At 38.8% G+C, this 72,089-nt stretch overlaps 1 protein-coding gene across 1 annotated transcript; it reads left to right on the top strand.

Annotated features, from left to right (window-relative positions):
• The first annotated feature begins 17,336 nt into the window (after positions 1 to 17,336).
• Gm20843 (predicted gene, 20843) lies at positions 17,337 to 41,974 on the top strand. The gene is made up of 7 exons (XM_017318718.1): positions 17,337 to 17,454; positions 22,790 to 22,856; positions 23,523 to 23,557; positions 38,446 to 38,563; positions 39,340 to 39,439; positions 41,487 to 41,585; positions 41,945 to 41,974. Exons 1-7 carry the CDS (start codon positions 17,337 to 17,339, stop codon positions 41,972 to 41,974), a joined length of 567 nt encoding a protein of 188 aa, XP_017174207.1.
• Positions 41,975 to 72,089: the final 30,115 nt, after the last annotated feature.

The raw sequence follows: 72,089 nt of genomic DNA, 5'->3' as shown, positions 1-72,089 counted from the left end.
ACATTCTTCTGGATACAATTGTGAGCTAATCTTAATCAGAAAGGGGATTCTTGTCCTGCTTTTAGTCACAGGGGCATAGATGAGGCTTCAATGTGCATCTGAGGCAGCTAGGAGTGGAAATTGTAAGTTCGATATACAGTTGATGAAAAGAAAAAGTTCTAAATTCATGTTGTTCATAAGGGGCATAGAAAGGGAAAATATGAGGGCAGCTTCTGTATCAAAAAAGAACTGAAAATGCCAGAGTAAGAGAGAGTAGGGCCCAGGCCACCCTCTTGAAATGGACTGCCTTACAGGTTCCGTTTGGCAGGCTGGGGAGCTCTGGTATGTCCCTGGGCAGAAGGAGGAAGTCAGAAGCAAGGAGTAAGTCGTAAGCCTCCTAGAGCATTTTCGATATCTCTTTTGTCATAAAAAGCACCGGTGAGGCCCAGTTTCTTAGATGGAGCATTTGAGGGGCCACCTATTTCAGCCTGAAGCATTCTGTGCCTTTCTGAAACAGGGATCACAAAGCCAGTGTCCCTTTGGTGAGAACTGGAAAGTCTGAGTCCACATTGGTCTGATTGAGAAGGTCCGACACCTCCTTTAGGGAAGAGGAAAGAACTACAACTCCCCTTTTGCAGTGCGATCCTGTTGAGATTGATTTTCAAATGATGTGTATATTTGTGGCCTTCTAGGTCACAAAGGGGGAACCCAAATTCATATTGTAATGATGGGTCTCTCCAAGGACAGGAGAGAGCAGGTACCACATCCTCTGCTTGAGATATTGTATGTTTGTCATATCTTCGCATAACAGGGAATGTTCCAAAAGGGAATTTGGTACTCGCTTTTGGAGGTATGAATGCCCATAGGATAGGCACAAAAGCTATGGGCTCCCGTTTGGCAATTCTGGAAGTTTTCTCTCCCTCTTGGACATTAGGAATATGTTTTGAGTCCTCCTTAGTAGAAAAAGAAAGGCTGATATCCTCTTGGGGTGATGATGAGTGTTGCACACCTCTATGGGGACTGTCTCCATCTGGAGATGACTCAATGCATTCTTGATCTGTAGGGGAAGCTTGCAGGGCTCCTTGGGTAACAGAGGCTTTCCTCTGTTTTCTCTTGGTAGAAGTAGCATGTCTGGGAATCTCATGAGGAAGGTGGGATGCCTGAGGCTGTCTTCATGAGAAAGAGTGGTTCGCATGCACACTTCTGTAAGGATGGAGGATGGCTTATCAACCTCATGCTCTGAATTGGAAGCTTTGGTGTCCCATTGGTCAGAAGGGGCTTTTTCTGATGGGGTTTCTGTAGACTTAGATGGTCTGTGAATGCCTTGGCTTGGTAGGGGACTTCTGAGGCCCACCTCATGAGATGGTGAGCATCTGCAGGCTCCTTTAGCAGAATCAGAAGTGGTGAAGTTTATGTTAGTCATAGTTTTAAGCTTTACACCTCTTTCTTAAATTTGCAAACTCTTACCCAAATTTTGGAAGAATGGCAGTGTTTCCAGCCCGCATGTTTTGAGCGCTCATATTTCAGGCCCTCTTGATCTACAGAGGAAGGGCTTGGTCTTGTTTTCCTCAATTTAGAAGGTGTGGGGCAATCTCCTGGAGGAGGAGAATGACTGAGACCTTTTTTACAAAGAATACTAGATCTGAAACTCAATTGAGATGATTTTAAGGGGGAGATGCTCCTTTGAGGAGTAGAGGTAGGACTGGATTCCTTTTCTGCATACTTGGAAGATGTGAGGCTACTTACGGCAGAAGAGATACATTTTAAGGCAACAAGTTCTGAAAGGCAGTATCTGATATCCCTTTCAGGAATTGGGACATGTTTCAATATCCTTTGGTTAAATTTCAAACGTCTAGGGTTCTTTTTGAGATAAGAGAAATTTCTCCATCCATCTTCACGAGGAGGGGTAGGAATAATATCCCCTTCTGCACAAAGGGACAGTCCCTGAAACTCTGTTGAAAAGGAAGTATCGACGGTTTCTTGGTGAGATGTCACAGGTTTTAGAGGCCCCTGGGTAGGTTGAGAAAGTTCTAGACTTTCCTGGGGAAATGCTGGTGTTCTCAGGATCCCTTGTTCAGATACTAAAGGGCCCAGAGCACCTTCATTGGGTTTCAAAAGACACAGAGACCCTAACACAGATGCCAAAGCTTCTGGAGTCCCTGGCACAGATTCTGAACTCTTAGAAATGGATTGTGTATATGTCAGAGGTTCTTCTGTCTCTGGACTAAGTGGTGAAGGAGCTGGTAATTTGGGAGAATCTTGTGTGGCTGACAAAGATTCTATGACCTCTTGGGTGACATGGTATTTCTGTACTATTTTGCATACATGCCCATATTTCTAGTGTGTCCTGGGAAGAATCAGAAAGTCCAAGATCTTCTGGATTGGATGGTAAATATCCTAAAGCCTCCTTTTCCAACCAGTGTCCTGGAGGCTCTTGAGGTAACAAGGAAGTTTCTGTAAGCCCTTGGGAAGATATTGATGTTTCTAGTACACCTTGGGCAGACATGGAAGGTCTCCAAGACATTAAGACAGAATGTTACTCTTTCAAATCCAATTGGACAGATGGAGAAGGTCCTAGACTCACTATGGTAGATGCTGAAATTTCCAAAGCTCGTGATGAAGCATTGGATATTCCTGGATTGCCATGTGTACAGGTACAAACTTCCAGGTTCCGCTATAAAGACAGCCAAGAGCCTCCAGCTTCTTGAACAGATAACAAATGTCCTGGATTCCCTTGAGCAGATAGGGACAATGTCAAAGGCTCTAGGGCAGATGATATAGATCCTAGTGTTCCTCGATCAGATAAAGAAATTACCATGGGTCCTTTGGAAGAATGCATAGATCCTGAAGGATCTGAAGCAGATGGATCTGTTTGTTGAACCCCTTGTAGAGAATTCAAAGACTCATTTGGTCCCTGGAATGAAGTTAAAGGTCCCTCTGTAGCTTTAGAGAGGTCAAAAGGCTCTTCTGTGGAAAGGGAAGATCCAAAAGGCTTAGGGAAGAAAGTGAGGATCTAAGTTGGGCAGAAATTGCAAGTTCCAGAGGTGAGTCATTGGATATCACATGTACTGGGGTAGCTGTTGAAAATTTTTGTGCTCCTCATGCAAATGATGAATATCCTAGAGCCCCCTGGGGAGGCAGCAATGTTTCTACAGAGCCTGTGTATTTGCTGAAATCCTCAGAGATCCCTGGTCAGATCTCAAAATCCTTGCTGTATTTTGAGCAGGGTGGTTATATCCCTGACACACTGGTAAAGATGGTGAGTCTGCTACTGTGTAGTGTGTAGATGTGGAGTGAGTTCCTATACCTTGTGTATGTAAAGAAGGACTTGAAAACCTTTTGGAAGATGTAGAATGTTGGGTAGACCTTTGTGGACATGTGGACAGATGTATGGTCCCCTTGTGCAGAGACTGGGACTCACACCTCCTTGAGCAGAATCAGAAGATCCTGGAGTCCTTTGTTCTGAGGATGAAAGACCCAGAGGATTATGAGAACATTCATAGCATTGTGATGTATTCATCATTGCCTGGGCTGAGATAGAAAGTTTCAGAGGCCCCTGGGCAGATTGCAAAGGTGCTAGATACCCTTGACCAAATGGGAAAGTCTTTGAACCTCCTTGGTCAGAACAGGAATGTCTACCAGGTGTTGGCGATGATGATGGCAATGTTCCTAGATTTGCTGAAGTAGACTGAGAAGATGCTACAGCCTGCCTCACTTGTGAAAAAAGGCCTAAAGCACTGTGTGACTCTTCATATTGTGCAAATATCCCTGTGGCATCTGTTGAATTTTCTCGATTTCTTTGTTTGGGGAAAAATGAACTTTGCATGAGCAAAGTTCCCTCTTGTGCCCTGGAAAATTTCTTGTGTTTTTGAAAAGATGACAAAGCTTCTAGAACCTCTGGAGTAGATACAAGATGTTCCTGAACACCCAGTACTGATGGTGTAGGATAAAAGGTTTCTTGAGATTTCTGGCTAGGTAGGAAAGATCGAGTGTCCCTTGGGAAACCTGGGGATCTTTGTGCAAAATGATGGGTAGTTGGAGAAAATTCTACTTCTGTCTGACAAGAAGTTGGAGGATGCAAAGTATCTTGAGCAAATGAAACACTTTGTGTATTCCCCTGTTTAAAATTGGGCTTTTAGATACCCTTGGGAAAAACAGAAATGTCCGAAAGCATCTTGGAAAGATGAAGAACCTAGGGTTCCTTGTGAAGATAAACAAATTCCCAGAGACATCTGCTCAGATGACACAGATTCTGGTCGCACCTGAGTATTTTGGGTAGACCCAGATGTACTGGAGTGGGAAGCAAAGCTCCCACAGTCTCCTTTGCAGACAGGGACTTTCCTACTGTGGCTTCTGCAGATAAAAAAATCCCCTCAGTGCCCTGAGCAGATGTGGAAGACCCTAGAGTTGTTTCTTTAGATTTAGTCACTTCTAGATGGCATTCTTCAGTTGAACAAGGTCCTAGAGTTCCTTGCTCAGATCTCAAAGATGATGGTGACAACTGTAGTGATGTAGTAAGATCCAGGGGCAGTTCAGCATATCTGAAAGTGTCTGAAGTCCCTTGGGAAGATGGAGAACATTCATTTGTTTCTGAAACTGTTGGGGAAGGAGTTGATTGCAGTAGAGCCCCTTCAGCATATCCAGAATATGGGTCATTGCCTGGGCTGAGCTTGAAAGTGTCAGAGGCCCCTGGGCTGATTGCAAATGTGCTAGGTTCCCAGGACCAGATGGGAATGTTTCTGCACCTCCTTGAGTAAAAGATGAATGTGTACCAGGTTCTCAAGGTGATGGTAGCAAAGGTCCTAGAGTAGACAAAGCATATGTAGAAGATTCAGAATTCTCCCTCACTAGAGGCAAAGGGCCCGAGGTAGTCTCTGTGTGATTACATTGCCCCAAGCCCAATATTCCTGAGGAATCTGCCGAAGGTTCTAGATTCCTTCGGGTGGATGACAAAGAACTTAGCACAGGCGAAGTCCCCTCTGCAGCTGTGGAAAAGTCCTTACACTTTTGAGAGGTTAGCACATATCCTTGAGAGTCTTTACTAGATAGAGGATGCTCCTGAGAACCTAGTACAGATGATGAATGTGTTACATATGCTGGTGAATATGGAATGGATTTTTGAGATTTCTGGCTAGGTAGTAATGTCCCAAATTCCCTTGAGGAAAGTTGGGATCTTTGTCTAGAAGGTTCAGAAAGGGGAGAAAATCTCATACCTTTCTGGCAATAAGTTGGATGTTGCACAGTCTTTGGAGAAAATGGCACAGTTTTTACACTCCCTTGCTTAGTTGTGGACAGTTTTAGAGACCCTTGGTCAGAAAGGGAATTTCCAGAAGCCTCTATGGAAGATGAAGAGCTTAGAGTTCCTGGTAAAGAGGAAGAAATTCCCAGAGGCTTCTGATCAGATGGAAAAGACTCTGAGACCACCCGAGTGATTTGGGTGGACCCTAAATGTCCTGGAGTGGGAGGCAAAGTTCCCACTGTCTACCTTGCAGACATGGACTTCCCTGTTTTGGCTTGTGCCAATAAGGAATGACCCTTAGTGCCCTGAGAAGATGCATAAAACCCTACAGTTGTTTCCTTAGATTTAGTCCCTTCAGGTATGCAAGGTCCCAGAGATCCTTGCTCAGATCTCAAAGATGATGGTGACACCTGTAATAATGTAGTATGATCCAGGTGCAGTTCAGCACATCTGGAAGTGTCTGAAGTCCCTCAGGTAGAAGGAGAATATTCATTTGTTTCTGAAACTGCTGGGGAAGGAGCTGAATGCAGTAGAGCCCCTTCAGCAGATCCAGAGATATGAGTCATTGCCTGGGCTGAGATGGAATGTGTCAGAGGCCCCTGGGATGATTGCAAATGTGCTAGGTTCCCGGGACTAGATGGGAATGTTTCTGCACCTCCTTGAGTAAAAGATGAATGTGTACCAGGTTCTCGAGGTGATGGTGGCAAAGGTCCTAGGGTAGGCAAAGCATATGTAGAAGATTCAGTATTCTCCCTCACTAGAGGCAAAGGACCCGAGGTAGTCTCTGTGTGTTTACATTGTCCCATGAGCAATATCCCTGTGGAATCTACGGAAGGTTCTAGATTCCTTTGTGTGGATGACAAAGAACTTTGCAAAGGCAAAATCCCCTCTGCAGCTGTGGAAAAGTCCTTACACTTTTGAGAGGATAGCACATATCCTTGAGAGTCTTTACTAGATAGAGGATGCTCCTGAGATCCTAGTACAAATGGTGAGTGATTCCCATCTGCTGGTGAATATGAAATGGATGTTTGAGATTTCTGGCTAGGTAGTAACGGCCCAATATCCCTTGAGGAAGCTGGGGATCTTTGTCCAGAAGGTTCAGAAAGGGGAGAAAACCTCATACATTTCTGGCAATAAGTTGGATGTTGCACAGTCTTTGGAGAAGACGGCACAGTTTGTACACTCCCTTGCCTAGTTGTGGACAGATTTAAAGACGCTTGGTCAGAAAGGCAATGTCCAGAAGGCTCTATGGAAGAAGAAGAGCCTAGAGTTCCTGGTGAAGAGGAAGAAATTCCCAGAGGCTTCTGATCAGATCCGAGTGATTTGGGTGGACCCTAAAGGTCCTGGAGTGGGAGGCAAAGTTCCCACAGACTGCTTTGCAGACATTGGCTTTCCTACATTGTCTTGTGCAGATAAGGAATGCCCCCTAGTACCCTGAGCAGATGCAGAAAACCCTACAGTTGTTTCCTTAGGATTTAGTTGCTTTAGATGAGAAAGGTCCCACAGTTCCTTGCTCAGATCTCAAAGATGATGGGGACACCTCTAGTGATGTAGTAAGATTCAGGTGCAGTCCAGCATATCTGGGAGTGTCTGAAGTCCCTTGGGTAGATGGAGAAAAAAAATACAGCAACTCATTCATCATCTTTACTTTGTGCTTGCAGGCTGGTTGCAATTATCTTGTAAGCATTAAAAATCAGTCTAACATACTGCCTATGTTCCATAGGGTTTCATTGATGTGAGGAGACATCATGACTCAGGCAACTCTTATAAGGAAAATTTAAATGAGGTTGTCTTACAGTTTCAGAGGGTCAGTACATTATTATCTTGGTAGGAAGCATGGCAGCACCCCGGTAGAGGAGGTGCTGGGGAAGGAACTAAGTGGTCTATATCTTAGTCTGAAGGCTACCAGAAGGAAGCTTGTGGCCACAGGTAGCAAGGAAGAGGATCGATTTTTGTCTCTGAGCAGAGATTGAGCACTACACAAAAGCAAGCCTACACAATGATACACTTCCTCTAACAAGCCAACACCTTGTAATAATGCCACATACCATGGGCAAAAGATATTCTAATCAACACACTGCGTCATAGGACATAAAGAAAGATACTGCATGATTGCATTCCTCTAGTCACAGGTGCGACATACCTACAAGCTTATATGAACACACACACACACACACACACACACACACACACACACACACCAATCGGATATGCACGTGCATACATATATATTTGTCTATTTATTTACTTACTTACCTACTTACTTACTTACTTACTTACTTACTTACTTACTTACTTACTTACTTACTTTGTTTTAAATTTGTTGGGTAAGAACTTTCTACATACACATAAATGAGTTTTAGCAAATTCATCCCTATCTTCTCCTCCTTGAATTGTTACCCATTTCTCCTGTATCACTTTTATCCTTAATTACATTTTCATTTTTATATAGACGGCTGTGTAGTGCCATGCCCTGAGAAATCGCGTGCATGCCGCAAGCAATCACTGAGAAGAGCCGTGCGTGCCACAAGCAATCGCCATTATAAGATGGTGATGGCCTCCCCTGTGCCTAACTAGTAAACAAGCCTTGTACGCAGGTGCAAGAGTGAACTCACTCCTAGTCACTGTCCATTCTCGGGGCATAATAGTGGGGTGATGGGCAAGCAACGAATCAGGAGCTGTCACGTCACATCAGGTGCTGAAACGTCATGCTGTTGGCTATATAAGCAGCGCCATTTTCCCGGATCATGGTCTTCCTGATAAGTAAGCAATAAATCTTTTGCCACAGAAGATTCCGGTTTGTTGCTTCTTTCTTGCCGGTCGAGTGGGATGCAATAAGTGGCACCGAGGAACCCGGGAACTTTATACCATCACACCAGTGCAAGGAAGATCCCTTGTTCGCGGGGCGGAATCAGAACTGCGGGATGAAAGGCTCTGTAAGGTACATACAGTTTTGAAATTTCTCCAGAGTTAGACACCCTTTTGATTGTTTGCACAGCGATTGCACTTTTCCTTTCAGTTTCGTTTTTCTTCCACTGCTTCCACTGCTGACTGGTTCTTAGTCACGGTCAGGCCTGGATAGCGCCTGGACAGCGACCAGTTTCAGTCACGGTCAGGACTGGACAGTGCCTGGACAGCATCCATTTTCAGTCACAGTCAGGACTGTATAGCGGCAGTATGAGAATCTCGCATTCTATAATAGTGGCCTTACACTCGGTCCGGAAGCAGTGTGGCCTAAAATGTGCCACTAATACCTTAGAGGGATTTGTCAGGGAGATAGACAATGTGGCACCATGGTATGCTTGCTTAGGGTCATTTAGGCCTTTTCATGAGCCTTGATCCCGAGGAAAAGATATAAAAAGAAAAGAATGCCTTGGGAGAGATTAGAAAAGGGATGGAAAGGGAGAGAAGAAGGGAGATCCAGGTGGAGAGGCACATAAGGAAAGGAGCCTCTACCTGCCACTAGATGAGTTTAAGCAGCTAGCTCTTAGTAGCTCAGAATCTGATGAAGGGCTTAGCTCCTCTGAAGAAACGGACTTGGAGGAGGAAGCAGTTCATTATAAGGGAGAAAGGTACCTGCAAGATAAAATACAAGCTACTCAGTGCAGAAAAAGTCCAACAACGACTGGTGAAAGCCAGCTTGCTGCTCGGTCTCGGGATTGTTGGCTTCAGTGTCCTAGTGAACCTCTGCCTTATGTGCATAGGTAGTTGTCAATTTTTGCCTACACCTCATGTAGGGGTAAACACTCGAGGCATCAGGCCATTACAAGTCTGGCAAATGGATGACACTCATATTTCCTCCTTTGGGAGAAATCAGTACTTACATGTTTCCTTTGACACCTGCAATGCTGTAATGTTTGCCACACCTTTAACAGGGGAAAAAGCCTCTCATGTTATACAGCACTGCCTAGAAGTGTGGAGTGCTGGGGCAAGGCCACAATTCTTAAAACGGTTAATGGAGTAGCATATACTTCTACTAAATTTCAACAATTTTGTCATTAAATGGATGTCACTCACTTGACTGGCCTTCCTTATAATCCTCAAGGACAAGGCATTGTGGAATGTGCCCACCACACACTCAAGTCTTGTCTTATAAAACAAAAAGGGGGAGTTGATGAGACTCTGCCCTCAGTGCCAAGAGTAGCAGTATCTATGTCACTCTTTACACTTAATTTTTTGAATCTTGATGAGCAGGGACGTTCTGCAGCTGAGAGACATAGCTCAGACCCTGATAGACCAAAAGAAATGGTCAAACGGAAGGATGTTTTAACTAGTCTCTGGAAAGGCCCGGATCCTATCTTAATCAGATCCCGGGGAGCTGTTTGTGTTTTTCCACAGAGTGAAGACAACCCATTTTTGCTGCCGGATTGACTCACCAGCAGGATATTCATCAAGGATGGTGCAAAAATGCTGACCTCCTGAGGACTGTTCCTGATCCTGACAATGCTGAACTTGTCTCAGGTTCCTAGTATAATGGGTGAACAGATATGTGCTATTCTCTCGACTTTCCCTAAACCAATGTCAGTTCGCCATGATACTATAGTTTTTCCAAAATTCTTTACTACTAATCAAACAGTAGATTTGCCATATTTACCCTATGATCCAACTCGTTATTATCATTAGGAGAAAATCACTCCTTACTAGAACAGGGTTTTTTATGTTTTCAAATTAATGGACAAGGACATTGTATCAACCTCCCAGCCTGAGCTTTAGGGAGGTTTAATGAGCACCGAGGAGGTTGGGTGAGCACAACCTAAGATACTTCTAATGTAGATATAACCTTTACAAATCGGACCTTTTGGCAGGATGCAATTTGGGTTAATGGTACATTTGTACCACCTAACTTTTCAGACAAAGAACGTCCCCACCACCCAAAAATAGCCCCTCATTGTGTCTTGGAAGATGAAGGTCTGATCCTGCCTTGGTCTGATTGTCGATCCTCCATCACTTGTTGGGCAGATCAGAGTAAAACATTTTCCTTTTCTTCCAACATGACAGATGACCCAAAGAATGAATTTTTTATGAAAAAGAGATTTTTCATTCAGGACTTTAGAATGCATTCCTTTCACAAGTGGGTGCTTTGAGGAGTCAATGGCAATTGTACAGATTTCAATCCTTTGATTTTTATCCAGGGAGGAGCAGTTGTAAAGGCTTCTTTTACTGGCATCTCAAGATTTGCTCAGCACTGGGGAATACATGATGCCTCCCAGGATTCTTATGGACATACTAATATCAGAGTAGAGATCACTGGGTTCAATAAAACTTTGGTAAACCAGATTAATTATACATCTCCCCCAGTCTGTGTTTACCCCCTTTCTTGTTTATATTCTTTCACGTGATTCATTTGAAGTCTGTTCCAATGATTCTTGATGGATTTCTCAATGTTGGCATGTAACAATAAACACCCATGCCATGGTGCCACGGATCCCACTTTGGGTCCCTGTTCTGGTGGAAACACCCTCCACCTTGAAATTAAATGGGAGAAATGCCCTAAAGATACATGAAGTACACACTAGATTAGTTGAAAAGTGGAAAATTAGCTGATAAGAGCAACTGTTGTTTGGGCAGTGGTGCTTTATGTCTTTATTCTCATCACTTGGTTGGCAGAGGCCAAGAATGTCTGAGTCTGAGACCAGCTTGGTATACAGAGTGTGTTCCAAGACAGCCAGGTCTACACAGAGAAACCCTCTCTCAAAAAACAAACAGCTGAGCTGGATGGTGGTGGTGTGTGTTTTAAACCCAGAACTTGGGACACAAAGGCAGGTGAGTTTGTGGTAAACCTGCTGTACAGATTGATCTTGAGGACAGCCAGGGTTATGCAGAGAACTTGTATGTTAAAAAAACAAAGAAAACAAACAACCCCAAAACAAAAAATAACATAGAAAATATTTTATTTTTCTGTAGCAGTTCCTGATTCAACAGTGAGGAAGCAATCTAAATCAATTATAATCCAAAAGGCAATATCTCCCAGAGTATATTTTTCACTGTTACAGTCCAGGTTACACAATGTATACACAAAGGAAAGGAGTTATAGTTAACCAGTTAAACTAGTCAGGTGGTTAGCTTGTAGATGGCCAGCATTACAACACTGTAGAGTGTCTTCTTCCATGGGTTAGCATAGCCCATTCTACCTCAGATAAATAAATTTGTATATCGTCAAATATTAACATTCCTGAAGAAGAGAAAGGACTTGAATTTAATACTGAGTCAGAAGCAGTTGTTGTACCTGTCTGTGAATCATGGCAGGCTGCATACTGAGGAAATTATCAGTAACGAATTTAGGTGGAGAAACTGGGATAACCAGAGGTAGGCAAGTGGACCAGATAATTGGTTGTAAAATATCCAGTTTCCACTCTGATCCTGACAAGTCTAGTCGCCTGGAGATAAGTAAGGTTGAATGTACCAGAGAACACTAGTGGTCTTAGCAGCAGGAAAAATCTAAAATGAGACTGCCTGAATTCAAAAGGGAAATGTTAAAATAAAATAAAACAATAACAAAAAGCAATCTGACTTTCTCCAGCCCCTCTATGGTCCAGTAGCCTCCATGGCTTTTTAACACCAACAAACCACTCGTAAACACTACTGTTGGGCAGATTTGTGTGTTGCTATAAAGCTGCCTTGATCATTTGCTTTCTTGGGTGTTATCCTTCATGAAGTTATTTCTCTCTTTTCCTTCTCTGTAAAATATATAAGACTAAACTTAAAAGCATTTTCTGAAGTGATACATGAGTCCCAACCTCTCTATATAAGATCTGTTTACCATGAGTCAGCCAAAATAAACTCTGCCTGACATTCTTAGGTTGGATTCTGAAAGAGGTGGTTTCTGTTGTCACTGGGGTGTCACTTATTTCCCCATTCACTAGCAGCACCTAGAACATGGCACTAGGGTACAAAGGCCAGTGGAAGTCCTCCTCTCTCAACTCATGGATGTATTTTCATAAAAAAGATATTAATCCCAGCATCTATTCCACCTCTAGAGAACATGAATGCCAGCCTAGGCTCCTATACCTAACAAAACTCTCAATCACCATAGACGGAGAAAACAATATATACAACGACAAAGCCAATTTTACACATAATCTTTCCTTAAATCCAGCCCTACAAAGAATAATAGGTGGAATACAACAACACAGGGAGTGAAACTACACCATAGAAGAAACAAGAAAGTAATCTTACAACAAATCCACAAAAACATGCTTCCACCTCTAAGAATAAAACTAATAGAAAGTAACAATCACTTTACCTTAATATCTATTAATATGAAAATTAATATTACCATCATAACCTAATTGAATGAAATTCAAAATATGAGGAATTAGAAATTGTCCGTTTTTCATTATGTTGTTCCTAATTTGGTAAATAGGATTAATAAGTCCAATATTGTATAATCCATATAGTCTTTCTTCTTGTTTATACATAACACTGTATTGCTGTGTGCCACATAATGGTCTTGAAAACATGGTTCCCCTATCTCAGCCTCTGTATTAGTAGGATTGTTTATTTGATATTTTTACACTATACTATGGTTTTCAGAACAGCTTAAATTTTTCAAAACTCTTTATAAACCAAAATAAATGTAGACAATTAATTTGGGAGGTGGCTTATAAGAGAACAGCAAAGAGTGAGACTAAAGGCTTTGCTTGATATTTATTATTATTGTATAAATTCTGAAGAGGACTTTATAAGTTACTATTATTCTAAGGTGAATGCTTTTGAAAAAACATCACATCCAATAAAACTGAATTCTATCATCAACTAACTTCTGTGACACTCTCCAAGCAGAACAATTCTTCATTGAAACAGTTGATCAATGACTTCATGGATAGACCATCTTAATAAACACCCATTCCATAAGTGAATGTACCCTGTTACATGTGGCCTGAGAATGACAACAATCACTCAAATCAAATAGCTTTGAACATAGCAGGAAATTAGTATCCAAAAATCATGCCTACAGTTCATTCCTTGCCACAGCAGATATGTCAACTCTACCCTTAGTACTATGGAGGTAAAATACTTTGGTGATGTGAGGGACATTCAAGTACAGCCTTATTACAATGAAATCCAGTGTCCATAAATTGTTCTTCTTTTTTTCTTTTCTTTTTTTTTTTTTGTATCACAGTAAGCCAAGATTTTTTTTTAATTTTACAATTATTATATACTTTCTTTGTTTACATTCCAAAAGTCCCCTCCCGCCTCCCCCCTTACCTCTCCTTGATCCCCAACATACCTACTCCCACCTACATTCCCTAGCAGTACCCTGAGCTGAGGCATATAACCTTCACAAAACCATAGGCCTCTCCCCCCACAAATGGCCTACCAGGCCATCTCCTGCTACACATTCAACTAGAGACATGAGCTCTGGAGGTACTGGTTAGTTAATATTGTTGTTCTTATTTAGGGTTTCAAACCATCTCAGTTCCTTGGGTACTTTCTCTAGCTCCTCCATTGGGAGTCCTGTGTTCCATCCAATAGATGATTGTGAGCATCCACTTCTGTATTTGCCAGTCACTGGACTATCCTCACACAAGACAACTTCAGGGTCCTGTTAGCATAATCTGTAAGTCAAGAATTTTAAGATCTCCTAAAAACACAACAAACAAACAAACAAATAAACAACAAACAAACCAAAAGACTATTTATGTTCACCAAAAAAACTAATAGTGATATATTATTTTAATATATCATACAGTTAATATATTTGGAGTTATTTATAATTTATGAGAAAATAGTATTTTCAGTATTGCTGCAGACAAATATATAAATTGATTGTTGTTTCTATCAAACAACATTTTTAATATTCATTTTTATTGTTACAATATTTTATAAATATTAAGGAACATGATAAAAAATGGAAGGTTTGATAGGTTTTGAGTGGGCATCAGCTGGAGGAGTTGGGGTACAAAATAAAAAGAAGAATGTGATGTAAGTCTGTTTACTCAAAATATGTTTTTAGATGTTAACAAATTCAGATAAATTGAAATTATGTATATTTTCTTATCATAATGCAATAAAAATTAAATCAAAATATATTTCTAGAACTGGTGGGATTGCTCAGCAGTTATGAGAACGGGCTATTTTTTACAGTTCCTGAGTTCAATTCCCAGCAACAACATGGTGGCTTACTACCATATATAAAGTGATCTGATGACCCCTTCTTTCATGAAGGTGAACCCATAAAAAGAGGACTCATACATTTTAAAAATGATAGACTTAAACACATTAAAATGTTTCTATTATTATTATTATTATTATTATTATTATTATTATTATTATTATTATTATTATTAAAGTGTCTAACTACTTCCTTTCATTTCTTTCCACCAAACCAGCCTTGGAAATCTAATGCACAAGTAGGAAAACACTGCAAGTTAATGGGCGGAATGCTCTTGGGTACATGAAATACACACTAGACTAGTTGAAAAAATGGAAAAACTAGCTGTTAAGGGCAACTTTTGGTTAGGCAGTGGTGGTTCATGCCTTCAATCACAGCACTTGGGAGGCAGAGGACAAGGATTTTTGAGTTCAAAATCAGCCTGGTGTAAGTTCCAGGACAGACAGTGCTACACTGAAAAACCCTGTCTTGAAATTTAATAATAATAATAATAATAATAATAATAATAATAATAATAATAATAATAATAATAATAAAAGCACCTATTCTATGCAGAGGACCAGGCACAAAGCACCCACATTGTGGCTCATAACATATGCACAATCACAGTTTCAGAGAAACAGTGCTCTCTTGCAGCGTCTGTAGGCAACAGAGGCATGAGAGAGAGGGGCTGCTCAGCCTAGCACATAAGTGAGAGAGGGGACCTGTGCAGCCAAGCATATAAGTGAGAGAGAGGCCCTGCCCAGCCTAGCACATAAGTGAAAAAGAGGGCCTGCAAGGACTAACATCTAAGTGAGAGAGAGGTCCTGGGAAGCCTAGCACATAAGAGAGAGAAGGGCCCTGGGCAGTCTAGCACATAAGAGAGAGAGAGGACATGTGAAGCCTAGCACCTAAGAGAGAGAGAGAGAGAGAGAGAGAGAGAGAGAGAGAGAGAGAGAGAGAGAGAGAGAGAGAGAGGACCTGCCCAGCCTAACTCCTAAGTGAGAGAGTGGGCCTGAGTGGCCAAGCACATAAGTGAGAGAGAGAGGGCCTGCACTGCCTAGCACACTCTTCTATCAAGCTGAGGACTAGGAAAGTAGAGAAAGGAGAGTACCAGGGGTTGTAGGAAATCTGCATGTTCCCTTCTGAACTCTTAGGGCAGCATAGACTCTTCTGGTGTGCGTGTGTACATGCAGAAGTCCACATTATTAAATGTTTATGCACATAAATAAATAAAAAACCAAAAATGCTTACAAGAGCCTCTACAGCTGAAATTAAGTAGAGCCATTTGCTGTATTTCATATGTTACATATTTGTTCTGGATTTTCAAGTTTGTAAGCACTTGTCAACCAACAAACTGGAAATCATTTGTCTTAAAGCCAGTAGATTACTCCCACCTTCTAAAAACTCCCTTCAAAGTACTTGGTATTCCGTGAACGCATGCGCAGGGTGTATTCAGCCAATCAGCACAGTCCTTTGGTGAGACCTATTTGCTCCAGCTGGCATCACAAAGGATCCTCTGAGGCTTCTGTCTGGGTGTGGCCCCTGACAACGGTTTTTTTTTTTTTTTTTTTTTTTTTTTTTTTGCCATTGAGGAGCTAAGCACAGAAGGGTGCGGTTTGGAAGGTGTTCTCCTCTTAGATGAGCTGTAAGTGATAGTCTGCCCTGATCAGGGTTGTTGGACAGTTAATCGAGGTGTGACAGGGTGGGGAATCTCAGGCCCAGGAGGCCACTATGTGAGGAAAAGCCTCCTGATCGCCATTTTCTGTGGAATCTGAGGGTGAATGGAAGGTGGAGGACCGTATTCATGGAAGAGGATCGAACAGGTCAGGGCCATAGAGAATTGGGAACCCTTGGAAGAGAAAAGCTTGGGGCCTGGGGATAGGATCAGAGAACCAGCTGCAGGACTGTGGGTCAGGGAACAGGGAGCCATTGGTGAGATGCCTTGGCGATTGTCCTGTGTGATATTCAGGATCCCTTAGAAACACACTGAGGATTCGTCCCTCCTCATTGTCTTCTCTATGGTGTGTTCCTTTGGTATAGACTGTATGAACATTGCAGACAGTAGAATGGCATAGGAAGATGAATGAAAAGAAGAAGAGGAGATAATTGTAAGAGATTCATAAGTCATTGGGGATGGATTCTGACCACAGATCTTTCTGTCTCAGTCTCCCATGTATTGGGATTAAAGACTTGCACCACCAAGTTCAGCTTTTTCTCTCAGTTTAGTTTCTGTAGGATGGGATCTATCTTTGTAGTTTCAGCTGGCCCGGCTTGGCCTGGCCTTGAACTTACAATCTTCAGATGTTTGAAATCCTCGGCTTCCCCAAATCCCTAATTTCTCCAATATAAGGTCTTTCTGTGTGGGTGGTGGTGGTAGTTCATGTTTTTTTGTAGACTTAGTGGTGGATCTTTTTGATATGAATATACAGTTACCATGTTCTTTATCTTTCTGGATAGAACTGTGAGTTTACGTTAGACTTAGATAAACTGGTAAACAGAATTGCTGATGTTTTGTTTAAAAATATTCTGTGGGAGATAGGACCAAAATTCAGATACCTCAAAGGTTAAAGGATGTTGCTCATCGTTTTTTGGGAGGAGGGGAGGACTCATAGGTTGAAGGTTGGCCAGTTTTTGTCTCTTTTTAAACTGAGAAATTGCAGACTAATAATTTAGGTTCTAAAGGAGGTTTTTAAAGAAGTGAGTTAAAGAAGTTTTTAAAACAAGTTGTGAGGGAGAGGGACATGATAAATGGGATACACGGAGGAAATGGTACGGGTAAGTGTATATATATATGCATCACCATATTGAATATGTACACAGAACTCTCTGATAAAGGCAATTGATTAAAAATATACATGTTAAGTAAAAAAAGAAATGATCTTTCATTGAGCTAAAATTATTATTTGATTTTTTGTTATTTTTAATTTTTTAAATGATAATTTTTAATCAGGTAACTAAGTTCTTTTTTTTCCTTTTTATTTTTATTGTTTTTTTTTAAACTAAGAAGACTACTGTGTTCTTATGAGAAGAATGGCTCTTAAGAAATTGAAGGTGATACCAAAGGAAGGTTACTTATTACTTTTGGACTTTGATGATGAGGACGATGACATAAAAGTTTCAGAGGAGGCTCTTTCGGAAGGTATCGCATTTCCAGTATTAATTGTGTCCTGCAGTTCATTAGACTTTACCTAGTCACCTGAAATGGAAGAAGTCTTTGTTAAGAGTTTACATATACTTCATTTCTAATTTTACCTATATCTCTCTATTCCTATATACAAGGTTTTGCAGCACATAAACCTACTCTTGGAACTATATCAGCATATGTTGAGAGAGAAGAACTTTCTTGATTTCGCCTCAAGAAAAGACATGAACATTGTTCGTATAATATGTTTGCCAAACATGAATTTATTTCATAAAACTTGCAAATAAATTATTTCCTTTCTTTTTCTATTATAACTTTTCCTTATTTACATTTCAAATATTATCCCCGTTTCTAGTTTCCACTCCAAAAAATCTCCTGTCCTCTCCCCTCTCCCCCATCTCCCCAACACATCATCTACCAATTCCTAACCCAGGTATTCCCCCATACTGGGGCATAGGATCTTTACAGGAACAAGTGTCTCTCCTCCCATTGATGCCTGACTAGTCCATCCTCTGCTACATAAGAAGCTGGAATCATATATCCCATTATTTGTTTTCATTGATTGGTGGTTTAATCCCATGGAATTGTGGGGTACTTGTTAGTTCATGTTGTTTTTTCTTTTATGGGCCTGCAAACTCCTTAAGCTCCTTAGGTATTTTCTCCAGCTCCATAATTGGGGACCCTGTGCTAAGTCCAAAGGATGTCTGTGAACATCCACTTTTTTATTTGTCAGGCATTAGCAGATCCTCTCAGGAGACAACTATATCATTCTCCTGCACCCAATCCCTTGTTGGCATCTTCAGTAGATTTGGTGGTTGTATATGGGATGGATCCCCAAGTGAGGCAGTCTCTGTATTCTTTTATTCTCAGCTCCAATCTTTGTCTCTGTAACTCCCTCCATGATAATTTGGTTCCCCATTCTAAGAAGGAACGGCATATCCACACTTTGGTCTTCCTTCTTCAGTTTCATGGGTTTTGCACATTTTACCTTGGTTATTCTGAGCTTCAGGGATAATATCCACTCATCAATGTGTGAATATCATGTGTGTTTTTTGTGATTGGGTTAACTCTCTTAGGAAGATATCATCCAGATCCATCCATTTGTATAAAAATTTCATGAATTCATTGTTTTTAATAGCTGTGTAGTAATTCATTAAGTAAATGTGCCATATTTTCTATATACATTCCTCTAAAGAGAGTCATCTGGGTTCATTTCAGCTTCTTGTTATTATACAAAAGGCTGCTATGGACAAAGTGAAGCATGTTTCCTTATTACAAGTTTGAACTTCTGGGTATAACCTTATCAGTTTATGAGGTCCCATTTGTCCATTTTTAATCTTATAGCACAAGACATTGGTAGTATTTTTTTTCAAGAATATCCCCCCTTTGCCCATGTATTCCAGGCTATTCCCCACTTTCTCCTCTATAAGTTTCAGTGTCTCTGGTTTTATGTGCAGTCCCTTGATCGACTTAGACTTGAGCATTGCACAGGGGATGAGAATAGATCAATTTACATTCTCCTACATGCGAACTGCCAATTGAACCAACACCATTTGTTGAAAATGCTGTCTCCTTTCCACTAGATGGTTTTAGCTCCTTTGTCAAAGATCAAGTGACTAAAGGTTTATTTCTCTGACTTCAGTTCTATTTCATTTATCTACCTGTCTACCACTATACCTGTACCATGTAGTGTTTATCACAATTGCTTTGTAGTGCACTTTGAGGTCAGGCATGGTGATTCCACAAGAGGTTCTTTTATTGTTGGGAATAGTTTTTCCTATACCAGGTTTTTGTTTTTTGTTGTTGTTGTTGTTGTTGGTTTTTTGTTGTTGTTGTTGTTGTTGCTTGTTTGTTTTTTTCAAATTCCAGGAGAATTTGTAAATTGCCCTTTCTAACTCAGTAAAGAATTGAGTTGGAATTTTGATGGGGATTATATTGAATCTATAAACTACTTTTGGCAGAACAGCCATTTTTACTATATTAATCCTTCCAATCCATGAGCATGGGAGTTCTTTCCATGTTCTGAGATCTTGTTTCATTTCTTTCTTCAGAGACATGAAGTTTTTATCATATATATCTTTCACTTTCTAAGTTAGAGTCACACCAAGCTATTTTATATTATTTGTGAGTATTGTGAAGGGTGAGTTTTCCCAAATTTCTTTCTCATCCACTTTTTCCTTTGAGTAGAGAAAGGCCACTGATATGTTTGAGTTAATTTTATATTCACCTACTGCACTGAAGTCATATATATGGTTACGATTTCTCTGGTGCATTTTTGGGTCACTGATACATGCTATCATATATTCTGGAAATAGTGATATTTTGACTTCTTCCTTTCCAATTTGTATTCATTTGTTTTCCTTTTGTTGTCTAATTGCTCTGGTTAGGACTTCAACTACTATATTCAATAGGTATGAAGAAAGTGGGCAGCCTTGTCTAGTCCCTGATTTTAATGAGATTGTTTCATTTAGTTTAATGTTTCCTACTCGTTTGCTGTCTATTGTATTTTTTTTTTATGTTTAGATATGGGCCTTGAATTCCTGACCTTTCCTGGACTTTTATTATGAATGGGTGTTGTGTTTTGTCAAATGCTTTCTCAGCATCTAATGAGGTGATCATGTTGGTTTCGTCTTTGAGTTTGTTTCTATAGTGGATTAAGTTGACAAATTTCCATATATTAAACCATCCCTGCATTACAGGGATGAAGTCTACTTGACCATGATGGATGATCGTTTTGATGTATTCTTTTATTTGGTTTGCAGTGATTTTATTGAGTATTTTTGCTTCGAAATTCATAAGGGAAAATGGTCTGAAGTTTCCTTTCTTCATTGTGTTTTTGTATGGTTTGAATATAATTGTAATCTGGCTTCATAGAACAAATTCAATAGTGTTCCTTCTCTTTTGATTTTGCATAATAGTTTGAAGAGTTTTGGTATTAGGTCTCCATGTGTAAGACCCCGAAGATGGACCTCCTCTCAAGTCCAGTAAAGTCCCGGGATGAGCTGGCCAGCACCCCAATGACTTGAGAGAAATCCACACCTGATGCAAACTGCAAGAGGTTTTATTATCAGCTAGCTAAGGACAAACTCCTTCCACTGTGCAGGGCAGGGGCGTATGACTCTGAGATGTGACAGAAGAAGGTTTTTATTAGCTAGCTGAGGAATTGGGATGAGTTGGGAGGAGAGTTTGGAGGAGTTGGGAAGAGATGGGAGGAGTGTTCTTCTCTGCCCAGATGTCCTTGTCAAAACTCCAATTTTGAATCTCTAGCTGTAAGGCTCAGAAACCAAAAGGATTTTTGGTGGCTGTAGAGAACATAGAGTCTCTTTCTGGCTGTATTTTTATAAATCAGGGAAAACAATCTTGGAGAATGTCCAGGTGCTTTACCTTCCAGGGAGAAACGCTCTAAGTTGTGGTCTCACATTTCCCACTCCTTCTAGTACATAGTTCTGATCTTATAAGTTAGAAAATTAAACCTCTGGCCCAGCTGCCAAACAAAGCCAACATGAGGTCACAGCTTTAGGATATGTAAGATTGAGAACCTCAGAAGCCCATTGAATGAGACAAAAGAGCCTCTTGCCATTGGGAGGAGGGAGGGAGGGAGGTTCCTGTGCAGTGCCCACTGTGTGTGAGCAGTGCCAGGCCAGTGGGCCATGGCAGGCTGGATGCCAGAACTGGGCACATGCTGGAGGTGTGGCAGCAGGGCTTGTGAGAATCATCAGGGAAAGTCCTTTTGATCTGAGTTCAAGTTTGCCAGAATGGTGGCACCAGACCAGGACAGGTACTCCTGTTTGAAATTTATGTGGCACCAAGATGGTTTCTGGTTCGTATGTTTTTTGTTTTTTTTTGTTTTTGTTTAAGTTTTTTATTGTGTTTCAACATTTCCAAGGCATCTTTTCTGACCAGTTGTAGGTCCTTCAAGTGAGCTAGTGGGAGTTCTGAAAAAGAAACATGAGGGTCAAACATTCCACCTGCTTCTGTTAAAGGGGGGGGGGTCCCCAGTTGAGGAGTTCGAATGGTGTAAGTTTAAATTTCCCTGTGGTGTTCCATACTCAGAACAAGGTGAAGGGAAAAAGAGCTGCATAATCTTTTCTGCAGGTCTCTAAAACCAATTTAGTCAAGGTTTCTTTTAATGCTCTATTCATGTGTGTTTTTGAGCTTTACTAAAGTTTCTTTTATGAGTGTGGATGACATTGCATTTGGCGTATAAATGTTCAGAATTGGGAATTCATTTTGGCAAATTTTAACATTGATGAATATGAAGTGTCCCTCCTCTTTTTTTTTTTTTTTTGATAACTTTGGGTTGAAAGTCGAATTTATTTGATATTAGAATGGCTACTCCAACTTGTTTCTTTGTAACATTTCCTTGGATAATTGTTTTCCAGCCTTTTACTCTAAGGTAATATCTGTATTTGTCCCTGAGATTTGTTTCTAGTATGCTTGGTCTTGCTTACACATCCTGTCTGTTATTCTATGTCTTTTTATTGGTGAATTGTGTCCGCTGATATTATGAGATATTAAGGAAAAGTAGTTGTTGCTTCCTGTTATTTTTGTTGTTAGAGTTGGAATGTGATTCATGTAGCTTTCTTCTTTTAGGTTTGCTTCAAGATCAATTTCTTGGTTTTTCTAGAGTGTAATTTCCCTCCTTATATTGGAGTTTTCCCATTATTATCCACTTGATGGGCTGGATTTGTTCGAGCATATTGTGTAGATATCGTTTTTTTTCACAGAATACCTTGTTTTCTCAATCTATTGTAAAATTTTTTGATGCGTCTAGTAGCCTTGTCTGGCATTTCTTTTCCCTTAGGGTCTGTATGACATCTGCCCTGGATATTATGGCTTTCATAATCTCTGGGGATAAGTTAGGTATAGTTTTGATAGGATTTCCTTTATAAGTCACTTGACCATTTTCCCTTAGTGCTTTTAATATTCTTCTTTTTCTTTTCTTTTTTTTTTATTATGCATTTGGAGTTTTGATTTCTATATGATGGAAGAAATTTCTCTTGTGGTCCAAACTATTTGGAGTTTTGTAGGCTACTTGTATATTCATAGGCAACTCTTTCTTTAGGTTAGGGAAGTTTCCTTCTATAATTTTGTTGAATATATTCACTGTCCCTAAATTTGAAAAACTTACTTGTCATTGATACCTATTATCCTTAAGTTTTGTCATCTCCTTGTGTCCTGGATTTTCTCGGTGTAAATATTTCCTTTCTAAAATCTCTTCCAAAAATTTACATGGAGAGTTTTTCCAGATAAATTCAAATCGATAGTACTTTATTAACTATTACTTATATAGAATCCTTTCAAATGTTTCTGTTTTCTATTGTTAATACAGTAAAGAGCCCAGCATTTGATAAAAATGAGAATATATCGCCTCAAGCAGAAGCAGATGAAGATATGGGGTAACATTTTCAATATTTTTTGCCAGCTCAATAGATTACTTCATAAGTAGTGTTTGTATTACCTTCACTGGAGAAGTAGATTCAGGAAGATAGCAATACAAATCAGACACTGCTATATGTTGAGTTCAAGCCCAGCTTGAGGTCCTTCAGACCTTGTGATAACAAACACATAGCAACTAGTATAATATGACCACCTGCCTGAGATCTTCCAAGATATACACACAAAGAAAAGGAGAAAAATCATGAAAATAAGAGGGGGACCATCTGGCAAGAAGAAGGGTCTCAGCAAGAGTGGGAGAGTAATGAATAAACTACTGTGGGTGTAAATGTATGAATTGGTAAAAGTAAAGGATACAAGATCACTTTGATACTCCACCATGTAATATATACATATATATATACATACACATATATATATACATACATATACATATGTATATATATACATACATATATATATATATATATATATATATATATATATGTATATATATATATATGTATATATATATATATATATATATGACATTTGTTCTTAACCAAACATTATATATTTATTATAAATAATTAAAAGAAAGTTCTTTTTAAAGTTTTGTGTGGGTAAGAAAAATGCCTACCAGTCCACTATATTTCTTGCATTAATTTTTTATTTTCCTTTCTTCACAGAGATGAAGTAGACAGTATGTTGGATAAATCTGAAGGTATGTGTTTTTGGAGGTATTTGCCTGTTTTTTAAAGAGGTCAGAAGAGGGCATCAGATTTCTAGACTGTATAGCAAAAGGGGATAATTTTGGGTTCACAGTAATTGTAGTTTCCTTTAAAACACATATGAGATAACTTCTCAGCAAACATTCAGAATGCAAGATTAGCTGAAGATGTAGCTCAGTGGTAAATCACCATTTAAAAGTGATGAGTTTCATCTTCAGTGGCAAAAATAAACAAACAAAAACAAACAAAGAAACAAAACAAAACAATAACAATAAAAACCCCAAACAAACCAACAAATGCACCAAATTAACAAAAATCCTACCAAACAAGCAAAACACAGTTATAAGTCTTGCAAATGAAATTTTAGGTTGTCCAGTTTGCCAAATTAACTGCAAATTGTAAAATGAGCAAGAAACCCAGTTTGCTCTTGTAAGGAAACAAGCAAAACCAGCAATAAGCATTTTAGGAGCCTAAACTTAGGCATGATTAGAGAAGAAAAAAAAAAATATACAGTGGCTACCACAAGAGAACAAACCTCTCAGAGGGGCTAGAGAGATGGCTGTTTTGGTAACGTGCTTTATTTGAAAGTATATAAATTAAGGAGGGGGTCTTAAATCGGCTTTAAAAATGCAGGCTGCAACCCAGTGAAAAGTAGTTGGAGACAGCTTGCTGGCTAGCCAGGCTAGTGGCATTGGTGAGCTGCAGATTCAGAGAGAATCTGTCTCATGTTTTAAATTTGGGTAGTCAGAGGTGGTTCATGCCATAATCCCAGCAGTTGGTAACCAGGGTGAGGTCCAGGACTACAACCCTGCCTTGAAAAAAAAAAAAAAAAAAAAAAAAAAAGGAAGTTGGAATGTGATTGAGAATGCAGCAAATGTCTATTTGTCGCCCTCTTATGCATACTTATACTGGAATGTATATGCATCAGTTTTTTACAATACTCTTTATCTGATTTACACAATCCATTAAAATGATGGTTTTTGTCTTTTTGTTTTTTCTCTATGAGCAAATTGTCAATATTAAGAAAGTGTTATAATTTTGTAATCTCCACTGTATAGTACAAATAAACATCTTTCAAGAAAAATGATCAGCACACCTTAAAAGACACAAAGTCAGGGATGGAAAGATGGCTTAGAAATTAAGAGCACTTGTTGTTCTTGGACAGAACCAAGTTTTAGTTCCTAGGACCCACACAATGGCTCAAAACCATTTTTAATTCTATATCCATGGGTTTTGGAATTCTCTTCTAGTTTCTATGTGCACCACACATGCATGTTTATAAACACAAACATGCAAAAACAAATTACTTAAATAAATAAAACAATTGAAAATTACAAACAACAGCACCTTCATCTGAAACAAAGTAGGAGAGTCTTGTTTGGGATCCGTTTTATTTTAGCTTTCAAGTTAGTATTGTAAACTTGGAAAATGGAAAGCCTCTGGGTAGTAGTGGCAGCTAAAATACTACCTCCTTTTTGCTCTTCAATGACAGATGACTGATTGAGCCTTTCTCACCCTTAGTACACATGTGCAAACACTGCCAATCAGCAAGGGCCTTGGCTGAGATTGTTTTCCCGCTATCCAAACCCTGTTACCCAGTATGCTTTGTGGTAGTCATCAAGCCGAGTTCTTGTGGAAGCAAGGTTCTTGAGGAAGCATGGTAGGGAGAAGTCTCAGTAGAGGTAGTCAATTGTCTGTTGAAAGATGATTAATACTGTTTGAGCTGGGGGCCTGTGTGGGGAAGAAGGTGGAGGGGTGGAGGTGTTACTTTAGGAGTAAGGAGAGGAGGTGACCCTCACTGGACTCAGGAAGGTACTGCTTCCAGGCTCACAATCAACTTTTCCCACTTAGTTCTCTGCTGAGAAAAACAGAGAACTTCGCTAAGGGCAGGGGTTTGAACAGAATTATCTTCTAACAGAAAGCAGGAAGGCCAGGGAATTGGAGACCCTGGAAGTCTTCTTGGGGCTTGGGGAGGTGAGGAGTGAGTAAATTGGAAGTCAGTTAGTGGAGCCAACAGACTAAAACCTTCTTTTAGCTGCTGCTGCCTGCCAGGAATTCATTAAAAACGAACTGAAAACCAGTCTTCATTTACCTCTACCTGTTGTTAAAAGGGCAGATTCCCGAAATTTCTATGTATAGGCTCCAATTGCCTCAAAATACAGAGGCTCCTCTCAGCCTCAGAAGTGCTGGGACTTCAGACATAATTCAGGCCAGGTTGTTGTTATTTATTTGTTGTTTTGGTTTAGGACAGTAAGTTCTAACTCTATATCTCAGGATTGTCTGAAACCTCACCTGCAGCTTTGACTGGCCTTGAAACTGAAGTCCCCAGCCTTACAAATGTACCTGGGCCTGAGGAAATATGTGTTCTTTATTTTTTATATTTAAATTTTTGTTTGTTTGTTTGTTTGTTTGTTTGTTTTTATTCCTTTTTTCCTTGTTGAAGATTGAAACCAGAGCTTCTTGCTGTAGCAGTAAAATATTTTTCCAGCCAGAAAAACTTTATATTTTAGATCTGCTTTAGATTTGTATTATGATGAAAAAAATTGAGGAGCTTGGTTATGATAAAAGCAACCATGATTTCATTTGGAGATTGAGATGCAAACACATTTACTCTAATTTATCAAAACCCTAGCAACAATGGGACCAAAATTTAGATCATCCTGTGATTGCATGTAAACCCACTTGAAGTCACAGTTAAAGCCATCATATTATGTGTGTGTGTGTGTGTGTGTGTGTGTGTGTGTGTGTGTGTGTTTATTTACATTTCAAATATTAGTCATTTCCTGGTTTCACCCCAGAAATTCCCTTTACCATTCCACCCTCCCTCTGCTTCTATGAGCATGTTCCCCCACCCACCAACACCCATGTCCCTGCTCTGGTATTTGCCTACACTGGGACACCAAACTTCACATGACCAAGGACCTCTCCTCTCACTGATGTTTGACAAGGACATCCTCTGCTATGTATTTAGCTGGAGCCATGGTCCCCCTCTTTGTTTGCTGGCTTCGTCCCTGAGTGCTCTGGGGGGAGGGGGGTGGTCTGCTTGGTTCATATTATTGTTCTTCCTGTAAGATTACAAACCCCTTCAGCTCCTTCAGTCCTTCCTCTAACTCCTCCACTGTGGACCCCATAATCAGTCTGATTGTTGGCTGTGAGCATGAGCCTCTGTTTTTGCCAACCTCTGGCAGAGCCCCTAAGGACACAGCCTTATTAGGCTCCTTTCAGCAATCATTTGTTGGTATCCACAATAGTGACAGGGTCTGGTGTTTATATACGGGATGGATCCACAGGTGGGGCAGATTCTGAATGGTAGTTCCTTCAGTCTCTGCCCTGCACTTTGTCTCCATATTTCCTCCCAGTAGTATTTTGTTCCCCATTCTGAGAAGGACGGAAACATGCACACTTTTTTCTTCCTTCTTAAGGTTTATGTGGTCTGTGAATTACATTTTGGGTATTCTGAACTTTTAGGATAATATCCACTTATCAGTGAGTGCATACCATATTTTTTCCTTTGGGATTGTGTTACCTCATACAGGATGATATACTTTAGACATATCCGTTTGCGTGTGAACTTCCTGAAGTCATTTTTTCTTTATGGTCACTATACATTTTTATCACTATTTCTCTATAATACAGCTTGAGGTCAGGGATGATTCCCCCTGAAGTTCTTTTATTGTTGTGAATAGTTTTACAATATCCTGGATTTTCGTTATTCCAAATGATTTTGCATATTGCTCTTTCTATCTTTATAAAGAATTAAGTTTGAATATTGATGGAGAGGGCATGGAATCAGAGCTTACTTATGGCAAGATAGACATTTTTACTAAATTATTTGGGACACCAATCTATGGCCATGGGAGATCTTTCCATCTTCTGAGAATTTCAATTCTATCTTCAGAGACATGAAGTTCTTGTCCTACAGAACTTTGACTTGCTTTTTTCGTGTCACACCAAGGTATTAAAATATGAGACTATTGTGAAGAGTGTTGCTTCCATAACTTCCTTTTCAGCCTGTTTATCCTTTGAGTAGAGGAAGGCTACTGATCTATTTGAGTTAATTGTATATCCAATCACTTTGCTAAAGTTGTTTCTCAGGCTTAAGGGTTCTTTAGAGGATTTTTTTGGGGTCACTAAATATACTATCTTATTACCTATTAATAGTGATATTTTCATTTGTTCTTTTCCAATTTTTAACTTTTTGACCTCTTTTTGTTGTCTATTTAATCTGGCTAGAACTTCTAGTACTATAGTGAATAGGTAGGGAGAGAGTGGGAAGCCTTGTCATATATTAGTGGGATTGCATCGAGTTTCTCTCCATTTATTTTGATGTTGGATCCTGGTTTGCTACTATGTTTAGTTATGGGCCTTGCTTTCTGAATCTATCCAAGACTTCATCATGAAGGTGTGTTGATTTTTTTTTAAATGATTCCTCAGCGTCTAATGAGATAATACTGTGTTTTTTTCCTTGAGATTCTTTACATATTGGATTACATTGATGGATTCCCATATATTGAACCATTCCTGTATCCCTGGGATGAAGCCGCTTGATCATGAAGGATGATCATTTTGATGTGTTCTTGGATTGTGTTTAACAGGATGTTATTGAGTATTTTTGCATCAATATTTATTTAGTTAAATTGGTCTAAAGTATCCTGTCTTCATTGGGTTTTTGTATGGTTTGGGTATAAGAGTAAATGTGGCTTCATAGAACAAATTAAGTAGTGTTCATTTTCTTTTGTTTTTGCATAATAGATTGAAGATTGTTGGTATTGGTGTTTCATTGAAAGCCTGATAGAAATCTGTACTAAACCCATCAGATACGGGGCTTTTTTTTTTTTTTGAGGGGGGAGCTCTTAATGACTGCTTCTATTTCTTTGGGGATTATGGGAGAGTTTACAGGGTTTATCTCAACCTGATTGAAATTTAGTACCTGACATCTGTCTAGATAATTGTCCAATTCATCCAGATTTTCCACTTTTGCTAAGTTACAGGCTTATATAGTAGGATCTGATGATTTTTTTGGATTTACTAAGTATCTGTTGTTATGTCTCCCTTTTCATTACTGGTTTTGTTAATGTTGATATTTTCCCTGTGCCCTGTAATTAGTCTGGCTTATGTTTTATCTATCTTGTTGACTTTCTCAAAGGTCCAGCTCCTAGTTTGTTTGATTTTATGTTATAGTTCCTTTGTTTCCACTTGTTTGATTTCAGCCCTGAGTGTGATTAGTTCCTGCCTTCAACTCCTCTTGGGTGAATTTCCTTCCTGTTATTCAAGGGGTTTTAGGTGTGCTGTCAACCTACTACTGTATCTTCTCTCCAGTTTCTATTTAGAGGCATTCAGAGCTATGAGATTCCCTTTAACACTGCTTTAGTTGTGTTCCACAACTTTCAGTATGTAGTAACTTCATTTTTTTTTAAACTCTAAAAAGTCTTACATTTATTTTTTTTTTATTTCTTCCCTACCTGATTTATCACTGACTGGATTTTTGTTCACCTTCTACGTGTACATGGGTTTTCAATTATTTATATTATTATTTCAGATCAGCCTTAGTCCTTGGTGATTAGATAGGATGTATGAGATTATTTGGATATTTTTATATCTGTTGAGGCATGTTTTGTGACTGATTATATTGTTAATTTTGGAGAAGGCGTCATGAGGTGCTGAGCAGAATGGACAATTTTTGTTCTAGAATAAAATGTTCTATAGATATCAACTAATGTATTTGTTTCATAACTTCTGTTAGTTTAACTGTGTCTTTTTTTAAATTTTTCTTTCCAGGATCTTTCCATTGATGAGGAGGGTTGTTGAAGTCTTCTGCTATTATTGTGTGTGGTGCAATGTGCATTTTGAGCTGTACTAAAGTTTCTTATATGAATATGGATGCCATTGCATTTGGACTATAAATGTTTAGAATTGAAAATTCATCTTGGTAAATTTTAACTTTGATGAATATGAAGTGTCACTCCTTGTCTTTTTTGATAACATTGGGTTGAAAGTCAAATTTATTTGATATTAGAATGGCTACTCCAAATTTGTTTCTTTGGAACATTTGCTTAGAAAATTGTTTTCCAGCCTTTTACTGTAAGGAAATGTCTGTCTTTGTCCCTGAGGTTTGTTTCTGGTATGCTGGGTCTTGCTTACACATCCAGTCTGTTTGTCTATTTCTTTCTAATTGGTGAATAGAATATGGTGATATTAAGAGATACTAAGACAAAGTCTTTGTTTCTTCCTGTTATTTTTGTTGGAATTTTGTTCATGTAGCTATCTTCTTTTAGGTTTACTTCAAGATTAATATCTTGCTTTTGCTAGCATGTGATTTCCCTCCTTATATTGGAGTTTTCCCTTTATTATCCCTTGAAGGGTTTGGTTTGTTCAAAGGTATTGTGTAAATATTGTTTTTTCACGGATACCTTGTTTTCTCAATCTATGGTAAAATAGTTTTACTGCATATTATAGCTTTGGCTCTTATTTCTGCTCTCTTAGTGTCTGTATGATATCTACCGTGGATCTTATGGCTTTCATAGTCTCTGGGGAGAAGTTAGGTGTAATTCTGATAGGAATTCCTGTATATGTTACTTGACCATTTTACCTTACTGCTTTTAATATTCTTTCTTTGTTTTGTTCATTTGGTGCTTTGATTAATATATGATGGCAGGGATTTTTGTTTTTGTTGTTGTTTTTCTGGTCCAAACTATTTGGAGTTCTGCATGCTTCTTGTATGTTCATGGACATCTCTTTCATTAGGTTAGGAAAGGTTTCTTTTATAGTTTTGTTGAAGATATTCACTGGCCCTATAATTTGGAAATCTTACTTCTCATCTACACCTGTTATCCTTATGTTTTTTCTTCTCCTTGTGTCCTAGATTTCCTGGATGTACTTAATTTTACTTAATTTTTAAAATCTGTTTCAAAAACTCAAAATGGGCAGTTTTTCCAAAGAAATTCAAATTGATAGTACTTTATTAACTATTACTAATATTGCATACTTTCAAATGTTTACATTTTCTATTGTCAATACAGTAAATAATCCAGCAATTGGTAAAGATGAAAATATATCGCCTCAAGTAAAAGGAGATGAAGACATGGGGTAATATTTTCAATTCTTTTTCTTTTTTTCTCTTTTTTTTTTTCTTTCTTTTTTTTTTTTTTTTTGCCAGTTCAATAGAGTACTTCAAAAGTAGTGTTTGTGTTACCTTCACTGGAAAACTAGATTCAGGAAGATCAGCATTTCAATGTCAGATGCTGATATATGTTAAGTTCAAGCCCAGCTTGGGATCCTTTAGACTTTGTGATCACAAACACATAGGAACTCATACAATAGGACCACCTGCATGTGATCTTTGACACACTCAAAGAAAAGGAGAAACATCATAAAAATAAGTAGGGGACTATCTGGGGGAAAAAAGGGTCTTGGCAATTGTGGGAGAGTTATGAATAAACTCCTTGTGGGGTGTAAACCTATGAATTGTTAAAAGTAAATAATCCAAGTTTAAGTTGGTAGTCCACCATATATTTTATATGCATATGACATTTGTTCCAAACCAAACATTATATATTTATTATAAAAAATTAAAGAAGGTTCTGTGTAAAGTTTTGTGTGTGGTAAAAAAAATGGCCTACCAGTCTACTATATTTCTTGCTTTAATTTTTTATTGTTCTGTCTTCACAGACATGAAGTAGGCAGTATGTTGGATAAATCTGGAGGTATGTGTTTTAGAAATATTTCCCTGTTTCTTGAAGAGGCCAAACGAGGGAAACAGATCTCTATAGAACCTATAGCATAGGGGGATAATTGTAGGCTTCACAGAAATTATAGTTTTCGTTAAAAAATACACACAGATAACTTCTCATCCAACATTCAAAACTAAAGATTAACTAAAGATGTAGCTCAGTGGTAAAGCACCATTAAAAGTTATAAATTTCATCTTCAGTGGTGAAAACAAAAACAAAAACAAAAAACCAGCAAAAAAAAACAAACCCAGCAAATTAAAAAAAAAAAAAAAAAAAAAAAAAAGCACCAGAGAAACAAAACACAGCAATAAGACTAGTAAATGAAATGTCAGTTCGTCCAGTGTGCCAAATTAGCTGCAAATTGTAAAGTGAGCAAGAAAACCAATTTGCTGTTGTAAGGAAACAAGCAAAACCACCACTAAGCATTTTTGGAGCCTAAACTTAGGCATGATTAGAGAAATAGAAAAAGAAACCAAACAAACAAAAAACAAACAAACAAAAAATTGCAGTGTCTATAGCAACAGAACAAACCTTGAAGAGTGGCTAGAGAGATGGCTGTTTTAGTAAAATGTTTTTCTTGAAAATAAAAGTGGGGGCCTAGAATCCACTTCTAAAATGCAGGCTGCCAACCAGTGCTGAGTAGGTGGAGACAGCTTGCTGGCTAGCCGAGGTAGTGGCATTGGTTAGCTGCATATTCAGAGAGAACCTATCTCAAGTTTTAAGTTGGGTCAGTCAGTGGTGGCACATGCCTTAATCCCAGACGTTGGGAGGCAGAGGCAGGGAGATTTTTGATTTTGATGCCACCAAGGTATACAGGGTGAGTTCCTGGTTAACCAGAGCTATACAGATAAACCCTGACTTGAAAAAAAAAACTGAAAATGAAAAAGAAATTTGGAATATAATTGAGAATAAAACAGATGTCTATATCTGGCCTCCTTATGCACCCATATACTGAAATGTATACACTCCATTTTTATCCTGAAACTATTTATGATTTACACAATCCATTAAAATTATGTTTTTTTTGTTGCTGTTTTGTTTGTTTGTTTGTTTGTTTTTCTGTTTCTGGAAATAGACAACATTAACAAAGTCATTTTTTATACTCTCCATTATATAGTAAAATTAAACATCTATCGTGAGAAATGGTCCAGCACACCTTAAAACACACACAGGATAGGAATGGAAAGATGGCTTAGAAATTAAGAACACTTGTTGCTTTTGTACAGAACCAAGGTTTAGTTCCTAGAACCCACATAATTCTCAAAATCATTTTTAATTCTAGATCCAGGGATTTTGGCATCCTATTCTAGTTTCTAGGGGAACTAGTCATACATGTTATATAAATACAAACATGCAAAAACACTTTAGTTTAAAAAAAAAACCAAAAAAAAAAAAAAAGAAACAAAAAAACAAAACAAACAAACAAACCAAAAAACAATGTAGAGTTACATAGAACAGTCCCTTCATCTGAAACAAAGTAGGAGAGTCGTCTTTGGAGTTCATTTTATTTTAACTTTCAAGTTAGTATTGCAAACTTAGAAAATGGAAAGCCTCTGGGTAGTAGTGGAAGTTAAAATACTACCCGCTTTTTGAAGCTTTAATCACAGATGACTGAAAGAGCCTCTCTTACCCTTAGTACTCATGTGCAAACACAGCCAATCAGCAATGGGCTTGGCTGAGATTATTTTCCTGCTGTTCAAACCCTGTTACCCAGTATGGTGGCTACAAAGAGTTCTTGAGGAAGCAAAATTCTTGAGGAATCATGGTAGGATGAAGTCTCAGTGGAGGTAGTCAATTGTCTGTTGGTTAATCCTGGTTCAGCTAGGGGTCTGGGTGGGGATGAAGGTGGAGTTTTGGAGGTGTTTCTTCAGGAGTAATGAGATTAGGTGACCCTCACTGGACTCAGGAAGTTGCTACTTCCAGGTTCACAATCGACCTTTCCCACTTAGGCCTCTGCTGAGAAAAACTGAGAACTTCACTGTAAGTGCAAGAGTTTGAACAGACTAGCTCCTAGCAGAAATCAGGAAGGCCAAGGAAATGGAGACCCTGAAAGTATTCTTGGGGACTGGGGATGTGAGGTGTGAGTAAACTGGACTTCACTTAGTGGATGAAACAGACAAAACCCTCTTCTGTGCAACTGCTTCCCACCAGGAATTTATTAAAAAGAAACTGAAGACCAGTCTACATTTTAACGTGTTGTGAAAATGCCACATTGCCGAAATTTCTATATATAGGTTCCAAACTGCCTCAAATACTAGAGGCTTCTCTCAGCCTCAGAAGTGCTGGGAATTCAGACATAATTCAGACCAGGCTGTCTTTATTTATTTGTTGTTTTGGTTTAGGAAAGTAACCTCTAGCTCTATATCTCAGGATTGTCTGAAACCTCAATTGCAGCCTGGACTGGCCTTGTACCTGAAGTCCTCAGCCTCAGAAATGTAATGGGGCCCGAGGAATCATGCCTTCTTTATTTTTTATATCTAAATTTTGGGGGTTTTTATTTTTCATTCCTGAAGATTGAAACCAGAGCTTCTTGCTGTAGCAGTAAAATATTTGTCCAGCCAGGAAGAATTTTATATTTAAGATTTGTCTTAGATTTGTATTGTGATGAAAATGGTTGAGGAGCTTGGTTGTGATAAGAGCAACTATGGTTTTATTTGGAGATTGAGATGCAGACACATTTACTCTAATTTATCAAAAAACTAGCAGGAATGGGAAAAATTTAGATCATCCTGTGATTAGATGTAAACCCACCTGAAGACACAGTTAAAGCCATCTGTGTGTGTGTGTGTGTGTGTGTGTGTGTGTGTGTGTGTGTGTGTGTGTGAGTGTGTATGTATTTATTTACATTTCAAATATCAGCCATTTCCTGGTTTAATCCCAGGAAATCCCTATTCCATTTGACACTTGCTTTGTTTCTATGAGCCTGTTCCCTCACCCACATACTCCACCTCCCTACCCTGGCATTTGCCTACACTGGGGCATGGAGCTTTCACAGGACCAAGGACCTCTCCTCCCACTGATGTCTGACAATACCATCCTCTGCTCTATATGCCGCTAGAGTCATGGGTGCCCCTCTTTGTTTGGTGGCTTAGTCCCTGAGTGCTCTGGTCTGTCTGCTCGGTTCATATTGTTGTTCTTCCTGTAAGGTTGCAAACCCCTTCAGCTCCTTCAGTTCTTCCTCTAACTGCTCCCCTGGGGACCCCATGATCAGTCTGATTGTTGGCTGTGAGCATCAGCCTCTGTTCTTGCCAAGCCCTGGCAGAGCCTCTCAGGAGACAGTCATATTATGCTCCTATCAGCAAGCACTTGTTGGTATCCACAATAGTGACTGTGCCTGGTTTCTGTATATGGGATGGATCCAAAGGTTGGACAGAATCTGGATGGTCATTCCTTAAGTCTCTGCCCTGATCTCCACATTTCCTATCAGGAATATTATGTTCCCCATTCTAAGAAGGACTGAAACACCTACACTTTTGTCTTCCTTCTTCTTCAGCTTCATGTGGTCTGTGAATTACATTTTGGGTATTCTGAGCTTTTAGGGTAATATCCACTTATCAGTGAGTGCATACCATGTTTTTTTTTCCTTTGAGATCACACAGGATGATATATTTTAGATCTCTCCATTTCATGAAGGCATTGTCTCTGTACCATTACCATACATTTTTGTATCACTATTTCTGCATAATACAGCTTAAGGTCAGGGATGATTCCCCCTGAAGTTCTTTTATTGTTGAGAATAGTTTTGGGATATTCTGGAGTTTTGATATTCCGAATGGTTTTGCATATTGCTCTTTCTGTCTCTACGAAGAATTGAGTTTCAATTTTGATGGAGAGTGCATGGAATCTGTAGATTGCTTTTGGGAAGACAGCCATTTTTACTAACTTAATCTATGACCATGGGAGACCTTTCCATCTTCTGAGATTTTTCAGTTTCTTTCTTCAGAGACTTGAAGTTCTTGTCATAGAAATCTTTCACCTGCTTGGTTTGAGTCACATCAAGGAACTATAATTTGTGACTTTTGAAAGGTGTTGTTTCCATAATTGCCTTTCATCCTGTTTATCTTTTGAGTAGAAGAAAGGTACTGTTTTGTTTGAGTTAATTGTATATCTAGCCACTTTGCTGAAGTTGTTTTTCAGGTTTATGGGTTCTCTGATGGAATTTTTGTGGTCACTTAAGTATACTATTTTATTATCTGCTAATAGTGATATTTTGATTTATTCCTTTCCAATTTTTATTCCTTTGACCAATTTTTGTTTTCTAGTTGCTCTGTCTAGAACTTGTAGTACTATAGTGAATTGGTAGGGAAAAAGTAAGAAGCCTTGTCTAGTCCTGTCTTGTCTTATTTTAGTGGAATTGCATCAAGTTTCTTTCCATTTAATTTGATGTTGGCTTCTGGTTTGCTTCTATATTTAGGTATGTGCTTAAAATTCTTAATCTATCCAAGACTATTATCATGAAGGTTTGTTGAATTTTTTTCAAATAATTTCTCTTCATCTAGTGAGAACTGTGTGTGAATTTGCTTCAATATATGTGTGCATGTTTGGATGTGTGTGTCTGTGTGTGTGTGACAGATACATATATATGTATCTGATGAATCCGATTGTTTCATAACTTCTCATTAGTTTCACAGTGTCTCTTTTTCATTTCTTTTTTTTCCAGGACCTCTGCGTTGCTCAGAGTGGGGTGTTGAAGTTTCTCACTATTATTATATGGGGTACAATATGTACTTTGAGTTCTAGTAAAATTTCTTTATGAATTTGGTTGCCCTTGTATTTGGAGCATAGATATTCAGAATTGTGAGTTCATCTTTGATGAATTATCCTTTGATAAGCATGAAGTAACATTACTTACCTTAAAAAACAAAAAAAAGTACTTTGTGAACCTCCTCTTTTCACAGTAGGCCCTCTTGACTACTGAGGCTTTTTTTGTAACAGCTTTGAAGGAATTTTAAAAGGAAAAAAAAATAGATGTAAACAATTTCACAGTTCCATGTACTCATAGCTAAGTGATATGTATACAAAATTCTGTACATGAAACATATTTTCATTGATCCAGTGCTAATTTTATATTAAGTCAGTTTCTTTTCTAGGAGTCTTCTGTGCTTCCTTCTTTATATGGCACAGTGCAAAACTGAATTCTTTAATGTAACCCTTATAACTTATTTTTAAATTTTATGTTATGGTTATTGTTTTTTTTTTTTTCTTTCACGTGTGTATGTGCACAACTAGTGTGTCTTGTACCTGAGGAAGCCAGATGAAGGCCTTGAATCCCCTGAAACTGAAGTTATAGGTAGTGAGCCACCTTGTGGGTTTTGGTACTCCAATCTCAGAAAGCTGGAAGGGAACCAGTGCTCTTAACTGCTGAATCATCTCTCCAATCCCTTCATTGTTTTTTTTTCTTTTTATGAAATGAATTATGTAACTGTAAGTGGAAGACAACTTACTAAACAATGAGAGAATGATACTCAGATTCTAAAGTATCTGTTTTAAATTATATGTAACTGAATGCTAAGTGAGCTTTCTCAGAAGACAGTAACTTGTCTTTGAGATATGGTGTCATTATGTAGTTCAGGCTGGCCTGCATTTTCCTATTTAACCTATGCAGTCTTTACACTGGAAATCTCCTGCTTAAGCTTCCAATACTAGGATCATACACACACAAAAAAAACATCTTTACATGGCTTACTAAACAATGCTCCTAATACCTATTTTTGGACTTATTTATGTGTATTAGTGTTTTGCTTACAGTTATATATGTGCACCACATGTGTACCTGTTGTTCAGATATCAGTTGATTATTTCAGATACCTGGAACTGGAGTCAGATAGTTGTGAGCCACCATATGAGTGCTAGACACCAAACCTATGTCCTTTGCAAAGAACAGGAAGTACTCTTAACTGCTGAGCCATATCTCTACCCCCATGAAACAATATTATATTTTTAAAAAATAATATTTTGCTTCTTTCAAGTTACCCATTTTACCAAATTATTTTTTTTCAACTGAAGGATTTGCTCTATTTAGAGGAGGCAGAATAATCATTTAATAATCTGATTTTGTCTAGTACTATGTATGGTGAGAATATTAAACATGTACACCGAAATATAGCTTCATCCTAGTTACTGAAAGCTAACTGTGCATGCTAGAAAGGTACTAAACATTTTCTGAAGCATTACAATTTTCATGAACTGCAGCAGTTACTGATCAAAAGTTCCTACCATAATTTTCTTCAAGTGTTTTTTTAAAGGATATGTTCTGAAATATAATTACCAATTCACTTTAGAAATAATTTTATTTTGATTAAAAAAAACTTGGAGATCATTGTTTTAAACATAGATTTTAACATTTTTATCTATTTTTATTTATATAGGTATTTTGCCTATAAGTATGTCTGTGAGTCATATACATATGTACCTGGTGCATGCAGAATTTAGAACAGGGCATCACATCCCCTGGAACTGGAGTTGGAGATATTTGTGCACATTATGTAGGTGCTAGGAATCAAACGCAGGTTTGATTCTGACAGGGTCTCATTTGTAGCTCTGACTGTCCTGGAACTCAGTATGTTGACCAGGTTAACCTGGAACACACAAATATCTCTCTGCCTTTTCCTCCAGAATACTAGGATTAACATGGGAACCAATATGACCGGTTGCCCTCTTATTTTAATTGAATATTTTAAACAATGGGTCTAACAGTTCTACAGTCAAGTTTGTTCTTTCAGTTGCATCATCTTTTTTAGATTTGGAAAAGAATTAGCCTTTATTAAAAGTGTTTCCCTATGAAGAATTAAGTATACTTTTGATCCTTTTTTTTTGTGCATTTGTTCTTTTGAAAACTGTTCTTGAAGCTCAAAATTATTTTCCTTACAGAAATTAAAATTCAGATAAGATTAGATATTTCTTATCCAAAATACATGGACTGTTTTTTTTCTATGTTGTGGAACATTTCTGTAGACTTTACAGGTTGAACATCCTTCATCTGAACATACCAAACCCTAAGTATTCTAAAGTATGAAGCATGTTTGTGATATCTATCATTTAATTTTAAGTTTCCATAGCATTATTGAATGAAATTTATCTATATCTATTTTTACTTGAATACATGGAATCATCTAATTTTTCTTCAAAATGACTCTTTATTTTTAATATAGATGACATTTATAAGACGCTTCACATAAAGAGAAAATGGATGGAAACTTATGTCAAAGAATCTTTCAAATGCAGCAACCAGAAATTAGAAAGATTTTGCAAAACGAACGAACGAGAGAGGTAGAGTTGTTATATTTGTAGGGTCAAATGTGTATCATTTTAAAAATTATATGTGGCTGAAGTTTAAAAAAAATTATATCATGTCTGATTCTTTAGTAAAAATGTGTGGCTTTGATTTTGTCTAAACAGTTAACCCTATAACATCATGCCTTCAAGCAAACTAAATCTAATTCATAGAAATCTATGAAAATTTTATTTTCTGCTTTAAGTCAATGTTAATGAGATTTAAATTTTAATTTACATTCATTGTGGAAATACAGAAGTCTTGCACATAGTCTTAGGAATGTAATTTATGGATTATTATGTTTAACAATATTCAAAAGGAACAACTACAATTACATATGCAGACAATTTGTATATTTTATTTGACATGTTTTGCACTGTCTTTACTAAGGCAATGTATGAAAAATAAATTAGAACTTATATTTGGTAGAAAATAATGAAAAAAAAACACATTGAAATATAATTAAATTTTGTACATGTATATATATATATATATATATATATATGTGTGTGTGTGTGTGTGTGTGTGTGTGTGTGTGTGTGTGTTACGTGTGTGTTGTGTGTGTTTATATTTCTTTAATTTTGAAAAGCTAAAACGTAAATGAAAACCTCTCTGATAATATGTTAGGGGAAAAATCTATAATGATTTCCCATTAGATATTTTATACTGCTATTTTTCTTTTTATAGTATGAAATGTTCAATTGAATTTGTTCTGAGTGTTCTTTTTCATATTGGTATGAAATGTGCCTGCTTTTGTTACTGTGCTTTACAGGAAGAACATCAACAACAAATTTTGTGAGCAGTATATAACTACATTTCAGAAGTCTGATATGGATGTACAGAAATTCAATGAAGAAAAAGAAAAATCAGTGGTTGGTACCATAAAAAAAACTTAATATTTAACCTAGTATTACTAAGTAGGAATGGAACAACTAGCCTTGAGTTGAGCATATGAAACTAAATTAAGTTCCATTATCTATCTATCCTTGCTTCTGTTCTAGTCTTACTGAGATATAAACTATTGATTGCATACTATATCAATGAAAACGACTAGGCATTTTATGGTATACCAGATCATAAGTTTTCAAGAGGCAGACATTTGCAGAAAGATCAAGAGATGATTACCAGTGACTACAAAAAAAAAAAAAATAAAACAAAAAAAAAACAAAAAACAAAAAAAACCACAATATATCAGAGTTCAAAGAAGAGAGAAAGCTTATTTATTGGTTTCACCTGGACTCTGTTGTTTATATTAAAAAACCAACTCAATTTGGTAAATCAGTTCTTACAGTCCTAAATTTAGTAAAGATTTAGTAATAACAGAGGATGGAAACAAACAATCTCAACAGCCCTGGAAGAATTTTCCTGTGGAAGAATATCAGCAAACAATTTTAGATCACGTCTCCATTACTCTACCTGTAGAGTCATCACCTGGTTTCCAAGTAAGATCTGAGACAACGATAATCATATTAACCATTTTATTTTATTTACTGGTTAATAGTTTGGAAAGTATTCAATTTGAAAGGAACAGCAAATTCATTCTTGCCTCAGAAGGCATTGAGGAACCTGCCATTATGAGTCAGTTCTGGAAAGAGATAGGAACTAAAGATAAATAATAAATACTCCAATTGAAGACAGTTTTTAAACATTGGACTCTGGATGACATTTCAAGGGAAAGTGATCATCCCTGTAAATAAGGAGTCTAAAGACAGAACAGCAGGGTACTTCAAGATTTGTAATTCTGCATATGGCAGCTGGTGAGAGGGAGCCAGTAAAGGAAGAGAACCACTGGTAGAAAGAAAACTACCATGAGTGAAGGAAAGTTTTAAAGAAGAAAAGATCCCTAAATGTGTCATATGCTGCATGTGGGCCCAATAAGATTGATTTACAGGGCTGGAAGATGGTTTAATTGGTAATCTTTCTCCCGTGTAGGCATGGAGACCCCAGCTTATATTCCCTGCATTGGGATGAATGCCCACACCACCACCACCAACAACAAAATAAACAACAACAAACTAGCAACACTAAAAACAAACCACCACCACAACAACAAAAAAAAGTTGGTGTGGTTGTGAGCATTTTAAAACAACCAATCTCAGATTTAGTTCAGAGAAAAGAAGATCTCCAGATCTTTGTAGCCACCAGGTGTAGCATAAATGATGAGCTCTAGGTTTAGTGAGATTCTGTCTCTGAAACAGTACTGTGAAATCAAAGATGACACCCAATATTAACCCTTTGTCTCCAAATGTATGCAGGTGCACTTTTTTTAAAGATAAGCATTGCAAATTAGAGGTAATTTTACTTAATTATGATGATTTGAGTACAAATGTGAGGTAAAAAATTGATCACAGTGAATAAAGGGCAAAACAGGATTGTAGTAGCCCAAGGTGAAAAGGTGTAAAGGGCTTGTCTTAATTTTTTTTTAAATGCAAATTATCATGGTTGTGCGCAACCCTAAAGAATACAATGAGAACTTTATGTTACTACTTCTATGTGTTGCTTGAGATTGGAATCTAGAGAAAACCAATCTAAGCTTCCAAGACTAGGATTTTACCGAGTTCATGTATACATGGTGCATGCCTATAAACATAAGAACTTGGGAGGCTAAGGCCAGTCTGTGCATTATGAAAAACTCTTTCACATTAAAAAAAAATTCCTACCCCACAATTGGTAGCATAATGTTATTTCATATTATTGTAAATATATATATATATTTAGTCAAAATAGTTGTTAAAATTTTAAATCAGTTGGAAAACTATTCCTTTTAACTTTCATATAGAATTATTTTTGCTCACATAAATGTTTTAGTATTAGATATACATTTAGTGTTTTATTGTTAGACTAACATGCATGTTGCATGGCAGTAACAACAAAAATAAACAGAATTGTTATACTAAGGTTTTCCTTTTACATTTGTAGAATAGTTGTCAAAAAGAACAACAAGCATTGAAACTGTCCAAATGTAGTCAGAACCAGACCCTGGAAGCAGTTAAAGAAATGCATGAGAAGTCCATGGAGGTATGTTGCACATGGTCCATAAAATGACCTTAGGAATCTAAATATGTTTTAATAATCATAAAGTTTTAACTACTTATTATTTTGAATTATTTCTTACTGAAATGACTGCTATTATCCATAAAATCCTAATGGCTTTGTATGAATTATTAAAGTTATGAAATGATAAAATGGGAATTTGACCTCAGATGTACCTCATACTTTAATAACACTATAATTATCCTGCTTTATTAAACATAACCCTAACACTAACCCTAATCCTAATCCTGACCTTAACCTTTACCCTATACATCATCTGCACAGAATCTTTCATATTTGTATCCTTGGGAATTTATTTAATAAGAGGTACTTTTCTGTTTTAGGTTTTGATGAACTTGGGGACCAAGTACTAAGATATGCTTTTTGGTGTAGATGGTGAACTGAGAAAAAAAAATGTCTATGTTTGAAAGAGCCATCATGGAGAATAATCTGAAGTTCTCGTCTACTTTCCCATCTTCAGAAAAATGAAGCATGAAAAATTTTCACTTGCTGGTATATATATATAAAACAAATAAAAAAATCTCTAACTTTTTTGTTTCCTATGAAACAGAGTTTTAAAGTTTCTTTAATCCTTGTTATTCTGATGATTCTGAGAAGGAAGTTAATCCCAGTGATGTGATTACAAAGTTAACTAGCAGTTATACCTTTAGAGTTAAAATAGAACTTCTTTATTTTTAAATATCTTTAATCATTTTCTTGTTTAAGTATAAGTGCATCTTTATATTAACTTCCAAAGGAAATCTAAATGAATATGTGAATGGTATATAGTCCCGTGGACTGAAATTCCACACACTAATATAGTTGAATCATTTAAAATTTATTCTTATACTTTTTTTAAAGTCGAGATTTTATTCTTCTCCTAGTTCCCCCTCTTACTGTTCCACACCCCATATCTCCTGCCTATATGCCCCCATGCTCCCAGGGCCCCAAGCCCACAATCCCCATCTCCAAGAGTATGACACCACCATCCTGTCCCCTCTCCACCAGACCTCCCTGCTCCCTGGGGCCTGAAGTCCCTTGAGGATTAGATGGACCTCATCTGACTGAGTCCAGACCTGGCAGTCCTTTTCTGTATATGTGTTGGTGGCTTTATATCATCTGGTGTATGAAGCCTGGTTGCTGGCTCAGTGTCTGAGACATCCTGGGAGGTCCAGGTTATTTGAGATTGTTGGTCCTCCTACCGGGTAGACCTCTTCCTCAGCTTCTTCCAGCTTTTCCCCAATTCATCCACAGGGGTTCCCAGCTTCTGTCTATTTGTTGCATATAAATTTGAGCATCTGACTCTTTCACCTGCTGGTTTGGTCTTTCAGAGAGCAGTCATGATAAGCCCATTTTTTGTGAGCACAGAATAGCATCAGTAATAGTGTCAGGCCTTGATGCCTCTCCTTGAGCTTTATCACAATTTGGTCTTGTCACTGAATCTCCTTTTCTTTAGGCTTTTCTCCATGTTTTTTTCCTTGCAGTTCTTTCAGACAGGAACAATTCTGGGTTAGAGCTTTTTACTGTGGGATGGTAACTCAATCTTTCCACTTGATGTCCTGTCCCTCCACTGGAGGAGGACTCTACAAGTTCCGTCTCCCCACTGTAGGGCATTTCTTCTAAGGTCCCTCCCTTTGAGTCCTTAGGGTCTCTCACCTCCCAGGTCTCTGATATAACCGAGGGTTTTCTCACCTCCTACCTCAAAAAGTTGCCTGTTTCCATTCTTTTTGCTTTTCCTCAGCACTTCAGTTATGTTCCCCACACACATAATACCTGATCATGTTCACCTTCTTGTCCCATTTCCCACCCAGGCTCTTTCCTCCCCATCACTGTAGTGATTTTTTTAACCTTCTTAACATTTAAAATTGTTTTCATTCATACAGATAATTGAAATTTATTTATTTTTTGATTCATTATCTTATTAGTTTCCAAAGGTAAGAGATACAAATAAAGAAGGTACATTGGGTTGATTTTATTTCACTTCATTTCATTTTTGAAATAGGCACATAGTATGTTGTGTATTGTCCAAGAAGTTCTAGAATGTTTAGGTTCCAGGTGATCTCAGCATTCCATGTAGGTATTACTACAGGTATGTGACAACATACCTGGCTTATATTGTTCTTAAGAAAGTAGTCCCACAAAAATTTCCTATAAACACTTTAAAATTAACATTGCTCTCAGAGATGAAAATATTTCCTGTTAACTTACAAAATTCATAGAAAGTATATTTCTTTCTTGAAAGAAACTAAACTGCTAACTTCAAGGCAGGATAAAAGGACTGATTAGCCCCCTCTCTCTGTTCTAGGCCCAACCTCTCTGTTCCCATTGTTCTTGTTTCTATAGCTCTGTCTCTCTCTTTGTTTTCAGCTACCCCTCTATCTGTTCTTTGCCCCACATTTTTCTGACCTAATGGTTTTGTTTCTGCCTCTATGCCTCTATACCTCCCCCATTTCCTCACTCCTCTACCCTCTCCCAATCATTCCCTTTATACCAGGTCTGTTCCGTGGTGTAATTTCTGAAGGTCACAACATGCATGGGTCCAGCAAATGTATTCCCTTGCCATGTAATATTTCATAACACTAACACATTAAAAGCAACTGACAAAATCTATAAATATTAGTTTGAGACATTGATTTTTGTATTCCCAAAAAGGAATCAAAACAACATTTCATTTGGCTTGGCCTTCAGATAAATTCAGATAACCTAACCTTACCTAATCACTAAGAATGCTAAATTATGCACTTGTTTTTCTCCTTGCAACAATGTATGTCCATCAGTGCCCTTTGACACAAATAAATCCACAAACTTGCTCCATTGACAAGAGCATTGCTCATTTAATCCTGTGATAACAAAAGCAGGTGCAGCAGGAGCAGCATCTGCCCTAGGTCCTCTCAGGAGCTCTTTCTTTTATTCACTCTCAAGAATCACTAGAATTTCAAACAAAAACTATCTGCAGCTGGGGACAGACATGAGATTAAAACAAAACAAAATAAAAAAAAAACTACACATATAACATTGCTGGGTTTTTATAGGAAGCAAAATTCTCATACATTTTTTCCTATAAGGAGGATGGAGGATCCTACAACTCAGAAGCAAATAAAACTTCCAAGTTTTAGGAAGCTCAGAAAGTGCTAGTTTTGCTGAGGCCCTCCCAAAGGCAAGAAAAGAGGAACACAATTGCTGGGGTGATGTTTCGCCTACCTCTTCCTGGTAAAGAGAATTCAACACAGTTGAATTCTTTTCAACAGCTTAAGAGCAGGAATGCCTCAATGCTACAGGAACCCCAGGAACCCAGGGAGGACTGCTTAAATACACCCCAGCACTGGGGAGGGCTATGCGTCCTGCTAGGGTTGGTCAGTCTGCAGACATGTTAATTTGCATGCACCCACTCAGGAGGGGTTGGTGCCAGATTTGGTCTAGCACCTGCTCAGTGGTGTTGTTTACTGTGATGGTGTACCGGAGACCAGCACCATCTTTTAGGTGCTGGCTGCCTACAGCATGAACAGATTTTTTTTTAACTACTTGCTTGGACTGATCTTCCCCTGCTTTGTGGGCCCAGCCTGCTAATTCTGTTATCTACTGTATTTGTCTGACTCATTTGGGATAAGGATTTACTTGGACCCAGCTTCATTTGTCACATCCACTTTTCAAGTATAAAAAAAAATCACATACTCCATCTACCAACATGGGAGACATTATTTTTTGATATGCAGTTTTCCCCAACAGTGGAATGACAAGACGACCAGAGCCATCCCTTAGGACAGGGACAAATGATCCAAAAGTTACTATTCTCTAACCTAGGACAACCAGTGTCAATAATTTTATATGTCTCTGCAAACCTAGATTATGGCTGATCAACTTCATTGAGTCAGTGGTAGCACTCAGAGTGGGCATACAGGCTAAATGATAACTATATATGTGAACATCCTTCAACTCTGGCCAGATGTACCCCTAAAGCCCATTTTTACATTTCCTACTGGAAGCACATCTTATGAACAACCTGGCACTACAAGTGCAAAAATGGTGCTCCTTCAAAAGGAGCCTTCTGCATCAGACTGTCAACTAGGGACCTGGAAACATTCTAATTTCAATATCACTAACTTAAGAAACCCCTGACAGAATACTGGCTGGCAGATTGGAAAGGGCACGATCACAGGGTCTGTGTTAAATGTCAAGAGAGTTTCTATCATGCATTAAGTGACATCCAGATCTTCCATTCTTTTCATGAGGAAATAAAAATTAGCCCATTTCTCATTGCTCCCATAGCAAGAAATCTGTTTTTGGTCCTGTTGCCACAGACCCTCTGGGTCCCTCTTTCTGCATGGAAAGAGTCACTAGTCCGAGATGGGCAAAGAGTCTGCGAATGACAGAAAGATGAACACGTGAGATTGTGTACTATCTGAATGTCATTTGTCAAATTGAGCATCAAACTTTTTATACACAAGAAAATAGGGAAGTTAGGTGACACATTGGCAAAGTACAAATGAGGTTACTGGGTGCTTAATGGCTCTTACACAAAACAGAGGAATGTAAACACAAAGACAGGCAGGAACTGGTCAATAAAACAACTGAGACAAAGTCAGCCCTATCTAAGGTCACCTAAAGTCTTAGAAGCCAGGTGTGAGGTCTTACACTCCTAGGGCAATGGCTTTCACACCCAAGTCATATTTCTAATTAGGGAGTTTGGCTCTAGCTAACCATCTCATTACCCTAAAACCACAGCCAGATCTACTGCCTAAACCATTGTAAATTCCTGTATGTGGGAGTGATTTGGCTTTTATTCTAAGTGATAGTGTAATACCAAAGGCAATTCTGAATGTCACTGAATAGGCAACATTGAATTCCAAACCCATGGTCAGCTCAAGGACTTTCTAGGACATTGGAACACTGGCAAAGGCTTAGCTATGTCAGAAATCAATCTTAAAAGGCACTTATAATAAGATATTACTAAAAGAGAGCACATGGATCTGTACACCAGACTAACAAGGGGATAGGGTATGAATATGTGGGTTATGAGAATGCCAAAGCTCCAGGAGTTGAGTTCATTTTGAAACTCTTTGACTCATGAGTGCTTCCAGGGCTCTTGGACTGCCAAGCAGACTTCACTACAGTGTGCATGTGCGGCATCCTGGTAGACACTAGAGTCCAGTAGCTAAGGGTGTATTTTGGCCATGCATGTGAAAAAACTAACATGGAAGAACTATGGCCTGGATAGATAAAAAAAAAAAAAAAAAAGAACTGGATTCCTGTAATCCTTTGTATGAGACAAGGTTCCCCGGTCCTGCTACAAATCTTGACTCACTAAAACTTCAATTATTGGGACTAGGAGTGGTAATAGCACATGTGTTTAAACCTAAGCACTCCAGAGTCAGAATCCTCTGTGATTTTGAGGCTAGCCTGGTTTACACAGTGTGTTCCAGATTACTCTGACCTACATAATGAGATCCTGGACAAAACCAAAACCAAAATTGAACTAATACTTAAGTTGTTGGGGAAAACTGACTTACCTAATGGAAGGGTGATTTAAACTTCAGCTGGAAGCCCCACATGCCTGGGCCAAACATTCTTTAGCAGTCACTTGGGAAATTCAATGGTGTGGATTCCCAAACCACTTTGAACAAAACATCTATTCCTTGTCTAGTTTCTCTAATCTCTGACAGGACCGAAAAAAAATGTCAATGCAGGTATCAGGTACCATGCCCTTTGTGGGCTATACTGGATATGTTGGGTACACAGCCTCGATTATACTTTTTCTCACCTAATCAGGATTGTGTGTTTTGGGGACTAGCTGTACAATTTTCTTCCTGTTCCAACTTACCAGAGGGGACCATTTAGAAATCTAAAGTACTAGCCAGGTGGTGGTGGCACTCGACTTTAATCCCAGCACTTTGGAGGCAGAGGCAGGCAGATTTTTGAGTTCGAGGCCAGGCTGCTGTGCAAAGTGTGTTTCAGGACAGCTGGGGGTATACACAGAAACCCTGTCATGAAAATAAAAAAAAAAATCTAAAGTACTGGTAGTCGCAAAGTAAATGGTGTGCCCTTGAAATTGGCAACTAAAAATAAAATGAATGGCAATCTGAGTGTAAAATTCATTAACATGATCCAGCTACCTGGACAGAGTCCTGAGGCTACCAAACTCCCATGTATATGTGAAACCATATTAGCAGTATAAGACACAGTTTAAATAATTATTAGTATAATATTATTTTGTGACATAAAATTATTAACTGTACAATACAAGAAACATTGAATTTATTACTACTATAACTCCAAAAGCCCTTAATATACATTTGTATAATAGTATCCTCAGAGGATTGAAACCTTCCACCCTACAGGAAGCTCCTTAAGCAGAGAGATAAACAACTCAAAAGAAATCCAGGAAGCTCTTTAAGCAGGAAGGCAAACACCTTCAAAGAGCTTCAAGGAGTCCCTCAAACTGACAAAAGTCAGTAGGCTTCTCCCTGCCAGAGAAAGGAATAAAAGCTGAGAGTCCCTCTCATATGCAGAAAGATGAGGTACAAAAGAGAAATATGAGGCCAAGGCTTAGAGCATTTCTCCCTGGAAGGTAAAACCCTGGACAATCCCCAACCTTGTTTTCCCTAATCTCTAAAATACATTCAGAAAGAAGCTCTTTGTTCTCTATAGCCAGCAAAAAGCCTTTTTGTTTCTGTGCCTTACAGCCAGAGATGTGATAATTGTAGGAAGACCTATAGGGATATGGAGATAGAGAGGATATGCAGACTACTCCCCACCCATAGCCAAGTTTACTCCCAACTCCTCCCAACTCTCCCCATCTCCTCCGAACTCTCCTCCCAACTCCTCCCAATTCTTCATCTAGCTGTTAAAACCCCCTGTTCTTACTGCTCAGGGTCAAACTCCCCTGCCCTGCAAGGCAGAAGGAGTTTGTCCTCTGCCACAGGCCCTCTGGTCTCTTGTGCCTGCGTAAGAAAGGGTCTCTAGAGTAGATGGGCAGAGATAAGATGTAGTGACAGACAGTCGAACACGGAGAATGGTGTTGGATCTGAATGTATTGTACTGGTTGAGCTTTAGACTTATATAACAACGAATTATCAGAGGATACAAATTACAAAAAGACAAGATACACTGAAATTCACCAGTTACAGCAGAAAGGAATTTACAGGGACTAATTAAATGTTTATATTAGGGATAACAAGCCCTGTCTAGGATCAGCCTAATGTCAGGCAAGAATTTCACACTTTAAGGTTAAAAGCATCAGGGGGTTGTTAACTCTTGACAGGCCTTAAGAGTAATGTGCTATCACAGAGCTCTAAATTCTTAGGTCTAATAAAATTTATCTTGTCTGGAGAGTTTCTCCTTATCAGGGTAGTATATCAACTTATACTTGACATGGAATGAAGCCTGTAGTAAAAGATTTCTATCTCAGTGAGACTTTTAGTCTCTATCTGTAAACAGCTGAGTAAAATGGCAAGTGCTTAATTGTTTACTGAATGGGTTAAGTTCCTTGCTGCTATCTGGAATCTAAGAACACTGGGAAAAGGCTTTAGCTATGTTAGAATACAATCTTAAAAGGCATTTACTATAAGGTGATGCTTAATAGAGTGCACGTGAATCTATACACTAGATTAATGTGGTGGAAATTTGAATATAATGGGTTAGGGAAAGAGATGCCATAACTCTGGGAGGAAAATTTCCCTGGACTCTTATCCTCGTGAAACAGCTTCCAGGCTTTTTGCCTGACAAACCGATCCAAACTGGAGAGTTGGCTTTCGCCAGAATATCCAGCAGGAGAGTCCTAGAAATTCATTTCTCATGAGCAGCTTTTTGGCATTTCTGCCTCACAAGCTGACTCCACCAGAGTATCCTGACAGTCCTCAGCTAGATTTAGTAAAAACTCTTGAATTTGGCATCAGGGGGGGTTTTCTCTTGAGTCTTTGGGGTGCTGGCCAGCTCATCCTAGGACTTGAGTGGAGGCCCAGCTTTTGGTGGTCTTACATGTGGGTGCTCATTTGCTGAGATTTGTGGCCTACCCCAGTTCTCAGAAATCCCCGCTGAGAGGTAAGATCCTGCCTTTGTCTATGTCTTTGTCTATGTCTTTGTCTGCAGGCTTTTTTTGAATTTTGTATTCTTAGTTTACAGTAGCCTGTGCACATGAGAGCAACAAATTCCCTGTCTGGGATGGAGGGGAGTGTTACTGACAGACGTGTCAGGAGTAACTGCCTGCCAACCTGGAAGACATCCCAGAAGGTCTGAGGGAGCTCCAGGGATGCCTGGGTATTTCCCATCGGGGAGCCAATTGAGACTGTGCTCACTCACCCGTCTGTTTCTGTTACTAGGTGCTAATTGAGTGGTGCTCACTCAACCATCTGTTTCTGTTACTGTGTGCCAATTGAAAGGTGCTCACTCAGCAATCCATTTCTGTTACTGGGTGCCAAGTGAGAGTGTGCTCACTCAGTCATCTGTTTCTGTTACTGGGTGCAAAGTTAAGAGTGTGCTTACTCGGCTGTCTGATTGGGTACTGGTTGCAGTTATCGTAAATTATTGTGTGTATATCTTGTTTGTCTCCCTGAATGTGACTCTGACAATGAGACAGACTCTTAGCACTCCCCTCGTATGAGTCTTGTGATTTGGACTGAAATTAAGACTAGGATTCACAACCCGTCTGTAGATGTCAGAAAGAGATTTTGAAGAACTTTCTGCTCTAGGGAATGGCACGCTTTTGGTGTTGGTTTAACACCAGAGGACACTCTTGATTTGATTGTGATTTCTGCCCTTAAAAATGTTGTTTAGGCAGAGGGGACCAGGGTCTCAACCAAATCAAGTGCCATAGAATCTCATCTAAAAAAATTTAGCCAAGGATCCCCCCCATCCTTGTTGAAACCTTGAGTTCAGTGGAAAAAGCCAGACTCCTGAGACCTAACTCTCTGCCACTCAGAGAAAAAAAAAAAAAACTGAGATAAAAATAGTGGAGTCTGAACTGCAACCCTGGCTCCCACAAAGATATATCCAGAGTTAGAAGAACCTCCACAATGGCATAACACCCTACCACGATATCCCCAACTCGTCCCCTCCCAGACCTCTCAACATGTCTGAGGTGCCGCTGGAGATGTGGGGGTGGGACCAGCAGCTGGAACCTGAGGCTGTTGAGCTCGGAACCTAGAGGAAACAGACTGCACAGTGCTGCCTTTATATACTTACGGCCCTCCTCCATCAGAACCCAGACAACTGCAGTCCCTTTAGTACTGGCCATTTTCCTCTATTGATCCTATAATTTGAAGGCATATCATGCCCCCTTTTCTGGAAATCCCTCTAGCCATACTCATCTAATGTAATCTCTCATGTTCTCTCATCAGCCCACTAGGGATAACTGTCAACAGAATTTGAGCATTCTTTTCACCACAGAGGAGAAAAAAAAGATACTGCTGGAGGCAAGAAAGAACATGCTAGGGGTCAATGAATGGCTGTCACATCTTCTGAATGAAATAGATGCAGGCTTGCCTCTGACAAGTCCTGACTGGGACCCTGAAAGTCCTCACAGTAGGGGGCAGTTGACAGTTTTCCTCTGGGCTCTAGTAACAGGGCTGAAAGGAGCTGGCAGGTGCCCCACTAATTTGGCCAAGGTAAGAGGGATCCTACAAGAGGAAAAGTAGCACCCAGCAGTGTTTTTTTTGAGCACCTCTTAGAACCATACAGGCCTTACACTCACTTTGACCCTACATCAGAGGGCCAGCAGGCAGCGATGGCCATGGCTTTCATTGGCCAGTCTGCTTCTGACATTAAAAGGTTACAGTGTCTATAGAGTCTGCAAATATTATCTTTGAAAGATCTGGTTAAGGAGACAGAGAATGTGTACTATAAGAGAGAGACTGGAGAAGAAAAAAGAGAAAGAGTAAAGAGAGAGTCTGAAAAAAGATAAATTATACGAGATAGAAGGCGGTAAGAAATTTAACTAGGGTTTAGACATAATTCCAGGTGATAAGGAATATTATAGAAAGGGAGGAGGATGTAGGCATACAGTGTACCTGGGTAACACAGCACCAAGAAGATGTCAAAACTCCAGAGGACCTTCGCAACCACCTCTAGATAAGGACCAATAAAAAAAAATGGACACTGGGCAAAAGACTGCCCCCCCCCAAAAAAAAAATAGATATAAGTCCTCCCAAGGTCCTTAACCCAGATGACAATGCCTAGGGCAGATGGGCCTCAGGCCCCCCTCCCCGAGCCTAGGGTAATCCTAACTGTGGAGGCGACCACAACATATTTCCTTGTTGATACCAGAGCAGAATTTTTAGTCCTGAAAGAGCCACTGGGGAAATTGAAGAACAAGAAAACTGTAGTAATAGTGGCTACTTGTCAGAATCCATACTCTTGGACCACTGATAATAAAGTTGATTTAAGAAGAAGCCAAGTAACTCATTACTTTCTCATCATTCCTGAATGCTCCACCCCATTGTTGGGGAGAGACTTACTATCAAAATAAAAGCCCACATAAGTTTCTTTTCAGAAGGAACTTCAGTCTCTTGGATTCCACCATCTCTATAATTTTAGCTTGAAAATCAGAAAACTAATATAGATAAAGTGAGCCTCAAACCTGTTAGAGAAAAGTTCTAGAAGGGAACTGGTTAGAGAGATATCCTCAAGCCTGGCCAGAGACTGCAGGTATAAAAATGACAAAAAGGGTGCCCCCATCGTTGTGATGCTCAAAGCTGGTGCGACTCCTATTGGGGTATGATAATACCCCATGAACAAAGAGGCCTTCAAGGGCATCAGACCTCACCTCAAAAGGCTCTTAGAACTGGGTGTTTTATTCCCTTGTCAGTCTTCCGGGAATACTCTGTTGCTAACAGTTAAAATTCAGGCTTCGCCCCGGGAAAGCAGCTAAGAGGTGACCCGCTAGGGGCATACTGGGCAATAAATTTTACTGACGTTAATCCAGCCAAGTAGAGTAATAAATATTTATTAGTTTTTTTAGAACCTTTTTCAGGGTGAATGGAAGCCTTCCACACTAAGAAGGAGACCACCAATGTCATGGTAAAGAAGATATTAGAGGAAATTTTCCCAATATTTGACATCCCTAAGGTAATTTCATCAGACAACATCCCCTCCTTCGTTGCTCAGATAAGACAATTGCTTATAGACCCCAGATTTCAGGACAGGTAGAGCAGATAAAGAGAACAATAAAGTAAACCTTAACTAGATTGGCTTTAGAGACCAGCAGAAAAGATTGGACAACACTCCTAACCTTCGCCTTGTTCCCAGGGAAATTTATACTTACACCCTTTGAACTCCTCCATGGGAGACCTAATGAAGCAGGGAGAATGTTTGACCTGGTGTTCCTTTTTCCCAACCCCTGCCAGCTCACTTGAAGGCCCTATAACTGATCAAAAATGATTCCTGGGAATTGCTGAAAAAAAAATCAAACAAAGACACACAGACACACAGACACACACACAGACACACACACACAAACAAACAAACAAACAATACATAGGTACCAGGAACCACAATGGGACCACATCAATTTCAAATAGAGCATCCTATCCTGGCCTGACACCACCTTTCTAACAACCATAAACCCAGACGAAAAGGACCCTAACTGGTGCTTGTGACAAGCTCTGCTGCTGCTCCTCCAGCCTGTGTCTGGCTCCTCCTATTGGCCCACCGAGGCCCACTGACCCAGCCCTGCTTGCACTAACTGGCCTTGGCTCAGGAACTGAACCTCCTCCCTCCATCCCACCTCTGGTGAGAAACTCTTTAGTCTCATTAAAGCGCTTCTGGGGCTCTCAATGTAACAAATTCTGAAGATGTGACCTCATGTTGGCTTTATTTGACAGCTGGGCCAGAGGTTTAATTTTCCTAGTTCTAATATTAGAACTATTTACTAGAAGGAGTAGGGTATGTGAGACCCTGTCTTATAGCATTTATCCCTGGAAGGAAGAGCCCCTGGACATTTCCCAACCTTTTTTTTTCCCTTGATCTCTAAATAAACATCAGAAAGAAGCTCTTTGTATTCTATTGCCAGCAAAAGGCTTTTTGTTTCTGTGCCTTACAGCCAGAGATGTGATAATTGTAGGAAGACCTACAAAGATATGGATATAGAGAGGAGGTGCAGACTACTCCCCCACTATACCCCCACCTATAGCCAACTCTCCTTCCAACTTCTTCCAATTCCTCAGCTAGCTGTTAAAGTCCTGTAATGTTACTGCTCAGGGTCAAACTCCCCTGCCCTGCATGGCAGAAGGAGTTCCTCCTCAGCTACCTGATAATAAAACCTCTTGCAGTTTGCATTAGGTGTGGTTTTCTCTTGAGTCTTTGGGGTGCTGGGCAGCTCATCCTGGGACTTGAGTGGAGGCCCAGCTTTGGGGGTCTTACAGAGTCTTGGTGAAGTTGAGACTAGTTGTCTGAAAGAAGCAGAAACAAGAGGGAGCTGGAGCTACCTTGCCTGGAAGAGGTTTAGATCCACTGAGCTACATTGAAAGGATTCTCCCCAACCTGTTGAGCTGTCTGCTCTATTCTCCAGGTTCCCGTTTTTGTGGACCATAGTGGGGTGGGCTTTGGTGGTACAGCTGTCCCTGAGTCATTTCTGCTCCTGTAAGTAACCCCTCACACTTATTCCTGTAAGGAATCCCAGTAAAACTCATTCATCAACCAATTTGGAATTCAGCAACATTTATAGCATAACCAGTTCTAATTCCACCACAGTTAATGCAATAGCCAACATTTGGCCTTAATTATTACAGATTGATTATTTTTGCTTGTTTATTGTGTATAAGAATAACTCAGTGAAATTCTACCTTTCTCCCATATGGATTCAGTCCTTGAAATCCAGATGCCAGGGAGCAAAAAAAGAAATTTGACTTGCTGAGCCTTCTTGCCAGCTCTGATTTTGCCAACTTTAATGCTTATAGCAGAAACATGGCCTAAAGTCAAAATATTTGTATTTATTTATTCAAATTCATTTGTTTATTTAATATATTCGTGTGTGCCTATTCTCATGCCACAGTACACAGGGTTTTTGGGCATTGCAGTTTTTAGTGTCTTTTTTGGGGTTCTATTTTTTTTAAGGTTATTTTAGAGTTTTAGGTTTTTTTTTTTTCATTAGTTTGTTTTATATTTTGTTTCTTTGTTTCATTTGTTTTTTTAGTAAGACTTCTTGAGTTCTCTTTAGAATTTTAGATTTTTTCTTTAGGGTTTGTAAAGTTTTAATTATGTCTTTTAGGATTTTTTTTAAGGTTCTTTCATATAAAAAATAATTTTAGGGTTTCCTTAGTGTTTCAGGCAACTTTTTAAAGACATGTTGTTGTTGTTGTTGTTGTTGTTGTTGTTGTTGTTTGTTTTGTTCTTCTGTTTTGTTTTTTGTTTTTTTTTGTTTTTTTTTTGCTTTTACAATTTTTAAGGTCTTTTTAGGGTTCTTGAGATTTTGGGGAATTTTAGGGCATTTTAAAGTGTTTTTAGAATTTTTAATGGTCTTTTTAGAGTTCCTGTTTTTTGTTTGTTTGTTTGTTTTGTTTTGTTTTGTTTTGTATTTTTGTTTTATTTTTTGTTTTGTTTGTTTGTTTAAGTATTTTCGGGTCTCCTTTCTGTGATGTCCAATGGCTTTAATCCCAGCATATGGCAGGCAGAGGCAGGCAGATTTCTGATTTCAAGGCCAGCCTTGTCTAAAAAGTGATTTCCAGGACAGGCAGAATTACACAGAGAAACACTGTCTTGAAAAACCGTAAAAAGTATATAGATAGATAGATAGGTAGGTAGGTAGATAGGTAGATAGATAGATAGATAGATAGATAGATAGATAGATAGATAGATAGATAGATAGATAGACAGATAGATAGATAGATATAGATAGATAAGATAAGATACATAGATAAGATAGGTAGGTAGGTAGGTAGTTAGGTAGGTAGGTAGGTAGATGATAGGTAGAAAGGTAGATAGGTAGATAGATAAATATAAAGTATTTTAGGTTATTTTAAAAGCTTTTTAGGTCTCTTTTAGTGTTTGGTTAAAGATTCTAAAGTGTTTTAGGGTTTTCTTTTTTAAGATTTTAGGAGTCTTTTAGGGAGTTTTAAGTATTTTAGAGTTTTTAGGATGGGGGGCTTGAATGACAGGGATTTTATGTAGGGTTTTAGTTTTTTATGATTTAAAAATATTTCTGGATTTTTTGGGATTTTAGGGTTTTCTTGAGGTCTATATTTGGAGAGGGATGGATGTTTCTTGATTTCCTTTGAATTTTAAAGTATTTTAGGGTATTAGGGTCTTTTAGGGCTTTTAAAGGATTTTAGGATTTTTTTTTTAATTTCTATTTTTTTAAGGCTTTTGTTTTGTTTGTTTGTCATTGTTTATTTTATTTTATTTTTTAGAAATTTGGTATATTTTGTTAGGGCTTTAGGGTCATATATATATATATACATATACATATACATATACATATATATATATATATATATATATATATATATATATATATACACACATATATATTTATTTTCTTTTTTGGTTTTCTTGATTTTTTTAAACTTTCAGTGTTTTTTGGGTCTTTTGCAATTTTTATATTTGCCTCTCACCATTTGTTTATCTCAGATTTTTACTGGCCTTATTGTTTCTGACTGGATCCTGTTCCTCCAACGAGCTGATTATGAACTGGTTGTGGTGGAGCTTCCGGGAATCAAAGTTGTCGATGGTTGTGGGACTGGATCTGGAGCAGTGGCTCTGGCCCAGGCCGAGTTTTCGGCCAGAAGGAAAATGTATCTCTACCAGGGCAAGACAGATATGGTTTGCTTTCACTGGGCCCCTTGAGGTCCCAGGTAGGCACAGTATTGTGGCAAGCGGTATCTCATCTGTGAGCTTGGCTATGACAGACCTCCTAGTAGTCAAGATATCTCTGTATGTGGGAGGAGTTCTGGAGCACCAGCTCTGCTGCAGGGAAGAGTTGTGGCATCATGATAAAGTCTTATCCCTCTGGAATGATAAGACAAAAAAAGCTTTCCTTCTACTAGTTGCCTTGGTAATAGTGGTTGATCACAGCAATAATACAGCAATTGCTAACTCCCCTTTATGTTCATTATGATAAGTAATATATTAGGTTTTCTATCTTTCTGCAAGAGAATACTATCACTCAACCTCACACATGCACGAAATTATATAAAAATGGCCTCAAACCCGTATGAGAGCAAAACTATGTTAATTACCTTATTCCAAATCTGTGTTAACTCACCTAACAAAACACTCTCCTTCCATCCATTTTCCTCCAAATGCCTTGATTTCAGCTACTGCTACAAACACACCAGTAGTGACCCACCTGACAGGCCGAAAAGCCTAGACATGGTCCCGAGGCGAAAACTTCACGGAAACTTAGTCTCCTGTATTCATGGTAACCTGTATAATGAATGTTCCAATGTCCTTGCTTTAGTCGGTAAATGGATCTGTGTGCTTTCCCTTAATATTGCTTTTTTGTAAGTGCCTCTAAGGATTGATTTTGACATATTGCTAAGTTAGATACCTCACCTAGGAATTCCTGTCCTAGGCATTCCTTGAGCAAACTATGGTCTTTGAATTCACCAAGGATGCTGCCTATTCAGTGACATTCAGATTTACCTCTAGTACTGTAAGAGAGATAATGAAAGAAATCAGGCATTACTATCTGTTCCACAGAGTTAGAATTCTCAGGGCAAACTACTACCATATGCAAGAATTTACTATTATCTAGGAATAAGAAAGGTTGTGTTATAAGAAGAAACCAGAATATATAATTAGAACTATAGATATTTGAGCTTCAAACATACACAGGAATTTGCAATGACCTAGGGGCCCGAGGTATTATATGATAGACTAGAAGAGGAACTATTGCAAGGGCACAAAACCATTGCCTATGACTTCTAAGATTAAGCAAACCTTAGGGAAGGCTACTTTTGATCCCAGTTTTTAACATTGAATTTTATCCCAATTGGTCCCTGACAGTCCTTTGTAGGCATTCCTCTATTTTATGTAAAAGTCACTTATAAGACTATTGCTCCCTTTGAGACAAATTACATTCAGATCCACACTCCTTTGTGTCCTGTCTGTTTCTCAGCCTCTCTTCTTGTTAAATCCTTGCCCACCTTTACTCAGAATCCAAGATATGCCCATGGAGCAAGGACCCAAGTGAGGTTTGTCTGTGGCAAGCTACCTTTCAGTTGACTAAAATTATATCATATATATATACACTCCAGCTCTATTCAGGTACCCCAGGAGAAGGCATTAGATCTCATTATGGATGGTTGTGAGCCACCTAGTAGTTACTGGGATTTGAAATCTGGACCTTCAGAAAAGCAGTCAGAGCGCTCAACCACTGAGCCATCTCACCAGCCCTATATACCACATTTCATCTATTAAGTTCATAATGGAAAAGAAACGGTTCCATTTCCTAGCTATTGTGAATATTGCAATAAACATGCATTGAACATATATCAGATGTAGGACGTGGGATCTTTAAGTATTTGTCTTGGTGTGTGACAGCTAGACTATCTCATAAGTCTAGTTTTGAAAACCAGTGTACTAATTTACACAGTGCTGCCCATGTTTACATACCACCATGGATACATATGGGAGAGGAAGTAGTCAATTGATCCCCATTTGTAGAAAATGCAATCCTGTCCTTAATAGTTTCAACAGAAAACTTATATACAAACAGTTTCAGCAAATTGGAGTGATACAAAGTCACATTAAAAAATCAACATATTTATATATGCCATCAATGAACTTGCTGAGAAAGAAATAAAGGAAGTAAAAGCCAATTCCTAATAACATTTTTTTAAAAATAATAGGAGCTGGGAAATAGTTAAGGGGATATTGTGCTTGCCACACAAATGTGAGGAAAAGAGTTCAGATAACCCAGTACCCAGTGGTGAGTGAGTGTGTCTGCTCACCTATACTCTGAGCAGAGGAAGACTGGAAATCCTGGGTCAAGCTGCCTTGCTAGACAACCCAAACCCTGCTCAGTAAACAGAGTGAAAGTCATCAAATTACACAGCTTTAACATGTGGTCTGTACATGCACATGCACACACATGAACATATACACTTACATATATGTACAGCTTCATACATGAAAAAACATTATATATACATGCCATTAAGATCCACCTCCATTCTCCCTCATCCACTCTACACACACACAAACACTCACACACACACACACACACACACACACACAGAGAGAGAGAGAGAGAGAGAAAGAGAGAGAGAGAGAGACAGAGACAGAGACAGAGAGACAGAGAAAGATAGACAGAGACACAGAAAAACAGAAAGACAGAGACTGAGAGAAAGAGAGAAGGGATGAGGAGGAGTCATAAGAAGATACATTGTAAGAAAACATTAAGACAGGACAAACAAGAGTGTCTTACTGTTCCCACAAAACTCTGCTAGGAGAAATAGCATAAAAGCACAATGGTGTCATCAATACAGCTCCAGTCATGAAAAAGAAAGTACACCAAGGCCCTATTAAATATCCAAACCAACATTTTGTTTGACTGACTTTCAGTGTCAAGCTTTTAACATGCCAAATGTCAAAAGATATTAATTTAGTTTACAAAAAGACTTGGTCTTATGTCTTTCCTGGTCATTCAGTTGTTTGTTCATGTAAGAGAATAAACTTAAGAAAAGGAATAGATTTTAAAAGCTTTATTAAAGAATATTAATTACTGTGTTAAATGCTACAAACCTATTCAGTTATTTTCATTATTACATTTACAATGAATAAAAGTCATTTTATTTGAACAACATTATAATGCTGTTATTAATAATGATATGTTTAAAAACATATCCAATATTTAGAAAAATTCACAGAAAACTTTTCAAAACATAAGTCAAGTAATCACCTTCATAGATTTAATTTCAAAGTGAAAAATTGAACTTTCTTTTCAATATCACCATGCTTAAATCAAGCATTTCTCCATTTATAAACCACTACTCATTTTGCCTTTATAGATTATCTGAAAGAAACATAGTAACAGTAACTTAAATCCAGAAAGCTATTTTGTTCTGACATTAAGATTGCACAGCTAATTCTCAAAAGGTGTATATTATCTGAATCGATACATATAATTTCCTACCCATTTTACCATGCAGCAAGTTCTTCATGCCTAGCAGGATTGTTCTGTTACTTAAATTCAATGTTTTCAGAGATAGCAAAAGACCAACTAGAAATTCAGATAAGAATAGTTAATACAGAATTAGCCAGGAATACAAGTTACCCCAGATTGTAGGAGAAGAGTGGATATTCTGACAGCAAATAGCTTTTAAATATAAACTCCTGAGATAAGTTGGAGTTAAAAAAAAAAAGAGAGGGGGTGGTAAAGCATTCAAGAATTCCAAGAAGAAAGAACTTATGGCATAGCACTGAGGCAATGGCACAAGGAAATAACTGGTTGATAGAAAGTGTCCATGAGTTTCTGAATGATGCAAGCCTTTATTGCTGCATAGCCAAAGGGAAACAGAAATCCTTCACAAAAATCAAAGAGAGGAGCCAAATAAACACCTTTCATCCAGCAAGATCAAAAACTGCTCTTAGAAAACTGGCAAAGTGTACAAAACAGGCAAAACAAGTTTCTGTGTCAGTAAAGTAGGATCTTCACTTATAGCCTCAATTTTACACTTTCTCAGTGTACCAATTTCTATAAAACATGACCTTTCAAAGAATCAGCTTGACTAAGTGTTTAATAAACAATCCTGTGCAACTATATTCCAGCTGCATCATTGGACATAAACTGAATTTTCCATGTGTTGCCACTGATGTGAGCCATTATCCTGTTGTGCTTCAGGAGATTTATATGACCTTCAACAAGCAATCCAAATATGAAAATGAATAAGAACCCAACTTGCTAACTGTGACAGACAAAACAATTCTTTAAGGCCACTAGTGCTACATTCAGGAGTCCAACTTTGTCTGTGTTCTGAATCTAGTCAAAAACAGTTAAAATATTGGAAATAAAACTTGCATCTGTACTATAAATAGATTACTGTTTTGCCCTTATTCTCTGAACAATAAAATGTTAATTGCACAGTAATATTTCAGTAAGTATTAGTCATTCAGAGATGTCTTTCAGCATCCAGTTAGACTCACAGTTGTCACAAATTTATCTAGGAGAGTTCGTTTTTAAAATACAGAATAATATCTGTGATATCAATTCCATGCATTCTTTGCTCTATTCAAATACTATCACCAGTTCTTTCCCTAGCAAGTATGCCAGTGTTTGTCTATCCCCATAGCCTCTGAGGAGGAATTGTATGGATAAAACTTACCCATTCATTTATGAGATGGAAACTGACGTCACTGAAAATCTCACTGACTACCACAGGTTATAGAGATCTATCCTGGTGTAAAATGGACTTGAGATCACAGCCTCCTAAGAACATGTCCATTATTTCATATCATGCTCTGACTTCAACAATTCCTTGTCATGACCCCTTAGAGTGGGCACCAGACCAGGTAGCACTCTGAACCCTAAAGAAGAGAGTCCTCGGGGTCCTTCCTCATTCAGAAACTTTGGACGATTGCCGTGCTAACTGAAGCAGAACTGCAAAGTGAGGCAGCCTAGGATTGGCCAGTGCAAGAACAAGGACAACCAATCTACAGGTTCCAGATTGGCCTGTGCAGGCAAGAGGGTAGCCATTATCTAGGCTCGGGACAGGTCCGAGAAGGCATGAGGACAGCCGTTCTCAAAATTTGCTTGATTCCTGAGGCCACTGTTACTTATATTCTGTGCGATTTGCCTTACGATATGTCCAAAATTTTCAGGAGAGAGCATCACTCTTAAAGGATGCTGCTTCATTGTTTCTTTCTGCAAGTCACCATTGGCAAGTCCATTCCTTGCCCCTTTAAGGGTCAGTCGCCCATTTCATGTTTCTTGAACAATTTTCTTAATGATTAAATGGCAAGACATGTGGAGAGATGGCAGCGAGCCTCAGCACAGACTTGACCCTATGACCACAGACCACAGGTTTCCCTGCTTCTAGAGCCTGGTACTGCCTTCAGTGTCGCCCAAAGAAAGGTGATACCCTACCCCAATCGGGGAATAGCCTGGGGCCCACTTCACTGACCCCCAGCTGTATTTAACACCTTAAGCCAACAGGGGAAGCATTTGACCAGCAGAGACCCGAAGGACTTTGTGCCTCCAGGGCTCCTTATACAGAAACGGCACAAGTTCAGGTGCCTAAAGCCCTATGAAGACCACACATTCAAAAAAATCTGATGCTCATGTTGCAGACGAGCTACAGAAACCCAAAGCTCTTATAAAGCGTTTAGCCATTTACACGACCCTGGGCCCTCTGAAGGAGCTAAAAGAGAACAAAAAAAAATGATCAGTTACACTTTCTCTGATGTTTCCTGAGTTCATGAGTAACCCACTGAGCAGGGTACCAGACAATCTGTTTTACCACCTTCCACCAGAAAATGAGTGGCCTCATCTGCTGTGTCCATGCATAGATAGGTGAAAAGAAGCCAGCCTATGTCCACTGGGTTTGAAGAACCTAGGGATTTTGACCAGTCGGGTGCCAGAGTGCCTGCAGCATCTTCCAAACACAGGGCTGGAGATACCAGTCACAAATTCAAAGAAGATAACACAGTGCCTGGGCCATCGTCTGCTGGACAACATGGACAGGTAATTTCCCCACACATTCAAGGTTCCCTACACCCTTCCCAATCTAACCAAGGAGATCTGGGATCTTCAAATTCTCAGGGCAGGTCCTTATGCACCAAAAAGTTTTGAGAACTAACGCAAAGTTTCCAAGACTCTATGGGACATTGCACATCTGCCCAGGCATCCCATAGACTTCCCACGTGTGCTTAAAAGAAATTCATAAATGCCTCCTCTTCCAGAAGGAGTTCAAAAGTTTGTTCCCTACCCTACATAACTGTATTCTTTCCAATTCTCCTCCAAAGCATTTTGGAGAAGAACTCTCTTGTCAAGCAACAGGCCCCATCAGACAAAGAGGGCTCCAAACCTTCTTCGCCTAACGGTAATGTCAGTGATGTCTTATTAGTCCCTAATGCATCAAGTCCCACCTCCTCTTCCCAGGAGAATTCAACATGTTTGACAGATGCCAAGGCGGGGCAGAGAGCTAAGTCCTCTCAAAATGACAGCCAAAGATGTTCCCTTTCTCCCCCAAAGTGCCATATGCAATCTGCTTTTAGTAAAATGAGTTTGAGAGCGGACCCTGCTGAACAAGGGGGTTTCAAAACTTCCCCATTAAACCAAGAGGGATTTCAAAGTCATTTATCATTATAAAATGGGCTCATGTCATCTCTTACAGTAAAAGGGAATTAAATGCACAACTTCCTAAGTGAGCCTCACACAGCTCATACCTGCCCAAGCAGAGAGAAAAAAATTCCACAAGGAGCTCAAGTACTTTGCCATTCATGGAATTGCACTTGAGTGTTCCACACATACTCAAGATGTGGTAGAATCACTTAAGTCCTCCAAAGGGACTCTACTTTACTTCTGCACAAAGTGAACTAGAACCATAGGCAACTTCCCCAGGGGTTATGATAAATTCTCATTCTGTCAGGGGGCCAAGAAGATTATCCCCCTCTATGGAACAGATTCAAAGACAGTTCTTAAGTTTTCTCTACCACAGAAAGGAAGATTATATCATTCTCCTGCTATGAAATGTGACACAAACATTGTCATTCTAGTAGAAGACTGAAAGATGCTCTGTCCAAACAATGGGTCTTCAGAAAGTCCTGATCTGATCAAGAATTATTCAGATATCTCTTATCAGCCAAAAGAGCCCTCTTGATTTGTCAGCAGGCCCCAAACACCTGAGAGATTATTCCAAAACACTTCCAGTGAGCTAAACAATTTCAATATTTGTCGTAGAATACACAACTAGGAGGATATCACCCTCTCAGCTGCCACTAGGCACACTAGAGGCTGTGAAGAATTCCCCATATATGTCCAAGTTTCTAGGATTTCCAAAACCTGTACAGGACTCTCTGCATACTACTCTATCACATAAAGGGACTGTAGGACAGGATAAATCTACAGAAGAGAGTTCTAGCCACAGTCCCATCTTTAGAAATGGCTCATGGATATGATACATCTTCAAAAGATGTTCTAGGACAGATCCCATCTGTAAAGAAGGGTCTGGATCCAATCCTATGTGAACATGGTGCTATCGGATGTGATTTGCACGCACAGGAGTCTGTAGCATCCTGTACAGCCCAAAGAAGGGAATTCCATGTATTCTACCTGTGCACAAGAATTCATATGATCTCCCCAAACTTCACAGGAGACTATGAGAACTTCTCTATCTCTCAAGAGGATCAGCCCTCTTCTCCAAATACACATTCTTATCCACCTGCACAAGGGCTGTTGGTCCTTCTCCATGCCTGCATAAGTCTCCATAATATATTCCAAATGCCTGAAAAAGCTCTGGATTTTACTTCATCTTCCAAAGGGCCCTTGGAACCTGTTTGCCCATCAAGTAGTCTATGACACCTGAAATATCTACACAGAAGTTGTTATCCAATTCTCTAGCTGAAGAAAATTTTCTTGGAACTTCCACTGTTACACAAGGAGGTCTAAAAATTTCACTAAATGCCCATGAGGCTCTTAGACCTTTTACACATGTCCATGAAGCTCTAAGAGAGGCCACATCTACGCAGGTATCTCTAGGGCCTTCTCCTAATTCTGAAGCTATTGTCATGACTTGTACATATACACAAGGAAATTTAGACCTTCACCATCTGTGCAAAAGGTCATATGTCTATCATATCTGAACAGGGTGCTTTACAATTATTTCCATCTACCCTAGAGTGTTTATTTTCCTTGTCTTGTCTGGTTGAAAGCAGTAGACATTTGCCCTCTACCAAAGTGATCCACAGGCATCCAGTTTCTAGGAATTAAAAAAAAAACAAAAACAAAAACAAAAAACAAACAAACAAACAAACAAAAAAACCAGGTTAATTGTTGATCCTTCTGAAATAGGACACTTCAGAAATTCTGTTAAAAGGTAATACTTGCATCATGTCCTGCTGAGAAAAAAACAAAACAAAACAAAAAAAACATCAAAAGCTACAACTATTCCTCAGGTGAGTCCCACAACATCTCTATCCAAAATACCTTGAAATGTTCAACAAATGACCAAGGGACTGTGGAAACTTTCTTGTCTACCCAAGAGCATGTTGCCCACTTACATACCTTATAAACAGACTCTGCATTCTTCAATATCTACACTAGGGTATTTCCATTTGCAAAGAAATGTTGAAATGTCATCACTGGCACAAGGAACACTAGAGTCTTTATATCATCCCACAAGGAAAGGTACAAAATACAAATCAGAATAAGACATTCTGTGACAGTCTATATCACCACGGGGGACTGTAGAACCATCACAAAGTAATACAAGGGCTTTAGGATCTACTCAACATGCTCATGGGAAGGCTCAAATATTTCCATCTACTCAAGGAACTGAGAAACATTCTTTGTCTCTTAGAGGGGCTATGGGACTACCCAAATCTGAAACTAGGCCCTAAAAAATTCACCATCTGAACCAGGACCTGAGAAAATTTTCAGTTTTTTTTTTTTTTTGGGGGGGAAGTCTTCTACAGGTTCTCTATTTTTGTAAGATACCCTGTGACATCTACCATTTGATACAGAGGTTCTTACATCTTCTCCATCTAACCAGGGGACTAAGAAAACATTGTTATCTTCCAAAGGGAATGTGAAACCTTCATCAACTGCAACACATGCTCAGAAACCTCCATGCACAATGACGGGAACTTTAACAAATGTCAGATGTAACCAAGGGCCTCTAGAAGATTCTGTTCCTGTCCAGGTGAAGGAGGGATTTTTACTTCTATCTCAGGAATTCTAAGAGCGTTCAGCACCTTTCCAAAAGAAGCTATGGTACTTGTCACACATGGTAGAATCTCTAGATACCTTGCCATCTTTCCATGGGACTACAAATCCTCTGCCTTCTACAGAGGTTATGTGACCTCCCAAATCTGAACCTAGGAAGTCAGAAACATCTCCATCTGAAAAAAATTCTTCATCCACCAGGAAAACTAAAAAAAAAAAAAAAAAAAAAAAAAAAGAAAAACAAACAAACAAAAAACAAAAACAAAACAAAACAAACAAACAACAACAACAAAAAAACATTGTTATCTTCCCAAGTGACTGTGAAACCTTTGTCTTCTGTACCATGTGCTCAGAAATTTCCATTAATTACATCAGGTACTCCAACAACTGTGAGATGTAAACAAGCAGTTCCAGAATATTCTATACCTGTCCAGGAAACTTTGGATTTTTTGCTGACGATTCCCGGGGTTTCTAGAACATTCAGCATCTTTCCAACAGAAGCGAGGGAACTAGTCAACATGGTAGAATCTCAGGATACCTCACCAATATTCCAAAGTACTACAGTCCCTTTGCCACATCCCTCAAGTCATACAGGATATTCACAACCTGACCAATGATCTCAGGAGAATTCTTTAGAAGTCCCAAGGGATCTAGCACCTTTGAAGTCTACCAAATTTTCATATCTGTTGAGGCATGTCTAGGCCTTTCACTATATGCTCAACAGTCTATCCAGCAGTCATCATCTTCCCAAAAGATTCTGGGAACATCAGAGTGTGCCAAGTGTATTCATTAACATTTTTCTTTCGTCTCAGGTTCTTTGGGAATGTATTCATGTGTCCTATGGATGACAGGAACATTGCTACAAGTCCCAAAGCCTATTGGACATTCCTCACCAATACAAGCATGTCAATCCCCTCCACCATCTATGAAAAGAAACTGTGACAACTTGTATTCACAAGCAACTCTTGTAGCATAAATCTCTCCATTGTTCTCACCATCTACTCAGGTGAATGGACAAGCTTACCTCAATCAAGAATCTACTTTGGGACAGCCCATAGCTGCCCAGGGAGTTCAACAACTTTTGTTGTCCAGCCCAGGTTATAAAGAAAGTGACAAGCAGGAAATAGGAATTTTTCCATCTTACCAAGTACTTCTGGGAATTTCCTTACCTGCAGAGGGAATGGTAGGATCATGACCATCTGTACAAAGGGTTCTGGGAACTTCCCTATCTGTCCAAGAGTCTCTGTTCACACCCAAACAAGAACCTGTAGGTACTCTGCATCTCTAACAAAGTCTTTCAAATATCAATCTACACACTAGAGGGCTCTCAAATTTTTTCCATGTGCTCAACATACAATGTTCATCATGTTCCCCACACTAATGAACCTCTCCTTTCTAGCCAGAAAAATCAGAAGAAATTTTTATATTTGCCAGGTTATCCAGAACACTACCTATCTGCACCAGATGGTCAGGGGCATATAATACCTACTCGAGTAGCTGTAATACTTTTGCTTACTTCTCAAGGGCACAAGAAAAACTTAACAATTGCAATGGAAACTTTGCATTTTCAAAGTTCTTTGTCATCCATTCAAAGGAATCCATTACCTTTGTCAGATTCCATAGGTATATTGGAATTAAGACAATGTAAACACACAGAGACTTTTTTGGACCCTTTGCCTCAAGTGAAGAAGGATGCCAGATCTTCTAAATCTGCTTTCCCTACTGTAGGAAATTAGTCACCATCACCTCGAGAACCTGTGAGACATTCATCTTTTCCTAAAGGAGGTATAGAAATGCTCTCAACTGGTCTAGGGAATCTAGTACCTTTGCAATCAATCCAGGGGCCTTTGACACTTTATATCTCAGCCCAGACAATGACACATAACTCAGGATCTGCCAATGGGGTTGTACTGCATTCAGCTTCTTCCCCAGCAGTTTCAGAAAGAAATGAATATTCTCCATTTACCCAAGGGACTTCAGAAAGTTCCAAAAGATCTGGATTGCATCTGGATCTTACTACATCACTACCGGTAACACAATCATCTTCAAGATTTGAACAAGGAATTGTGGAAACTTGCTTATCTGAACAAGGGACTAAATTTAAAGAAACATCTATAGGGTTGTATGCTTATGCTCAGGATACTATGGGGCATTCTTTATCTGCACAAGCCACAGTATGAAAGTCCATGTCTGCAAAGCAGACTTGGAAACTTTGGCTACCACTACAGGACCTTTGGGGTCTACACAAGTGACTCTTGTAGTCTCAGAGTCATTGTCATCTGATCAGAGGCCTCTGGGAATTTATTTAACTTCAACGGGAACTCTAGGCTCTTCGTCTTCCATAGAGGCTTTTGGAATATCCCTTTCTGAGCAAGGGTCTCTAAAACAGTCCACATCAAAATTAGGGTCTGTAGAAACTGTGACATCCTCTCCAAAGACTGTGCATCATCCAACATATTGCCAGGAAGCTATGAGATTTTCTCCTCTTTCTAACATTTTGGACAAAAATCCCCAGCTTTTTCAAGGTTCATTGGTCTGTTCCTACCTCGCCAGAAATCTCAAAAATCCATTTCATCATTCATCACGAGATGTAACATACTCATCATCTGTACTAGGTACTCAGGATCACCCTCTTTCTAGTCCAGAGTTTCAAGGATATTTTCTGACCTCTCTAAAGTCTAAGGAATGTCCCACAGCTGCAAAGAGAACTTTGACTATGCAAATTTCTTTGTCATCCATCCAAAGGTATGTAGAACCTTTGGCAGAATCCACAAGGATATTGGGAATGGGACAATGTAAAGACACAGAGACTACTGTGGGCCCATTGCCTCAAGTAATGAAGGATATAGAAACTTCTCCATCTGCTTTGCCTATTCTATGAATTTTGCCACCATCACCTCAAGAATCTGGTAGACATTCATCTTTTCCTAAAGGTGGTGCAGAAATATTTCCATCTGGTCCAGAAATTCTAGGACATTTGCAATCAGCCCTGGGGCCTCTGGCACTTTCCATCTCAGCCCAGGCAATGACACATCACTCAAGGCCTACTGACAGGGCTCTACTGCATTCAGCTCCTTGCCCAGCTATATCAGAAACAAATGAATATGCTCCATCTTTCCGAGAGACTTCAGACACTTACAGATGTGCTGGACTGCATCTGAATCTTACTACATAGCTACAGATGACACCATCATCTTTGAGATCTGAGTAAGGAACTGTGGGATTCTTGTCTATCAGAAGAAAGGTGTCTGAAAGTGACTAAATCTAAAGAAAGTACTATAGGGTATTCCACATCTGCTCAGGCCACAGAGGGGCATTCTTTATCTGCACAAGCCATAGTAGGGAAGTACATATCTGAACAGTTGCAATTGGAAATTTGCCTGTGCAAAGTTCTTTGTCTGGGCACACTGTGCAGACTGTGAGAACTTTGCCTCCCACTCCAGGACCTTTGGGGTCTACCAAATATACTCAGGTGCTACCAGAATCTGTGTCATCTGATCAGAGGCCTCTGTGAGTTTCTTTAGCTTCACAGGGAACTCTAAGTTCATCATCTTCCCAAGAGGCCTTTGGACATTTCTGTTCTACCCAAATGTCTCTAAAACTGTCCACATCTAAACAAGGGACTGCACAAAATGTTTTATCTGCTCAAAATAGTTTGAATGCTCCAACTTCTTTGCAAACAGATATGGGATTTTTTCCAACTTACTAACATTTTGCATAAAGATTCCCAGCTTTCCCAAAAAACACTGGAATTTCCCTACCTAGTCAGAAATGTCAAGTTTCCATTTGTCCTTCACCATCATATGGAGGACATTCACACCTCTACTAGGTGTTCAGGAGCATATTGTACCTATGTGGTTTTAGAAGCTTTTCCATCTTTTCAAAAGCCCAAGAAAATTTTCAGGACAGAAGAGGGAACTTTGCACATACAAAGTTATTTTTTCTTCAACCATATAAATCTGGAAAATTCAACAGGTTTCACATGGATATTGACACACACACACACACACACACAAAAAGACTCACAGAGTAGTTTAGGGCATTTGCCTGGAGTGATAGAGGATATAGAACCTTCTCATTCAACTTCAGTGACTCTATGAACTTTGCCACCATCACCTCCAAAAACTTTTAGACATTCATATTCTACCCAAGGATGTGCAGAGACTTTCCCATTTGGCTAAGGGTATCTAGCACCTCTGAAATTTACCCAGGGGCCTCTGAAACTTTCTATCTCATCATAGGCAGTGATGAATACATACCAATGATATGAATGTTCTTCTAATTCTCTAGGTCTTTCCTCCTCAGAACAAGGGACTCCAGCATCTTCAGATTCTCCTCTTGGAGGTGTGAGTCCCTGCCTCTCTGCACAGGAGACCTTATGTCTCTCCACATGTCCACAAAGGTCTACCCAAGATTCTACATGTTCCAAAGGCTTTTAAATCCTTCTTTACATAAACAAGGTATAGGAACTCAGTCCACATCTACATACTATACAGTAGAAGACTCACCAACTTCCCAGCTGTGTCAGGGATATACTGACCCTGCTCCAAATAAAGCAAGGACTTTTAGATCTATCCAAGGACCTCTGAGTATTTCAGGAACTGCATAAGGCTCTATAGAACCTTTGCCATCTCCCCAGGGGACTCTAGGATATTCATCATTTGCATCAGGTGGACAATCATTTTCAACAGCTACCCCAGGACATGTGATATGCAGTGACTCACCAGTGTAACTTGCAATTTCTGTCCATCTTAGTTCCTCACTTTTTTCCTTAAGCATTTTGAATCCATTCATTTACACATAATCACTCTAAACCTACAGAGGGGTCTTAAACTTCATGCTACAGACCAAATTATTATTTGATTACTCCACAAATGGTCCAACAAACAGATCCATATGCTTCAGATGCTTCAGGATCTACTCATTTTTCCAAAGGAGTCATGGTAATTTCTTTATCTGGACAGGGAACACTATGACCTGTATCATCTGCCCTAGAATCTTTGACAATGCCCTCATCTGCTCAAGTGAATCAGAACCTTCTTTATCTATTCTAGAAGTTGTAGGCCCATGCCTATCTTCTACAGGAAAATCTGGAAGCTTGTCATGTACAAAAAGCAAGCCAGGAATAGCGAATGTTTCACCAGGAGCTTTGGAAATTTCACTATCTACCATAGTGAGTCTAGGGTTTCCTTTATCTGTCCAATTGGATTTGAGTGATACAACCTGGATTTTTTTCCTCAGAGACTTTCTCTGTATGCCCATGGTATAGTAGGACTATCAACACCTGCACAATGACCTTCAGACACTTCCTTTTTATCACAAGAGACCCAAAAACCGTGTTTGGAAAAAGAGGCTTTAGGTTATTCACCATCTGATCCTAAAGATCTTGGACTTTTTGCCGAGGACAAATTATAAACATGGCCATGTATGCAAAACCATTCAGATATAACACCTGTCACCAAAGAGATCATAGCATCTTTGTCATCCATGCAAGATACTCTCAGATAGATGGGTGGATGGATGGATGGATGGATGGATAGATGGATGGATGGGTGGATGGATGGATGGATGGATGGATGGATGGATAGATGATAGATAGATAGATAGATAGATAGATAGATAGATAGATAGATAGATAGATAGATAGATAGATAGATGGATAGATAGATGAGATAAAAGAGATAGATGAGATAGATAAGATAGGCTGAGAGGTAGAGAGGTAGATAGGTAGATAGATAAAATATACTATATATAAAGCACTTTAGGTTATTTTAGAAAGCTTTTTAGGGCTTTTTTAGGGTTTGTTTAAAGATGCTAAGGTTTTTGAGGGTTTCCTATTTTTAAGGTTTTAGGTATCTTTATGGTGTTATACGTATTTTAGAGTTTTTACAATTTTAGGGGGAATTGAATGACTTAGGGACTTTATGTAGGGTTTTAGTTTTTTATGATTTTTAAAATAATTTTGGATTTTGGGGGGTTTTAGGGTTTTTTGGGGTTTATTTTTGGGGGGGTTGGATGTTTCTTGAATTCATATGGATTTTAAGGTATTTTGGGTTATTAGGATTTTTTAGGGCTTTTAAATAATTTTAGGATTTTTTTTAAACCTTCTATCTGTTTTGTTTTGTTGCTGTTGTTTGTTTCTTTTTGGCTTATGGGTTTGTTAAAGGTTTTAGTTTTTTTTGGGGGGGGCTCTTTTTAGAGTTCTAGAAATGTGTTTGTTTGTCTTTTTTTTTAATTTTGGGATATTTTGTTAGTGTTTTATATTCTTAGTTTTAGAATTTAAATGTATATAGTTTTCTTTTTTTAGGGTTTTGTTGATTTTTTAAAGCTTTCAGTGTTTTTTGGGTCTTTTCCAATTTTTCACTTGCCTCTTGATATCTGTTTATCTCAGATTTTAACTTGGCTTATTGTTTCTGACTGGATCCTGTTCCTTGTATGAGCTTGTGTACTGGTTGGGATTCAGCTACCAGGAATCAGGCTGTCTAGGGTTGTGGGATGGGATCTGGAAAAGTGTCTCTGGCACAGGCCAAGAAGTGGGCCAAAAAGAAGATGTGTCTGTAGCAGGGCAAGACAAATAGGTTTTGCCTGCACAGGGACCCTGGAGGTCCCAGGTAGTCCAGGTATTGCTGCAAGGGGTATCTCATCTGTGAGCTTGGCTATGACAGATCTGGTAGTCA

Source organism: Mus musculus, chromosome Y, assembly GCF_000001635.26.
Source record: "Mus musculus strain C57BL/6J chromosome Y, GRCm38.p6 C57BL/6J".
Taxonomy (NCBI): domain Eukaryota; kingdom Metazoa; phylum Chordata; class Mammalia; order Rodentia; family Muridae; genus Mus; species Mus musculus.
This window is presented reverse-complemented; position numbering and strand designations above follow the sequence as displayed.

Coding starts and splice junctions, on each gene's coding strand:
- Gm20843 (XM_017318718.1), top strand. CDS start 17,337: ATGAGAAGAATGGCTCTTAAGAAATTGAAGGTGATACCAAAGGAAGGT. Junction 22,857..23,522: donor GAAGCAGATGAAGATATGGG/GTAACATTTTCA, acceptor CTTTCTTCACAG/AGATGAAGTAGACAGTATGT. Junction 41,586..41,944: donor TGCATGAGAAGTCCATGGAG/GTATGTTGCACA, acceptor TTTCTGTTTTAG/GTTTTGATGAACTTGGGGAC.